The 72,089-nt window shown below is 44.4% G+C and overlaps 2 protein-coding genes across 12 annotated transcripts in view; one reads left to right on the plus strand and one right to left on the minus strand.

Moving 5' to 3' along the window:
• Window positions 1-3,716, minus strand: part of LOC132384430 (oocyte zinc finger protein XlCOF6-like) — an 8,236-nt gene extending 4,520 nt beyond the window's left edge. Inside the window, exon 1 of the mRNA XM_059955586.1 lies at window positions 3,012-3,716. The gene's annotated coding sequence lies outside the window, so the exon portion shown is untranslated. The remainder of the gene's footprint in view (window positions 1-3,011) is intronic.
• Window positions 3,717-10,200: 6,484 nt separating this feature from the next.
• Window positions 10,201-37,544, plus strand: LOC132384431 (gastrula zinc finger protein XlCGF26.1-like). 11 transcript variants are annotated; one of them, XR_009508893.1, is made up of 8 exons: window positions 10,201-10,875; window positions 11,845-12,012; window positions 23,294-23,406; window positions 26,397-26,559; window positions 30,664-30,913; window positions 31,124-31,211; window positions 35,472-35,685; window positions 37,393-37,544. XR_009508893.1 is itself a non-coding variant. In XM_059955587.1 (7 exons), the coding sequence occupies exon 3, from the start codon at window positions 23,720-23,722 to the stop codon at window positions 25,679-25,681; it is 1,962 nt and encodes a 653-aa protein (XP_059811570.1). In that variant the 5' UTR covers window positions 10,223-10,875; window positions 11,845-12,012; window positions 23,294-23,719; the 3' UTR covers window positions 25,682-26,559; window positions 30,664-30,913; window positions 31,124-31,211; window positions 35,472-35,685; window positions 37,393-37,544. The 11 variants fall into 11 exon arrangements, 6 of the variants coding, with proteins under 6 accessions (XP_059811570.1, XP_059811573.1, XP_059811574.1 ...); XR_009508894.1 differs by lacking the exon at window positions 23,294-23,406 and having other exon boundaries at window positions 10,205-10,875; XM_059955587.1 differs by having other exon boundaries at window positions 10,223-10,875; window positions 23,294-26,559.
• The last annotated feature ends 34,545 nt before the right edge of the window (window positions 37,545-72,089 follow it).

Raw genomic sequence — 72,089 nt, forward strand, 5'->3', positions numbered from 1 at the left:
TAAAATAAAGTTGCAGGGGGGCTGAGTAATGGAACAGAGAGTGGAGGGGTTTTGGAGACAGTTGTTGTTCTGTCCTCAGACAAAGTCAGGAATGGTGCAGTGAATATGCTGACCCCTGTATATTTCAATAAAAGGAGCAGTGTAGGACAGGTGGATGTGTTCAGGGATGGATCAACACCTGGAATTATGACACCAGGATCTGGCAACTGTGGACTCTGACAGGCTGCTTTATGGAAAAGGTGTGCTTGGTAAATGGGAGGCCTTCAAATCAAAACATTGATGGTACAAAGCGGGTATGTGCTTGTCAGAATAAAAGGAAAAGGTAGAAACTGTAGGGAACCTTGGTTTTTAAGAGATATTGAGACCCTGGTGAAACACAAAATGGAGTTGCATAACAGGGATAGGGAGGCAGGTTCTTATGGAGTATAAGAAATGCAAGAGAACACATAAGAAATAAATCAGGATGACTAAAAGAAGGCATAAGGTTGCTATCGCAGAAAAGATGAAGGATAATCCTCAGGGATTCTGGAGATAGATTAAGAGCAAAAGGATTGCAAGGCACAAAGTTGATCCTCTGGAAGACCGGAATGGCAATCGACGTGTGGAACCAAAGGAGATGGGGGAGATGTTAAATATTTTTTCATCTCTATTTACTCAGGAGATGGACACAGAGTGTGGAAAAGAGGCATTAAAATCGTGGACCCTGTACAGTTTAAAGAAGAGAAGTTAGTTCGCTGTTCAAAATAGAACATAGAAATCTACAGCATGTTCCATGCCATTCAGCCTAAAATGTTGCGCTAACCATGTAACTTACTCTAGTAACTGCCTAGATTTTTTAAAAATCATGGACAGATTAAAGAAGAGGAGCTCTTTGCTATTCTGTGGCAGATTAGGGTGGATACATCTCCAGGGCATGACAAGGTAGAAACTGCATAGCCCTCTAATTTTCTATGTTCCATGTACCTATCTAAGAGGCTGTTAAAGACCCCATTGTACCTGCCTGGACCACTGCTACTGGCAGTGCATTCCACCCACCCACCACTCTCTGTATAAACAACTTACCCCATGACATCCCCTCGCTAGCTATTTCAAAGCACCTTAAAACTATGCCCCCTCATGTTAACCATTACAACCCTGGTGAAAAATCTTCTGGCCACCCACACACTCAATATCCCTCATCATTTTATGCACCTAAAAAAGGTTCTAAATATAAACAAGGAAATTATACATTGCTCAATCTACTTTCCACAATTCAGTACACTTACACAGACAGGTGTGTAAAAAGGCCCCAGAGGATATTAGGGAACAACAGGCCAAATTCACCACCACCACAAACTGTTCCTGCTGCGACCATTGAGATAACAGTACCACAGCAAAAGGACCAACAGGCTCTGGGACATAATCTTCCACCAGGCCATCAGACTGATTAATTCATGCTGATACAATTGCATTTTCCTCATGTTTATGAAGTATATATGTAATAAAGTCAACTCAATTCACCTTCTCCACTATCTGTTCTGTCATTCTGACTCCCATACCTCCTACAGCTAATTGTACCCACATCACCTCTCCCCCCCACCAGCAAGCCTTACCACGAGGATATTCGTCCCCTTATGTTCTGTTCCACTAACTAACGAATCCCCTATCAGCCAATTGACTTTCCTTTGCCAGGTAGTTCCCCCCAATAAAGTGGTCTACTGTTGTTGTGTGGGATATCAACAAGAGTACTCTGCTATTCAACCTCATTCCCCTTCCTGGCTCTCACCCAGTGTCCTGTGTCCTGCACCTTGGGTGTAACTTACCAATCTTCATGTCATATCTATCACCCCCTCCAACTGCTGGATGATCTGGAATTCACCCATTTCAAATTCCAGCTCCATGAAATGCAGGGATACAAACTGCAGCTGGATGCACATCTTGTAGGTTAGGGCATCATGGACACTGGAGGTCTCCCCACCTTCCCACCAATGTCCCCTCTAATTTGTAATGACCTTTGTGCACATAATTCTTGTACTGTGAATCTTTTTACCCAGTGACAACATGCGCACAGTGAATTTTATATAGAGAAGAATTCATTTTCACAGCTGGCCAATTACTGTCGATAGGAAATTTGATCTCCTCTGGGTTTGATCCAGTTCATCTGCACTCTCACACAACCTATGTAGCGGCCTGGAACGGGTAATGAAGGATTTTCTCACCAAAGCCTTTGCATATTGTCAATATGTGGTTGGCTTGCTAAATGATGCTTTTAAAAATGAGATTTCGAAATATCAAGCCATTTCTTCCCACTTGCAAATTCTCCAGCAACATTTGCATCACCACAATGCACACAGGTATCACCAGTTTCTGTATTGTACATAAATATTTCCCCTGAATCCTCTCCCAGGTGACAGATGGTGGTGAACTCATTGATGGCAATGCCAATGAATATGAAGGGAAGGAAAGTAGTCCGTCTCATTTGAGTCTGGCACATTCGAGACGTGAAAGCTACTTGTTTGATATCATTATGTACCCAGAGAGAATGGGACAAAATATCTTCTCACCGGTAGAAAAGTCCAGAACAAGAGGAGTTTGAACAAGCAACATACACACAAAATGCAGGAGGAATTCTGCAGACCAGGCAGCAATCATCGAAAAGTGTACTAATGATGAATTCCGCCGGCATTTTGTGTCTGTTGTTTGGATTTCCAACATCTGTTGATTTTCTCTTATTAAGGTTGGAGGTAGAACAAAGGTGGTTTTCTCACAGCTGATGTAAAAAAAGGTTCCCTTTCTCCGAGTTCCTAATCCTTGCATTCAGATAGCTGGAGCTCAGCTCTGTCTGAGAGATGCATTGGCTCCCATTCCCTCATCAGCCCTAAGCTCCCCGGCGCCCGTGTACGGATCGTGGGGATGACAGAGAGGGGAAAAAAGACAGGACTGTCCCGGGATTGCGGGGCACAATGGCCGCACCTCACGGGCATTGTCCCGAAGTCGGAGTTTAAATTAGCTAAATGGAGAATAACTTTTACCTGCATTGAAATTTTCCAAGGCCTTTTCTGTACTGCGCGCATACGTGTACACAGTGACGTCAACAGCCCTGACGCCTGCTCATTCGATCGGTGCTTCAGCGCCGGCCAAAAACTATTACGCATGGCCTTATGGGTAATCACGACGCTATTAAACATTTTTGCAAGCACTGGTTCAATGTCCATACCTCTTTTTTTTCGTGTGTATAGAAAAATCAGCAGCTGTTTTAACGCAGAAAGCGGCTCCCATAAACAATATACTCAATATCAACGTGTATCTCATACCAAAGTAAAATGCAGATGTGAAACACGAGAGATTCTGCAGTTACTGGAAATACAGAGACGTACACACACAAAATGCTGAAGGAGCTCTGCAGTTCAGGAAGCAACTAAGCAGAGGAGTACACAGTCTAGGCATACTGAAGGGGCTCGGCCTAAAGGTAGACTGTTTATTCCTCTCCATATTTGCTGCCTCATCTGTTGATTTCCACCAGTATTTTGCAGAAATTAACCACCTTCTTTTTCGGTCAGCCAGTTTCCAAATGTTTCTGATCTTTCTTTTGTAGCCGCATGCTGCTGGTCTGATTCCTCCTCCTCCCCTCGTAAACTCTGGACTGTATCCTTCTCTGGAGCCCCAAAGCCCTGAATCAGGCTGGCAACTCTTTGGTTTCTGACTCTGCTCCATCGGAGATTCATTCACTAGTCTGCTGTCAGACTTTAGAGGTGCATTGTTTTACGAAACCGCAGGGTCGTTTACTTGAGTGTCGCTTTAAGTGCCAGAGCAAGGCGGGACTGTGACGTCAGAGAGAGAGAGAGAGAGAAGCTGTTGGAACTTCAGCTTCTCACTGCTACGAGTTGGAACTCTTCCATCCCCAAAAGACTGGGTTGATCATCAGCACGCAGTGCACAACGGATGTGTGACTGTCACTCCGTATAATTCAGACGTGTGGATTTGTTTGAGTATCCCGTGGTATCACTTCTGTTGGCCATTACCTGGAATCGGGGTGTTCTGTGGTAACCATTTGAAGACGATATTCCTGTCACTGTCACTTGGTGATATTTTGAAGTGAATTTCGGAACGAATCGACGGATAAGATCTTCGGCGACTGTTATTTCGTTTACCGAGCGTGAAATGTGTGTGGAATTCTGCGTAATTGCCTTCTCTCTACATGTTCGTGTGGATTTACAAATCTCTCTTCTCACTCACTTATTCCGTGGATTGCTGAACTTTTCTACTTTACCATCTTAAGACTTTAAACATTGTTTCCCAAGCTTGATAGTTTAGGAGCTACATATACGCATTACACTGTTAACTTCTGTTTATTTCGTTTGATCTTTTATATCTCGAGTAGATACTAATAAAGATAATGGTTTTCACATGGAAACCAGACTCCATTAGTGATCTGTTGCTGCTGGTACGTAACAATTGCAACATCCCAGCTGTCTGAGGCACAGTCCTTTAAAATTGGTGAAAATGACCCAAAACGTTGAAAAGAGCGGGGAAGAAGGAGTTTAACCAACTTCGTCCGGAGCCCTGAAGAACGTCAAATTGAGCTCATCGTCTTGTTCAGCCCGGAGAAAATCATGCAGGAGATTCATGCAGGTGTATAAGATGATGAGAGGCATTGGTCGTGTGGATAGCCAGAGGCTTTTTCCAGGGCTGAAACGGCTAACACGCGGGGCAGAGGTTTAAGATGCTTGGAAGTACGTGCAGAGGAGATGTCAGAGCAAAGTTTTTTTAAAGCAAAGAGTGGTGTGTGTGCGTGTGGAATGGACTGCGAGCGACGGTTGTAGAGGCGGATAGAATAGGGTCTTTTAAGAGACTCTAAATAGGTGGCTATGCGGTAGGGTAATTCCAGGCAGAGTTAGAGTAGGTTACATGGTCGGCACAACATTGTGGGCCAAAGCGTCTGTAATGTGCAGTAGATTTCTATGATTCTATGAAATTCAAGGGAAATCTCCTAGAGTGGCGACTGGCTGCAACCTGTAATCACAGGGAGTGTGAATGGGGAGTGGCAGGGATATATTTTTAAATACTGATATGGAACAGAAACATGGGCCTCTCTAGTGTACATTCCGAGTTTGGCAGAGACAGTAAGTACCTGAGACACGGGATTTGAGACAGAACTAATTTAACTTTCACGGATCCACAATATTAAACATCAGTCTATTTTAAGGTTAACATCAGCAGAACAGGCTCCTCCAATGCTCAGTGACCAGGGTTCAGTCCTGGGTGCGATGAGCAGCCACAAGAACTGCAGAATCTGACAGTAACAGTCGCTCATGAACCTGCAGCTGCCTTCAGTCACCGTGATGGTTAAACATTTAACACGGAGCTGATTTGAACTTCCACCCTGAAGTGAAGTTGCTGGTGCTGCAGCAGCCGGGATGATTGAGTAAAACTCTTTGCTCACTCCGGACAAAATTTGTGGCTTCTATTTATTGTGAACTCACCGGAGCATCACAAGGTGGGTTAACTGCATGTGTCTCTTCGCACTCAGGGAGCAGGTGAACAGCCGCTTCATTGAATCCGTTGAATCCGTTCCAAAATGAGAGCCAGTGAATGACATCAACACGTATAAACAAGCTGCATGAACTCAGCATCCGTTGAAACGAGCTGTCAACTTTTCGGGCCGAGACCTTTCGTCAGTGAATGACATCACACTGCTATCAACGTCGTGGCAATGTGTCCTACAGATCACGGACATGGACACGTGATCGGGCTGTCTTGCAGCGAGTGGGGCGCTGTCTTCTCCCGCAACTCCGCCTCCACTTTCAAGGATCGGCGACATTCAAGCGCTGGTGAACTGACAGACACAGGGGAAACAACGTTTGAGATTCCCGTACACAAATCCCTTGATCTTTCTACACTGTTGAAAGTTTACAAAGCACGTCACTGGGAGAAGGACAACATTTCAACTCAGATAATTTTAGTGTCCATTGTGTCTTCTGATAAAAACACTGTCACAGCTCAAAACAATTTGGAGGAACAACATCTCATCTTCTAACTGGCGACAGTTTCGGAATCAGGCTCACTATCAAACTCTCCGCTTCCCTCTCTGTATCAAAATGGATCATTCCTCCCCTTCATCAGTCTGTGACTTGGCTCAGTTTGTCTGTCTCCTTCGCATTCTTAGAAGGATGAGAGGGGATCTGAATGAAACAGGTAAGATTATTAACGGATTGGACATGCTAGATCACATTTTATTTACACGGCTGCCACCAGAAACTTTCTGATTATTATTATTATTATTATTATTATTATTATTATTATTATTATTATTATTATTATGTCCTTCCTGGTAAACTCAGAGTCAGCAATGTTATTGAACCTCAGGAGGGAGAAGGAGGAGCAGTCAGCAGAGGGGCGTGTCCAGACAGGTAGAGAAAGATGGGAACCGCAGTGATCGGGCAGAGGAAGGGGAAAACAGAAATAAATCAAAGATGGCGTGCAACGGAGATTATAGAGAGAACAGACAGGAGATGAAGCTTAATCAAAACCAGTGGGATGTGTTACAAGTTAATAGCGTCATTGTGCAATTAAAACAGAAAGCAGCACATACTGGACTGAGAGTGTTGTATTTGAATGCATGCAGCATAAGGAATGAAATGGACAATCTTGAAATCCAGCTACAGATTGGCAAACATGACGCTGTGGCTATCTGTGAAACTTGGCCGAAGAATGACGGCCATTGGGATCTGAAAGTCCATCGATGTACGGTGTATCTGAAAGAGAGGTGAGTAGGCACAGGAAGTGGTGTGGCCCTGTGTTCAATATTAAATCATTAGAAGGAGATGACATATGATTGGAAGGTGTAGAGTCTCTATGGGTTGAATTAAGAGCAGGGATGCGATGGTGAGGCTCTGTCAGGCACTCGTGAGATCACACAGACTATTGTGCGCAGTTTTGGCATCCTTATTTCAAAAATGATATACTGTCATTGGAGAGGGTTCAGAGAAGATTCACTAGAATTATTCCAGCAAGGAAAGGTTTACCATATGAGGAAGGTCTGACAGCTCTTGGGCTGTGTCCCCTGGAGTTCAGGAGAATAATAGGGATTTCATAGAAACATTCTGAATGTTAAAAGGCCATTACAGATTAGATATGGCAAAGTAAATTTCCAATGGTAGGGGATGCTAGGAGAAAAGGGCATGTCTTCAGAATTGAAGGACGTCCATTTAGAATAGAGATGCAGATAAATTACTTCAGTCAGTGGGTGGTAAATCTGTGGAATTTGTTGCCATGAGTGGCTGTGGAGCAAAGTCATTGGGTGTATTTAAGGCAGAGATAGATAGCTTCTTGATTAGCCAGCGCATCAAAGGGTATGGGATCAAGTCAGGGGAGTGGAGATGAGTGGAGGAATTGGAACAGCCCATTATTGAATGACGGAGCAGACTCGGTGGGCCGAATGGCCAACTTCTGCTCCAATATTTTATGGTCTTATGGTGTATTCCACTGTTTCTCCCTGCCAAAGTGCAGGCAATATTTCTGGATGCCTGACCCATTCATATGAGAATTTAGCCTTTACTATTTTTCTGAGCTTCTCATCAATGTGGACAGTTCAGTTAAGCTTTGCTCCAGAATTTCCACACAATTAAAAGAGTTTAGTTTCGTTTTTATGTTTATTTTTGCACTACTTATATAATTTAACGACTTAATATGTATATTACTGTAATTCATAGTTGTTAAAATCTATTGTTATGAATTAGGTTCTCCTGTTGCCGCAGAGACAACAGATTTCATGACATATGCCGGTGCTATTAAACCTGATCCTGATATTGATATGGGAGACCCACCACCGGTCACCTGATTCCAGTTACCGCAGATCGTAATGCGAGATTGAAGCCTTTTCCATTTATTTGCATTCCTCAGAAATTACAACAGTCAGTTGTTTCCTTCTGAGTTTCCAAAGCAGAAGCTCTGTCTAATATTTCCACACAATTAAAATGGGGAATTTGTTTATTATCATCACGTACTGAGCTACAGTGAAAATCACAGATCAATACATTACGACAGTACATTGAGTTGATATACGACAAGACAATAACTGTAACAAAGCATTATGGCTGCAGAGAAAGTGCAGTGCAGATAGACATATGGTGCAGGGTCACGTCGAGTTACTTTATGAAGTCGATTACGTTTTATCATTCATTTTGCTTATAACCACAGACAGGAAGCCGACCTTGAGCCGGGTGGTACGCGTTTTAAGGCTTTTGTGTGTCTTCCCCGATGGGGGAGCGGGTTTGCAGCAAGAATGTCCAGGTTGTGAGGATCTTTGAGTACATGGCCTGCTTTTCCGAGGCAGAGGAAGAGTAGGAAGAGTCCATGGAGTGGAGGCTTGTTTCTCTGATGTTCTCGGCTCTCCAAAGTTCTCTGCAGTTCCTTGCAGTCATGGGCAGAGCAGTAGCCATACAAAGGCGAGAAGTATCGACAAGAAGCTCAGAGACCTCGGCCTTCACCCTTGCTTGTGTAGCTTCCTCCTGGATTTCCTGTCAGATCTCTAGAGTGGGCTCCCTCACCTGTGTCTCTCTGACCCTCAGCACACATACCCCACAGGGGTGTCTCCTTTCCCCCTCCTTTACTCTCTGTATATCCATGATTTGTGTCGCCACCCACAGCTCCAATCAGCTTATTAAGTTTGCTGACGACACTGCACTGACCAGCCTAATCTCAAATAATAACGAGACAGCCCACAGAGAAGAAGTCATCACCCCGACACAGTGGTGTCAAGAAAACAATATCTCCCTCATTGTGACAAAAACAAAGGAGCTGGTTGTGGATTACAGGAGGAATGGAAACAGGGACCAAATTCAACATTTCCAAATCCGTTATTGCACATTTTAATATTGATCATGACAGAACGTATTGTATTTAAAATACGGTTAATGACATATTTATAGATAATAGATTGTTACTGACAGAGAATCGTATAATCTGTGTTCCTTGTGTTATCCGAATGTACTTGCCCGTGATGCTGCCACAAGTCAGTGTTTCTTTCCACCTGTACCTTCCCGCACTTGGTCATAAATTCAACAGGACCTGAGAAATCTCAGTGAGGTATGATTAGTGATGATCATCTCGGCAGCTCCGTAGGTCGAATGTATGAGACAGTGAGTACACTGTTAAATGCAAAACCCCTGAACAGTGCTGATGATCAGAGGGATCTCAGACTCCAAGTTCATCGCTCCCTGAAAGAGACTGCACAGATTGATCGGGTGGTTAAGAAGGCAAATGGCATGGTTGTCTTTTTTGGATGCAGCAGTGAGTTCAAAAGTCGGGAAGTTGTGTTGCAGCTGTGACGAGCCTGCAGTCGTACTGTGACTGTTTCTTTAAGAGCGCCGGCGTGAGGAGGCGGGACTATGACGTCACTCACAGCCTGACGGCGCTAACTGTGGATTAACCATGAGAGAGAGAGAGAGAGAGAGAGAGAGAGAGGGAGGGAGAGGGGAGAGGGAGAGGGAGGGAGAGGGAGAGGGAGGGAGAGGGAGAGGGAGAGGGGGAGAGAGAGGGGAGAGAGAGAGAGAGGGGGAGAGAGAGAGAGGGGGGGAGAGGGAGAGTGGGAGAGGGGGGGAGGGAGATGGGGGGAGGGAGGGGGGAGAGGGAGAGGGGGAGAGGGAGAGGGGGAGAGGGAGAGAGAGAGGGAGAGAGAGAGAGAGAGAGAGAGAGAGAGAGAGAGAGAGAGAGAGAGAGAGAGAGAGAGAGAGAGAGAGAGAGAGAGAGAGAGAGAGACTGAGACTGAGACTGAGACTGGAAAAGCTGATAGCTTCAGTTTGTTGCACCTGAGTGTTGGAACTCTCCGATGCCCAGAAGAGTGCGTTGATCATCGGTGCACAGAACAGCAACGAATGTGTGTGGTTGTCACATGTGTTAACCCTTGCCTGGGTATGTTGTCCGGTAACCCCTGGTAGACGGTATTCCTGTGACAGGTCACTTTCGCTGATAACTCGAATATGGACAGATTCAACGGATAAAAATTTCGAAGACGGTTATTTCGAAGTAACGGCCTTTTCTCTACGTTTCACCGTGGAACACAAATATTTCTCTGCCATTATTTAGGGGATGACTGAACTTTCCTACTTTACCATCTCAAGACTCTAAGCTTTGTTCCCTCAGGCTCGATAGTTTAGGAGTTATAGTTACACATATACACACATAACACTGTTAACTTTCCTTTATTTCGTTGTTACTATAAGTAGATACTAATAAACAGAGTGGTTTTAACATCAAAACCAGACTCCAGTGTGAACTCTATTGCTGCTGGTTCGTCTGTAAAACGTAACAGTTCGTAACACAGTTCTATAAAACTAGTTAGACCACATCTGAAGTATTTCATACAGTTCTGGTCGCCCCCATTCTCACAAGGATGTCGGGGCTTTGGAGGAGGCGCAGAAGCGGGTTACCAGGATATTGCCTGGATTAGAGGGCATGAGCTGTAACGAGAGGTTGCACAAACTTGTGTTAACTCCAGAGCGGCGCATACTGGGGTGAGACTGGATGGACATTTATAAGATTACGAGAGGAATAAATAGAGTGGACAGACGATATATTTTTCCTGGGGGTGAAGTGTCTAATACATCTAGAGTGAGAGGAGATGTGAGTGGCAAGTTTGCTTCTTTCCAAAGAGTAATGGATAGCTGGAGTCACTGCCCCGGGGGTGGGGAGAGGCTAGAGAGCGAGAGCGAGAGCGAGGAGGAGACACGTGATCACATTTGCCCCTCCCATTTAACCATAGATGAGCAGCAAATCTGCGTCGCTTCCGAGGCCCCGCCCTCCGGATGATGCGCCAATATCTTTGCGCATGCTCACAGTCTCCAGGCAGGTTGCGTTCTGCCGATTCGGGATCACTGTCTGCGGGGTGAAGAATCGGTGAGTATTGAGACCGATCCCGGGCGGGGAGATCCGATGTTGGCCTTGAGCCCCGAAATGAGGGGCTATTACTCATTTAGTACCCAGTTATCTGGGCTCGTCAGAAATGTATCGGCTTCACTAAATCTGCATTAAGCGATCCAAACCAGGAGCACAGGCCGACTATTTCCGCAGAACTGAAAGGGGAGTCCCGCCAACAGGTCACGTGAGGCTGTGTGCCGCAGATCTGCCCCGCCCCCCGCTTTGTGACGCACGATCACGTGGTGTGTTGCGAACAAGGTTTACAAGAATAATCTCAGGAATGATCGGCTTTATGTATGAGGAGCATTTGATGGTTGTGGACCTGTGCTGAATGGAGTTCAGAGGGACGGTGGGGGTGGTGGAGGGATGTATGGTTAAGTAAACCTACCGAATGCTGGAAAGCCTGGATACAGTGGACATGGAGAGGATGTTTCCATTAGACGGAGAGTCTGTGATCTGACAGCACAGGCTCAGAATAAAGACGCTTCCCTTTAAAATTGAGGTGAGAAAATTTCTTCAGCCAAAGGATGTCTGATCTGTGGAATTTGTTGCCGCAGAGGGTGGTTGAGGCTGCCATTTGGTTATGTTTATGACAGAGATTAATATATTGATGATTGCAAAGTAGCTTCAGGGTTACAGGAGGAAGGCAGGAATATGGTGTTGGAATGAAAATCAGCCATGGTTGAATGGTGGGCAAACCAGGTTGATCAAATCACCTAATTCTGTTCCTGTGTCTTATGTCTTACCATGACTGAATGATGGCTCCTTCTTCTCCCATATCTTTTTGTGACGTGTGAGGGACAATAAAAGATTGTTCACTGAGATCATTATATTCAACATTTAAATTTCAGTGAGTTTTGCTCTTAGTAACATTCAGCAGAAATGTTTGGTTCTCCTTTCTATTGTCAATTATTTTTCATGTTAAAGTCATTATTTTTCATGTTAAAGTCAGACCTGCGGTGAGTGATTTATTGGAATAAAAACCCCAACTGGAAGCAAACCACGACTGAAGATGAGGGAACATCAACAAGTGAACCAGCCCGAGGACTGAGAGCATCAACTGAAGAGAATCCATCTGACTCGGAGATTCCAGTGATTCAGTCAGGAGAAAGTTTGGTGAGTCTCATTACTCAAACACCGGTCCTTTAGACATTACATACCTGTACAAAGGAAGGTGAGAAATAGTTGGAGGGAGACTGAATGTGCCCAGAAGTACCAGTTATGCCTCTGTCAGACCCAGTTGCAATCACTCCAGGTCTGGTAATGTGCTTCCAGCAGCCCAGCCCTTTAAAACCACTCCCATTCTGTGGAAGTCAAATCTGGAAAAAGTCACTCAAAGACCATATAAATGCAAACTCTTTACTCCAAGCACCGGGGACTTACTCAGTTAGTCGCTCAAACAGGAAGAGTCTATGACTGTTCCCGCCCAATCCTCTAACTGACTAACAATTCCCCTTACACCACAGGTATATCTGTCCAGATACCCACCACACAAGGCAGGCTGGAACCAAAGATATTTACTATATTACAGCCCCTTAAGATAAATTACAAAATAGTCATAACGGCTTACACACACAGGACAGACTGAAGCTGTCCTATCTCTACATGTGAGTGCACAATTCAGATAAACATCCAGAAACCCTAGCTAGCTACCCTCAAGAAGAAATATGGCTCAGCATGGCTTGGTACATTGGCTGATTATCAGCAATTTCTTTCAGAAGAACAGGTGGCTATTGTTTAAGGAAGTGTTAACCCTTTTACATAGTTCACCACTCCCTCCTTTTGATCATTACATGATCAAGCAGTAATTTTTTCACAGAGAAAGCAACCGTGTACAACATTGACTTATCAATGGATAAAAACAGTGCACAACAGTAATTATAACAATGATATGTACAACTATTAAGCCATAATGCAATATCATGCCTCACATATTACCAAACAGGCCTTCAAATACTACCATTTCGACCCTTCGGTGAATCCTGCCCTATTTTCTTGATGCTGTCAATCTCCCTGGCAGTGTGCTCAGAGAGGGATGTAATGTTGGACTCATCAGGGATTCTGTGCATTCTGTGTCAACATGTTCCCCCTTTCTCAGCTAGGATAAAATCGAAAGCCATAGAATTCTGTACGACTGTTTGCTGGATTGCAATCATTTCAGTGGATATTTCTGTTACTTGGGCCTGTGTTTCTGTCAGGGCCCCTGCAGTATTGTGGCCAGCTCCTCAAGTGCTGTAGCCAAATTGATTATCTTTGGTGGATTCCTGGCTACTCCATAGGAGAGAAAAGGGATCATCCAAAATCACTCAGTCTCAGTTGTTCCTCTCCACTGCTGGGCACCTGCAAGTATGGTCAGGATGCATGTTTCCCAGTCTAGGAAGTCGTGTTTGGTGGGAGCCTGAGATACCATCCCTCAGAACACTGACAGCCACAGTCATCTCTGACTGGACCCCAGTTCCTCATCTCTCTTCCCCGGGTGTCACTTGTGAAAGCCCAGGCTGAGAGTTCCTCACTCTGGTTGAGCGGGATTACTGACATTGGAGTCATAGTTTTACTATGCTGCGGAATTTTGGCACAAACCCAGCAGGCCCCTAGTTCTACCTGTTTGGCATCGGTGTGACAGAGAGAGAGAGAAAGGTGTTAACATGGGGACCCCGGATGCTGGGGTGATTCCTCGCAAAGAGATAAACACAAACACCACTGTTAACATACCTGTAACAATTTAAATGAACCAGCAGCAATGGACCACACATGGAGTCTGGTTTTGAAGTTAACACCACTATCTTTATTTGTATCTACTTATAATATAACAACTTAAGCAAAACAATCAAAAGGGACCTTGGGGTTCAAATCCATACATCCCTCAAGGTTGCTGCACAGGTTGATAGGGTGGTTAAGAAGGCCTATGGTATGCTAGGCTTCATTAACAGGGGGACTGAGTTCAAGAGAAGAGAGGTCATGTTGCAACTCTACAAATCTCTGGTGAGACTGCATTTAGAGTATTATGTTCAATTCTCATTATAGGAAGGACGTGGAATCTATGGAGCGGGTGCAGCGGAGATTTACCAGGATGTTGCCTGGTTTGGAGAACCAAGGTTAACAGAGCTGGGACTTTTCTCTTTGGAGCGTAGAAGAATGAGAGGGGACTTGATAGAGGTCTACAAGATTATGAGAAGCATCGACAGGGTGGATAGTCAGTATCTGTTTCCCAGGGCAGCAGTAGCAAATACCAAAGGGCATATGTACAAAATTAAGGGAGGGAAGTCTAGTGGAGACATCAGTGGTAAGTACATAGAGGTTTGTGGGTGCCTGGAATGACTTGCCAGGGATGGTGCTGGAGGCTATAACATTAGGGGTATTTAAGAGCCTCTTGGACAGGCACATGGATGAAAGACAAATAGAGGGTTATGTGGTAGTGTGGATTTAGTACATTTTTTTTAAGGATTATATGGGTCGGCACAACATGAAGGGCTGAAGGGCCTGTACTGTGCTGTAGTGTTCTATGGTTAACAGTGTTATGTGTATACATATGTGTAAATATAACTCCCAAACCATTGAGCTCAGGGAATAGCAAGCTTAGAGTCTGAAGATGGTAAAGTATGAAAGTTCAGCTCATCCACGGAATAAATGATGAGCGAGAGATATTTGTAATCCAAGGTGAATGTCGAGAGTAGGCAATTGCTTCCAATCCCACAAGTTCCACGGTGGTAAAACAGGATAACAGTCACCAAAGATCTTATCCGTCTTCGTTCCAAATCCACATATGAATTATCACCAAAACTAACTTACAACAGGGGTACCGTCTTCAAAGGGAACTACCACCCAGGCAAGGGTTAACACACAGGTAGATTCCACAACGTACTCCCAATCCAGATCCAACACACAAAGTATAACCGACAGTGATTTCCACAGAATATCCCCTCTCACAAGTGGTTATCGCATAACGCACCCAAATCCAGCAAAGCGTTAACAAACGTGGTAGCCATGGGATACTCCATCAAAATCCCCATATGGATTATAGGAATTATCACCAACAGTGATTTGTCACGGGGTACCCTGTACAAGTGAGTTACCACCCAGGCAAGGGTTAGCACAAGTGGTCTTCACAGGACACTGCCAAATGTAAAGTTCCACTCCAGTGGATCAAACAAAGTTTCTCTTGATCCCAGTTCTTAATCAGGACAAAATTCGGTGTATGCTGGATCAATAATCAACCCACCCTTGTGAGCACAGGAAACTGCAAACAGTGACCTTTGGCCACTAGGTTCTTTGTTTCAAATGTTCCTTCTTCTTTCTTTCTCTCCATCTGACTGTGTGTCTGTGACTGTTCTTGCTTAAATAAAGCAAACTGCGAGTTTTGTAAACACAAGCTGTGAGCAAGTGTAAACACGCTGCAGAGTCAAATAGTTCCACCGCTCCCTCTCTCTCAGTAAGAATCAAACAGCAGCCGAGAAAACCGGCCGCTGATGACACTCAGGCAATCTCTCTTAAAGTGACAGTCCATGGCAAGAAACCGAGGGGTTCATCAGTCTCCACTATCAACCAATGCATTTTACTTTAGTCCAAGAGAGTCCAACTACTCAGTTCCTACAGTAACACGTTTGTGGTCAGTTCAATGTATCCACCAAGATTGCCCCTTCATTTTCACAGCCGTGGGAGCGGTCAGTGACACCTGATATGGTCCTCTCCACCGATTTCCAAGTTTCTCTCGATCCCAGTTCTTAATCAGGACAAAATTCCTAGCTTCTTTGGTGGGATAGTCACTCCTCTCTGCGGGGTAGTTTTATTCCTTGTAAGCCTGTCGAATCTGTGAATGTAATGCTTGGAAAATTTTGGTTAGTTGGCATATATATTTCCCCATCTCTTCGCCCTAGGGTATGCATATCTGATTTTGCTGGTAGACTTTCTGGGAGCAATGGTGCACAAGGTCTTGGTCCACAGGGTGTCTTCATGGGACATCCATAAATGATTTCAGCTGGTGACAACACTGATTTCCCCTGTGGGGTGACCCTCATGTAGAACAGGTCTAACAGTAGGACCTTCAACCAAGCGAATCCAGTCTCCACTGCTAGTTTGGCCAATTTGCTCCTCAGAATGCCTTTGGTTCTTTCCACTATGCCAGCGGCCCGTGGGTGGTGTACACAGTGGAACTGTTGCTTGATAGCTAGTTTGTTACATACCCCTTGGTTTACTTTCACCACAAAGTGTGGGCCATTGTCAGAGCTCAGCATATCTGGCAGGCCGTACCTGGGAGTTATTTCCTGTAATAATACCTTCACAATAGTCATAACAGTATTATTGGTAGTAGGAATAGCTTCAATCCATCTACTAAACACATCTATAATAACTAAGCAGTATCTATAGCAATGTACTCTAGGCAATTCAATAAAATCAAATTGTAGACAGGAAAAAAGTCCACCTGTCAAGGGAGTCATACCTGGAGTGCAGGGTACAGGTTACCAACCATTCCGTCCTTTCCCAGGTGTGTACAATTATGTATATAATCAACCAATATTGGTAAATACTGTGTAAGAACACAAACCTGTCCTGCTGGGGTTATCTAAAATCCTAGGTCGGGGTCTTTCAGGCACCCCATCTAGGACCACAGTTTGTGTTCCTCCTCAGAGGCGTCCCCTGAAAAGTACCTACATCCTGCATGTCTGGCAAACCCGTTCTGCTTAAGTCACGGAAGGTTGCTTGCCGGGAACCCGAGGGGAACAGACCGACTGAGGATTGTGCCGCACTTTTCACTGTCTAATCTGCTAAAGGCCTTTATTGACCTGGTCGGACATGTGGGTGTGGGCTGCACATTTAATGGTAGCCATTTAATAATACAGCTCGAGGTAGCTGTAGAGCGGTGAGTAAGTTGTTTCCAAAGGTGGCATTACTAATGGGGTGGCCGGAGGAAGTCACAAGTCCCCACGTTCCCAGAGAGCCTGGTAGTCATGTACAACTCCAAATGCATAACGGGAGTTTGTGTAAACGTTTGCACTTTAGTCTGTTGCTAGGATACAGGCAGGAGTTAGAGAAAACAGCTCAGCCTTCTGGACGGAGACAGATGCTTCAAAAGAGTCCTGCTCAATTACTTCACTGTCCGTTACTATCGCATCGCCAGAATATTGTTTTCCTTCTGGATCCACGAAAGGGCTTCCATCCTCATAAAAGATTGACTCCGGCTTAATGGGTATTGTGGAATGTATGGGAGAGTCTGTCCTTCTTTCGCGGTGATCCGGAGAGGGGACAGTTGGTGCGGACAACTTTATGGCTAAAATTGCAGAGAGTACAATGTCTTGTGTTCTGTCGATATTAAAAGAGTTTCTTACCAGATGTCCCATCTTCACCTCAGACTCCTTCCACTATTGGAGTTGGCCCATGGCCAAGTCTTGCTGTTCTCCCTTGGTGCTGGAGGCTTGTTTCATCAAGTTGTAGGCAAGGAACCCAGGCTCTTTGGCTTGACCTCAGGGCAAACCCTAACGGTGGTATGAACCACCAGTAGTGTCTATAGCCAAAGGAGATCTGGAACTTTGGCCAGTAATGCACTGCCCTCTCTTCCTTTAACCTCTCCAATCACCGTGACTGGGAACTTCTGTCCCTCGAGGGGTGCATAATACTGGCTTTCCTCAGTTGAGCACCTCGGAGGGTCACAGCACAGAGTCACATGAGGGTCAGCCTCTGTAAGAAGGGGTTTAATCGCAATGGAGTCCAGATTAAGTGTCTGCCGCTGGGGGGGGGGGGGGGGGGTGGGGGTTCGGTAACTGGGGAAGCTGTCGGTTGTTCACTATTCCCAGGGTGATACCCTGCATAGAATCTTGATTTCCAACAGACAGAGCAAGCCTCTCTCTGCTAGATTACACCCCTGACTGGTGGTGATGATAACTGAAACCTCACAGTGGTTCCCCTGGAATTCCACCTGCAGTGGCTGACTACGTGAATATGTACCCAGACAGCCTTCGAACCCAGACAGAGTGATTGTCGCATCAGATAGCTGGAATCCCTTTTCCGATACTATTTCCTGATCGGGAGTGGTTGTGGTTGCCCCATATCAATCATAAATAGAATTGGAATTCCAGCAACTTGCAATATTACATTGGGCTCTTCCTGAGGCGTGGTACTCACGGTAGGAAGCATCCTTGTCAATTTCTAAATGGGTTGTTGTCCCCACCTGTCCCTTGGTAGGTTTTTGTTCCCATTTCTGATCCCCAGATATAACCCACTCGCGTCCTTCTTCCTGCTGAACATATTCACTTTTAGTATAAGTTCCCTTCAGGATTGATCGGGATTCGAAAGCCCAGTCACAATAATATGTCAAAGCTCGTCACATTTGATTTCGGTCATTGTCAGGCCAATCCATATAATTTGTTTTAATCATGTTGGCTAACCTAGTTGGTAAGCATTGGAGCAGTAAGTCATTAAACCTGGGGGACAGATTTCCATCTTTAAAGGCATGGTCTCCTGCAGAAGGTCCATAGCAGGCCTCAAATCTCTCCCAATAGTCTGGTCTCAATTCCCCAGGCTTTGGTTTGCATTTAAGTACTTTAGTGATGTTTACAGGTTGCTGGAAAGCCCTTTCCAAGGCTTGAATGAAATGGTCTGTCTGTTCATTCTCATTATGGTTTCCTGCCTGTAACGCCTGACAGGTTTGGTACCTCAATTCTGCCTTCCATTTCCACCCCTCATCAGCTGAGAGAATCATGCAGTGGAGACCGAATAAATCTTGCGGGGTGGCATTACACATTTGTATAGTACTGCGGGCACACTGAGCAAACTGTGCTGGTTTTTCTTTTCTATCTGGGACCTGATTCATGATCATTATCATTTCTGGAGGCTTCCAGGGTGCATACACAGGAATCACTGAGGGCTGTCCCTCCTCCTCCTCATGGATTGGGCAGCATTCATGTGGGCAATCGTCTTTGTGGAGCCATTAACTGGGGTTTTATTGGATTCTTCCCTCCCTGTCTCGGAATAATCTTCGGTATTCCCTTTCTGGATCTTAGGGTATAGGGACCTCCCATTCCCTGCCACCGCTGTTTTACCTGATCCATCTCTATGTCTGAGGTGGGTGGGGGTACGGTGGGTGCCCACCCCTCATCACGGTCACTGTCCTCAAGCAGGGTCGGTATGCCAGACATGGGTTCGGGATCCCTTGTTTCCCTATCAGTTCGAACTTCAGACTGACGTTCCTGCCCTTCTCTCCTACCTGGGCCGGCTTTGGTTTGATTACGTTGTTTATCCTGCTACGTTTGTGGCGCCCATCCACCCATTCACGTTCTGCTGTTAGCGTCTCCCAACCTTTGGCATTCCTTCTGCGGTACATACCTCTCTCCCTTTCTCACATGCATTATCCCTCCAAATTGCTAATAATATATTGTTCCACTTTACTTCTGCCTTTATCTTCAAATCCATTTTCAACAATTTCCACTTCTTTCCACATTTCTTTCTCCATATCAAATTTACTGTTTGTTCTCATGAGGTAATATCCCAGGTTCCAAGCCCCCCCCACCCCTAAGTGGCAACATTTTGTTCCCCAATTTCTTATTCAGCGCTGCACCGAACATTCGCAAATCTTTTTCCTTGTCTGGAAAACTCTCACACATATTGTGCAGGGCTGCTCTGGCCCACTTGTATCAATCAACAGCAATTGACCCATGCTCTCCAAGTAATATACCCTGCTGGCACCTCCTGCCCACGTAATCAATTTACCCAGCACATCTGCCAACCTCCTGCCCACTTAGTAAAATTTTGCCTACCTTATACAAGTCTCCCGACAGATTCTTTCCCGATCTCATTCAGGTATGCGAACAGCCTTGGGCGATTGACTGTACCTCCAAAGGGACTACCAGAGAGCAACAAAAGATAAAATATCTATTGGGCACCCGGTCGGTCTCTGCAGTCCCCAGAGTTGTCCAGCCTCTTACTCAGCCCGTCTGCTTGGCACCCCCTATATTGGGATCCTGTTCGTGACGCCAAATGTTAAAGTTGAATCTGAATAAAACTCAGGAGACCAGCTTCTTATCATAACTACAGTTTGTTGCACATTTTCCTGCAGGAGTTTGAGACCCAGTTGTCAAAGGGATTACGTAGATAAGAGAGTTCACTAAATGAAGGTTTTAATTACAGATGGATGTTCTGTCCAGTCCTTATCAGTTATTCCCTTTGAAAGGCCCTGACTTAATTACAGACAGATGTTCATTCCTGTCCTTATCGTCAAGCCCTCCTCCCTTTACTCAAATGAGGGTACAATATCTATAACGTTATCAGCTAATGATGGTGCAATGTGTAATGTTATCAGCTCTCAGTGTGTCTCCCTGCAAGCCGCAGAGAACTGGTAATGAGCCTGTCTCAGCTAACTGTTGAAGACAGTTCAAAAATTCCTTTTCACTCTCAATTATTCTTTGAGCCAGAGGTTACGTAGGTTCAAAATGACCTCCAGTGTCCCCGGTGCCCTCGCCTATAAGATGTGCATCCTGCGGCAGTTTGTAACCCTGCACTTTAAGGAGTTGGAACTGGAAATGGATGAATTCCAGATCATCCAGGAGTTGGAGGTGGTGATAGATGTGACATGAAAAGAGGTGAGTTACACCCAAGGTGCAGGACACAGGAAACTGGCTGAGAGTCAGTAAGGGGAATGAGTTTAAATAAACATTGCAGAATCCTCTTGTTGCTATCTTGCACAAAAGCAGGTGGACCACTTTAGAAACTGTTGGTAGGATTACCTTTCAGAGAAGAGTCAAAGGGATGATCAGAGATTCATTACTTAGGGTAACAGGACAAGAGAGGATTAAATAAATGTGCATTGTGTAATTTATAGGAATTTAAAATAAATAGTTTGTACATAGGACAGTCAATATAACATAAAAATGTATTGTATCAGCATGAATTACTCAGACTGATGGCCTAGTGGAAGATGATGTCCCAGAGTCAGCTGGTCCTTTTGCTGTGGTGCTGTTCCCTGGATGGGAGCAGCAGGGCAGTTTGTGGTTGTGGTGAATTGGCTCCCCAGTATCCTTTGGGCCATTTTTACACACCTGTCTCTGTAAATGTCCTGAAAAGTGGGAAGTTCACATCTATAGATGTGCTGGGGTGTCCGCTCCGCTCTCTGCAGGTTCCTGTGATTAAGGGAAGTACAGTTCCCATACCAGGCAGTGATGCAGCCAGTCAGGATGCTCTCAATTGTGCTTCTGTAGAAAGTTCTGAGGATTGGGGGCTCCATCCCAAACTTCTTCAACTGTCTGATGTGAAAGAAGTGCTGCTGTGCTCTTTTCACAACGCAGTTGGTATGTACAGACCATGTGAGATCCTTGGTGATGTTTACGCCGAGGATCTTAAAGCAGTTCACCCTCTACCCAGATCCATTGATGTCAAAAGGGGTTAGCCCGTATCCATTCCTCGTGTCCTCACAATCAGTTCCCTTGTTTTTGTGACAATGAGGGAAAGGTTGTTTTCCTGACACCAGTCAAATGTCGTTCAGACCTCAGATAGAGTCAGTAATCAAATGGTTGAGCATGGTGCGATGAATGTGTTGAGCTGTGTATATCACAAAGCAAGAAGCATCGTAGGAAAGCCAGATGAGCTCAGGACAGGGAATTATGATATTGTAGCCATGATTGGGAATTAGGATTTAGTCTGAGGGATTTAGAGGAACAAATTTGTAGAGAGATTGCAGACCATGCCAAGAAACAAAGGATGATCCAGTAAATATTAACTTCCATATATTGACTGGGACTGCCATACTGTAAAAGGACTAGATGGGACAGAGTTTGTCAAATGTGCCCTTAATCAATACATAGAATTCCCAAAGTAGAGGTGTGCAATAAGCTATTAGGAAATGATCCAGGGCTGGTGACAGAAATTAGTGATCATAATGCCATGAAATTGAAAATAAAGATGGAAAAAGAGAGGTCTGGACCAAGGGTTGAGATTCTAAATTGGAGAAAGGTCAATTATGATGATATCAGAAATGATCTGACAAGTGTGGTTTGGGACAGGCTGTTTTCTGGCAAAGGAGTAGTTGGTAAGTGGGAGGCCTTCAGAAGTGAAATTTTGAGCGTTTGGAGTTTGTATGTGCCTGCCAAAATAAAAGCTGAAAGGTACCTGGTGCAGGGTACCTTGGTTTTTAAGATATATTGAGGCCTCAGATATTTTGTTCCTCTGAATGCCTCAGACTGTTGGGTGCTACCAAGACTCATTAATGACTACAATATAATGATCCCATGCACTGAGCTCATCTGACTTGTCATTTAGTCATCTTCTGTTGGTTTCTAAAAGCTTCTCAATATTTTTTGCTCTTTTGTTTGCCCTCTCTTTGGCTTTTATGTAGACTTTGGCTTCACATTTTAGCCACAATTGTGCCCTTCTGCCTTTCAAATGCTTCCACTTCTTTGGGATGTATCTATCACTCAGCTCCCGAATTGCTCTCGTCATTGCTGCTCCATTCTCACTCCTACCTTTTCCCTTCCAAACAAGTTTGTCTAGCTTCTCTGTCATAGAAACATGGAGAAGTTCAGTATGGAAACAGGTTATTTGGCTATTTGCTGAAAAAACATTTAAGCTGTCTAATGCAACTGCCTGCCACTGTGACTATTGCCCTCCATACCCCTACCATCCAGGCTCCCATCCAAACTTCTTTGAAACGGTGAAACCGCGCTCATCTTCACCACTTGTGCTGGCATCTCATTCCACACTCTCACGACCATTTCAGTAAAGAGCTTTTTCAAATGTTTCCATTCAATTTTCACCTTCCCTACTTACTCATGACCAACCCACATAATCTCAGTGGAAAAAGCTGCTTGCCATTACCCTATCCATACCCATATAATTTTGTATACTTCCAGCAAATCCTCAAAGCAATGTATAATTTCCTTGTTTATGTTTAGAGCATGTTTTAGAAGTATAAGATGATGAGGGGCATTAAGTGTGTGGATAGCCAGAGGTTTTTCCCAGTGTTGAAACAGCTAAAACGAGAGGGCATAGTTTTAAGCTGCTTGGAAATAGTTACCAAGAGGATGTCAGGGGTTGGTTTTTTACACAGAGAGTGGTGGGTGCGTGGAATGCACTGCCGGCTATTTCTGTGAGAGTTGTTCAGTTACTGTGGGGCCAGGCACCCATGCAGCTCAGTGGGAATTGGGAATAATACCAATTTAGAGAGTCAAACTGAGCCAGGTCACAGATTGGAGATGACAGAAATGCCCCATTCTCATAGAGACAGGAAGGGCATCAGAGAGTTTGATGGTCATTCCAGATACCAGCTCTGTGCCCAGTTAGAAGATGACTTCTCTCTCCAACATGTGTTGAAACTCACTGTAACAGTGTGATGCCAGATCACACCTTGGCAATTCAAGTGATCTCATCTGAAATGTTGACCTTCACCCACTGATGGATTTTGTAAATCTTTTTACAGGTTAAAAATGACAAGAAATTTGCCTATGGGAATCTCAAAACACCAGTTTTGCTGTCAATGCCCAGATACTTAAGAAGTGGAACAAGGGATTCACTCAGTCATCACAACTGAAGGTACATCAGAGAATTCACACTGACGAGAGGCCATTCACCTGGTTCACTCAATCATCTGACTGACTGGCACGCCCATCATTTTACAAAGGGTGAACCCCTTCATCTGCTTTGACAGTGGGACTGGATTCAGTTGGTCATTTCAACTGAAGGTACATCAGCCAGTTCACACTGGACAAGTCCATTCATCTGTTCTGTTTGTGAGAAGGGATTCAGTTGATCTTCCCACTTGTGGACACACCAGTCAATTCACACTGGGCACAGGCTGATCATCTGCTGATTTTGTGCGGGAGGATTCACTCGATCATCTGACCAAATGGCTCACCAGCGAGTTGACACCGGGGAGTGGCCGTTCACCTGCTCGGACTGTGGGAAGGGATTCACTTGCTCATCTAAGCTGAAGTTACATCAGCGAGTTCACACTGGAGAGAGGCCATTTACCTGCTCAGAGTGTGGGAAGCGATTCACTCAGTCATCTCACCTGCAGAGACACCAGTCAGTTCACACTGGGGAGAGGCCGTTCACCTGCTCAGACTGTGGGAAGGGATTCACTTGCTCATCTGAACTGAAGCTACATCAGAAATTTCACTCGGGGGAGAGGCCATTCACCTGCTCAGTCTGTGGGAAGGGATTCACTTTGTCATCTCAGCTACTAAGACACCAGTCAGTTCACACTGGAGAGAGGCCATTTATCTGCTCAGACTGTGGGAAGGGATTCACTGAATTATCCTCCCTCCAGAGACACCAGTCAGTTCACACTGGGAAGTGGCGATTCAGCTGTTCAGACTGTGGGAAGGGATTCAATCGGTCATCTCACCTTCAGACACACCAGTCAGCCCACACAGGGCAATGGCCGTTCACCTGCACAGACTGTGGGAAGGGATTCAATCGGTCATCTCACCTACTGAGACACCAGTCAGCCCACACAGGGAAATGGCCGTTCACCTGCTCAGACTGTGGGAAGGGATTCATTTGGTCATCCACCTTAAAGGCACATCAGCGAGTTCACACCAGGGAGAGGACATTCACCTGCTCAGAGTGTGGGAAGGGATTCATTCGGTCATCGACCCTAAAGGTACATCAGCGAGTTCACACTGGGGAGAGACTGTTTACCTGCTCAGACTGTGGGAAGGGATTCATTCGGTCATCCGACCTACTTGCACACCAGTCAGTTCACACTGGAGAGAGTCCGTTCACTTGCTCAGACTGTGGGAAGGGATTCACTCGCTCATCTGAACTGAAGGCACACCAGTCAGTTCACACTGGAGAGAGGCCGTTCACCTGCTCCGACTGTGGAAAGGGATTCACTCGGTCAACACAACTGAAGGTACATCAGAAAATTCACACTGATGAGAGGCCATTCATCTGCTCAGACTGTGGGAAGGCATTCACTCGGTCATCTGACCTAATTGCACACCAGTCAGTTCATACTGGAGAGTGGCCGTTCACCTGCTCAGACTGTGGGAAAGGATTCGCTCAGTCATCCACACATAAGGCACACCAGCGAGTTCACACTGGGAAGCGGCCGTTCACCTGCTCGGACTGTGGGAAGGGATTCACTTGCTCATCCCAACTGAAGGTACATCAGCGAGTTCACACTGGGGAGAGACCATTCACCTGCTCGGACTGTGGGAAGGGATTCACTTGCTCATCCCAACTGAAGGTACATCAGCGAGTTCACACTGGAGAGAGGCCATTCACCTGCTCGGACTGTGGGAAGCGATTCACTTGCTCATCCCATCTGAAGGTACATCAGAGAGTTCACACTGGGGAAAGGCCGTTCACCTGCTCAGAGTGCGGCAAAGGATTCACTGGATCATCCCAACTACAGAGACACCATCAAGTTCACACTGGGGAGAAGCGGTTTACCTGTTCAGACTGTGGGAAGCGATTCAGTCGGTCATCTCACCTACAGACACACCAGTCAGCCCACACAGGGAAATGGCCGTTCACCTGCTCAGACTGTGGGAAGGGATTCACTCACTCATCTCAACTGAAGGCACATCAGCCAGTTCACACTGGGGAGAGGCCATTCACCTGCTCAGACTGTGGGAAAGGATTCACTCAGTCATCCCACCTACGGAGACACCAGCGACTTCACACTGGGGAGAAGCCGTTCACCTGCTCAGAGTGTGGGAAAGGATTCACTCGGTCATCCGAACTACTTGCACACCAGTCAGTTCATACTGGGCAGAGGCCATTCACTTGCTCTGTGTGTGGAAAGGGATTCACTCGGTCATCCAATCTACTGAAACACCAGCGAGTTCACACTAGGTAGAGACCGATTTCCTGCTCAGACTTCAGGAAGAGATTCTCTCAGCCAATTCAACCAAATGTGCATCATTGAGTTCACACTGTGGAGAGGCTGTTCACCTGCTGTGAATGTGGGAAGGGATTCACTCAGTAATCTAACCTTGTGACATAATACTGTGTTCACACTGGGAAGAAAGTTTCAATAAGCTGAATGCTAGATATTTGTCCATCACCGTTGCTGAATGTAATTTCGCGAGTGACTGTCGGTGCTGAACTCTGCAATTTTTGCTGCTGCTCCTCACAACCAGCCCTGGTCACTGGGCATGGGAGGGGTTTCTTCTGCTGCACATTCACCTTTAACGTGACTGGAGTTTAATATTCTGGATCTGACAAATAAATCAGTTGTATTTTAAACTCTGTCTCTGGTACTTAGTGAATGTATAACACAACTAGTGTACAGTAGACAGTCTACTCAGGCTGGCTGGATCCTGTAAGTGATTCAGTTCCTCAACAGGCCTTTTAAATCCTCCCCTGTTGTTCACTGTTTGCTCTCCTGTGAGATGTTTTTCAAACAGTCACCACACTTTGGGTGAAGAGGTTTCCCTTGAATTTTCTGCAGACTGAAGCAGTCGAGCTGTCTGCAGTTCTGCCTGAGGTGTTCTTTGCCCCTCAAATCTCTGCACTGTGGAGGAATGGCATTGGGATTTAACCTCCTTATTCACGGCTCATTTCCACATTAGGAGTCATTTTGCCTGCTTCTAAAGGGTTGCTGGAAAACACCACTGTCCTCCAAAGACTGAAAGCAGAATGGGAAACCATCAGTTGGATGTTCAACAGAACAGAGTCAGAAACCAGAGGCGGGTCTGCACAAGGCAGAGTTTGGGGCCCTGGATGATGGTCAAGGTAAGAGTAACACAGATATACTTTCAAATCTAACACCTGGATAAACAATCAGCAATTACATTGTCAGTCCCCTTTACATGTTGTATTTTAATATTGAATTCTTGTAACAACAGACTCCAATTTAATAACACCTATTTTTATTCTTCATGTTAGTCAAAAATACCAATGGGTTGTGATCAGTATTAACTATCAATGGCTTCTGTGCCGCACAAATGTAAACCTCAAAATGCTGTAATGCCAAAATAACCGGGTTACCAAACCAGCAGAAATGGAACGATATGTTGGAGTCTGCTGGTACTGTAACTAAAGGTGTTTATTAGTAAACTAAGTAATACAGTATCAAAAATGCAAATATACATATAAAACAGGTTAGCAGTAATAAATACAGAAGTGTAAAAAGAAGAATCAAAACCAAGCTCTATCAAAGTCTAGGGGTAAATGAATAGTCTTAAGATAATGCAGAGTTCAATTCAGTTTAAGTCAAGGTAGCTGCTGTTGTGACGTGAGAGAGAGAGAGAGAGAGAGAGAGAGAGAGAGAGAGAGAGAGAGACTGCTGCAGCAGGCAAACCTTCCGTTGTCTTCTTGTTCCGTTGCACTGACGTGGTCATTCGGTTATGACCCCTCTGTTCTCAGCTAAACCGTTCTTCCGTGGTGGACTCATCACTCTGGCATGAGTGGACATACACACAAGCCCCCACCGGTCCTGCCATCACACTGTGAGCTTTGTGACCGATCCCCTGATTCAGTCCTCCAAGCCCTCATCTTCCTGTGGGTGCACAACGCTCTTACAGTTTCTCGTGGCGTGTCTCCCGGTGTCTCAGCTGACCCGTTTTTTATCTCCCCTGACAGACCCTGGCTGTACCTACATCTCTCAGTATTTTACATTAATCTTAAATTTCATGCCTGAATGTTCAATGTTAATGGGAAAGTTCTAGCCATTGATCCCTGCATCACCCTTGCGACTATCTCCAATGTAATCATACCCATAATGAAGTGTACCATCAGAAGTGTGCCCACAATGCTAGCTAGGGTCTATCTAATGTTCCTAAAAGTTACTCCAAGTTTGTGTTCTGTGCCACAGTTAAGAAGGGCAACTTTTGCATAGGCTTTCCTCACTGTCTATTATCGTTTCAACTTTTCATAATTCATCACCTAACCCAGAATTAAATGCTACCTGGTGTTTACTTACCTAATTTACCAGGTGATCCATATCACTATACCTTCTAATTTTTCACCTTCCAAACATTTGCAGAATAAGCATTCCCCTTCGCAACTGGATTTACATCTAAACTGTTTACCTGGATGTCAATCATGCATGGAGTTTGGTAACCAGGGACACCTTCTCTTTGTGATTTTTATAAATGACTTGAATAAAGAACTGATGGGATAGCTTAGTAAATTGCTGATGAAGCAATGGTTGGGAATGTTGTGGATAGTGCGGAGGGCTGTTAAAATGAATATTGATGGGATGCAAACTGGGCTGGGAAGTGGCAGATGGATTTTAACCCAGATAAATGTAAGGTGGTTCAATTTAGTAGGTCTAATCTGACAGCAGAATATAGTATTGATAAGAATCTAGACAGTGTGGAGTATCAGATGGATCTTGTGGTTCCAATCTTAGTCCATTTAAAGGTTGACTCTGTTGAAGAAGGTATAGGTTGCATTACCATTCATGAGCCATCTGATTTAGTTCAATTGCAGAGAGGTAGTGTTATGTAGGGCACTGGTAAGACCCCACGGAGTATTATGCTCAGGTCTGGTCACCTCACTGCAGAAAGGATGTGGAAACTATTGAAAATGTGGAGAAGATATTTACAAGGATGATGCCTGGATTGGGGAGCATGCCTTCTGGGAACAGGTTGAGTGAATTCAGCCTTGAAGCGGCAGAGGATGAGAGGCGACCAGTATAAGATGATGATAGGCATTGATCGTGTAGATAGTCAGAGGCTTTTTCTTAGGGCTGATATGGCTAACTTGAGAGGGCGCAGTTTTAAGGTGCATGGAAGTAGGTACAGAGGAGATGTAAGGGTTTTTTTTTTACGCAGAGAGTGCTGAGTGCACGGAATGGGCTGCCAGCGACAGTTGCAATAAAGACTCCTGAATAGGTACCTGGAGCTTCAAAAAATAGGGGGCTATATATAACCCCAGGTAATTTCTAAATAGGTAGTGTTCGGCAAAGCATTATGGTCTGAAGGGCCTGCATTGTGCTGTAGGTTTTCATTGTTTCTATGTTTCTACTACACTCCTTATAAGCAACCCTGGTCTATAATAGCACAATGTATAGATGCAGGACATCACACTGTAGATGTATTCCTGGCCTACTGTACTATTTGATACATGCTAAAACTAGGAAGAATGAGAGGGTGTGTTATAGAAGCATACAAAATTGTGAAATGGGTAGATGAGATAGAGACAGAAATGTTGTTGTACAGGTATGTAGGATTACTACTTGGGGACATAGAATCAAGATTCAGAGGAATTGATTTTGGGTGGCGAAGAGGAGGATCTACCTCTCCCAGAGAAATGTGAAGTTGTGGAATTTTCTGTTCATGGAAGTAGAGGGGCCACCTGATTATAAATTTCTTCAATGACTTTACTAGGAAGCATGATGAAGGAAAGGCAGTTGATAGTGTCTATGTGCACTTTAGTAAGTTCTTTGACAGCGTTCCGTATGGTAGGTTGATCAAAAATGTTGAATCACTGAGCATTCAGGATGAGGTAGTAAATTGGATTAGAGATTGGCTTTGCTGGAGAAGCCAGACACTGTGGTAGATTTTGCTCCTCTCACTGGAGCCTTGTGGCTTTTAATGTAGTGTGGTATTTGGAGCTGGGTCTGCTGTTGTTTCTGATCTGTACAAATAATCTGGATAATAATGTGTTAAGATCGTCAAAACAAATTTGTGGATCACACCAAGATTCGGTGCATAGTGGACAGTGGGAAATGTTATCAAAGCTCGCAAAGGGAGCTTCCTTAGTGGTAATCGTGGCAGATGGAATTTAATGCAGACGATTGTGAGCTGCTTGGGAAGAGAAACTTTAGTAGAACTCGTGCAGAGCGCGGTAAGGCACAAAAATTGTGGGAAAACAGACGATCTGGGAATACAGATCCATAATACCATCAGAGATACAAAAGGATTTTCAGAGATCTTTTGACACATAAGCATTCATGAATTAAAGTATTGAATGCAGGAGCCTGGAAGTTGCACAATATATTTTTGAGGCTTAATTTTAGGTATTGTATTCAGGTCGCAATACCTTTCTACAGGAGAGATATCAATGAGTTTGCAGGAGTGCTGACAGAATTATTAGTAGAATGCCAGAATCTGAGGACCTGATCTATAGGGAAATTTGAATGAATTAGTAAGGTATTCCCCAGAGCATAGGGGGAAAATGGCAGATTGATTAAGGTACACAATATTGTGAAGCGCAGACTTCGAGTACATGCAAGCAGACTTTTCCACTGAGGTTGGGTGTGATAGAACTGGAAATTAATAGTGAAAGTTGCAATGTGTAAAGGGAGCATGAGGGAGTTCTTCTTCAATCAGAGGGTGGTGAAATTGTGAAGAAAACTGTCAGTGGAATAGGTCAATTCAGGCATGATTTCAACATTTAACGGCAATTTGGATACATTCATGAGTGAGAGGGTTATGGAGGGCGCTAATGCAGCACCAGTTGATAGGGCTGGGCAGAATAGGAAAGTCTAGGTGGGATGCAATGCCTGTTTATATGTTTATATATTTTATGACTATCGCATTTCAGGTACTTTCTGATATTTCAATGCGAAAGATATTTGTAACTAATGCAGGAAAGCAGGATCACTGTACACGGGCATTACAGCGCTCATAGATGTGAGGGGACGAAAGGCCTGTTTCTATGCTTTGTCACAACCTCAAAATATTCAATCAGTCTCGTAGGGCAAGACAGGTCTTTGCCAAAGCCATACTGACTATTCCTAATCATATTATGCTTCTTCAAATGTTCATAAATCCTGCCCCTTAGGATTTTCTACATCAACTTACCAACCACTGAAGTATGATTCACTGGCCTATAATTTCCTGAGCTATCCTTTTAATGTTTTTTACCCTTCAATTTTGTTTGCTTCAGGTGGAAGAAATGTTCCAGCCCATGAAGTCTGTCTTTGTAGTTCAGGCCTTTCAACAACATCCTTGTGAATCTTCTTACCAGTTGGCACTAGTAATATTTTATTAAGTCCTTCAAAGAATTATTTTCCGTGCCCGGCTAAACAAAGGCAGATATCCTATTGAGAGTCCTCATTGCATGTACCTGTTTCTGCACCTTCAGGGATATCTGTGCCCCTACATCAATGCTTGAACTTCTGGAAGCGATTCAGCAGGTACATGATGGATACATCTCAAAGTAGAAGTAATTAACAGAGGAATGAGGCAAAACATAGGAGGGGCATATAATTTTGCAAAAAATACTGGGTGGTGAGAGGATTGGGAAGCTGTTAAAAACCGACAGAATAAAATTTCAAAGGTTCAAATTACATTTATTATAAAACCATTTTTTCCTATAAATAACCTTGTGATTTGTCTCCTCACAGGCAGCAACAATGCAAAGAAACTCAATATAACCCATTAACAAAGCAAATCGTCAAACGCGAAAACAAGGATATTGTGCTGACAAAGAAAGTAAGCAAATAAAATTCAGAATTGAAGTTCCCAAAGTGAGTCGACAGCCACTAAGTCCCTTATCACTGCAGCAGATTCACCAGTCCACTAGCTTCAGACCAGCGCAAAGATGGTCAACCTCATGGAGCCCTGAGCAGAAACATTCTGTCCCTCGCCTTCAGCTCCGATGACATGGGCATTTAACCCTGGAACGGCACGTAAATTGTCCAACTCCCCGGTCGTTTCTCACCTACGGTCCACTTTGATCTCAGCCATCTGAATCCACAATGCAACAAAGGAAAACTCAGTAAGGATAGAAAATAGGAAATATCAGGGAAAGCTAGCCAGAAACAAAAAAACACGAAACTAAACTTATAAAATATCCAGTATAGGAGAGGCAAGAACGGATAGCAGACCACCTTACAATGGTGCTTCTGGAGGAATAATGCCGGTCAAAGGAATGGCAGACCAACTCAGTGACAATTTGCGTCTATGTTCCCTTTGAAAGACAGCAGCAGTATGTTTAAGAGTTGAGAGTCAAGAGGTATAATTGTGTGTAATTGTAATTACTAATGAGAAGGTGCTTGGGATACGGAATGTTTTCAGGGTAGTTAAGTCACCCACTCAAGATGGATTACTCACCAGAACTCTGAAGGAGGTAGCTGGGGTAATTCTGGAGGCATTAGTAATGATCGCTCAACAATCATAAAATTAAATTCCATAGAATGGAAATTTCATAGAAAACATACAGCACAATATAGGCCTTTCAGCCCACAAAGCTGTGCCAAACATGTCCCTACCTTACAACTATCTGGAATTTGCTCATAACCCTCTATTTTTCCAAGCTCCATGCAGCCGTCCAGTCTCTTTAAAGATCCAGTCGTGGCCGCCTCCATCGCCGCCGCCGGCAGCCCATTCCACGCACTCACCACTCTCTGCGTTTATATATAAAAAATACTTACCCCTGAACCTACTTCCAAACACCTTAAAACTACGCCTTCTCATGCTAGCCATTTCAGCCCTGGAGAAAAGACTCTGACTATCCTCTCACTATCTTGTACACCTCTATCAGTCTCCTCTCATCCTCCATTGTTCCAAGAAGAAAAGCCGAATTCACTCAACCTATTCTCATACAGGGTGCTCCCCATTTCAGACAACATTCTTGTAAATCTCCTCTGCACTCGGTCTATGACTTCCATTAGAATGTGAATGGTGTCAGAGGACTGGCGAACTGTTTATGTTCTTCCATTGTTTAAAAAGGGTTCGAAGAGTAAACCTTGCAATTATCGTCAGTGGTGGGTAAATTAATGGAAAGTATTTTTTAGAGATTGTATATATAATTATCTGGATAGACAGGGTCTGATTAGTAACAGCCAACATGGATTTGTGTGTGGAAGTTCATGTTTTACAAATCTTATTGAATTTTTTGAAGAGGTTACAAGGAAAGTTGACAAGGGTAAAGCAGTGGATGTTGTCTATATGTACTTCAGTAAGGCCTTTGACAAGGTTCCACACGGAAACATAGTTAGTAATGTTTAATCTTAATGTATTAATATTGAAGTAATAGAATGAATTGAACAGTGGCTGGATGCGAGATGCCAGAGAGTAGTGGTGGATAACTGTCAGGTTGGAGGCCGGTGACTAGTGTTGTGCCTCAGGGATCTGTACAGGGTCTTGTTTGTCATATACATTAATGCTGTTTGTCATATACATTAATGATCTGGATGATGGGGTGGTAAATTGGAATTAGTAAGTATGCAGATGATACCAAGATGTGGATAATGAAGTAGGTATTCAAAGCTTACAGAGAGATTTAGGCCAGTTAGTAGAGTGGGCTGAAAGATGGCAGATGGAGTTTAATGCTGATCAGTGTGAGGTGCTACATTTTGGAGGACTAATATAGGGCATGCATGGTAAATGGTATGGCATTGAAGAATGCAGTGGAACAGAGTGATCAAGGAATAATGGTGCATAGTTCCCTGAAGGCGGAATCTCATGTGGATAGGGTGGTGAAGAAAGCTTTTGGTATGCTTGCCTTTATAAATCAGAACATTGAGTATAGGAGTTGGGATGTAATGTTAAAACTGTACAAGGCATTGGTAAGGCCAAATTTGGAGTATTGTGTACAGTTCTGGTCACGGAATTATAGGAACAATGTCAACAAATCAAAGATTTACTAGAATGTTCCCTGTGTTTCAGCACCTAAGTTACAGAGAAATGTTGAACAAGTTAGGTCGTTATTCTTTGGAGAGTAGAAGGTTGACAGGGGACTTGATAGAGGTATTTAAAATTTTAAGGGGGATAGATAGGGTTGACGTAGATGGGCTTTTTTCCATTGAGGGTAAGGGAGATTTAAACAGGAGATGAGTTGAGAGTTAAGGAGCAGAAGTTTAGGGGTAACACGAGGGGGAACCTCTTTACTCAGAGAGTGGTAGCTGTGTGGAACGAGCTTCCAGTAGAAGTGGTATAGGCAGGTTCGATTTTGTCATTTAAAGTAAATTTGGTTAGTAAAATGGACAGGAAAGGTATGAGGGTTATGGGCTGAGTGTAGGTTGGTGGGAATAGGTGCGCATAAGCGTTCTGCACGGACTAGAAGGGCCGAGATGGCCTGTTTCCGTGCTTTCATTGCTATATGGTTGTAACATATGCCTCACTTCTTCCGTACTTTTCCCTGAGAAAATCTATTTCCAGTTTATGGTTCCATGTTGCTGCCTGATGTCCTCATAGTTCTCCTCACTCCAACTAAACGTTTTCCTAACTTGTATGTTCTTATCCCTCACCAATGCCATGGTAAAGGAGTTAGAATTGTGATAACTATTTCCAAAATGCTCTCCCACTCAAAGACATGACACTTGACCAGGTTCATTTCCCAATACCAGATCAAGTACAGTCTCTCGACTTGTCTACATACTGTGTCAAGAAACGTTCCTGAACACACCTAACGAACTCCACCCCATCTAAACCCCTCACTCTAGGGAGATGCTAATCAATATTTGGGAGATTTAAATCTCCCACTAGATCAACCCTGTTATTATTACTCCTTTCCAGAATCTGTCTCCCTATCTGCTCCTCTATGTCCCTGTTACTATTGGGTTGTCTATAAAAACACCCAGTAGAGTTATTGACCCCTTTCTGTTCGTAACATTCACCCACAGAGACTCTGCAAACAACCTATCCATGTCTTCCTCCTTTTCTGCAGCCATGCCTCTATCTGTGATCAACAGTGCCACGCCCCAACCTCGTTTGCCTCCCTCCCTATCCTTTCTGAAACATCTAAAGCTATTCACTTTAATGTGCCATTCCTGCCCCTCCACCATCCAATTGTCTGTAATGGACACATCACACTCTAACTGCTGATCCACACTCTAAGCTCACCCGCTTTATTCATGATACTGCTCGCATTAAAATAGACACATCTCAAACCATCAGACTTTGTGCATCACTTCTATATCACCTTCCTATCTCCAATTTCGCGATATCTCCAAACTTGCTCCATTTGTGAGCGAACTTCCCTTTCCTCCGTCAGTTCAGTTCAGGTTCCCCCCCCCCCCCCCCCCCAGCAATTCTAGTTTAAAGTCTCCTCAATAGCTTTAACAAACCTTCCTGCCAGGATATTGGTCCCCTTTTGATCGCCGTGCAACCCGTCCGTTTTATACATGTCACACCTGCACTAGAAGAGGTTCCAATGATCAAGAAATCTGAAACCCTACCCCCTGCTCGAAACCTGCCACGCATTTATCCTCCACCTAATTCTATGCCACGCGACAGGCAGTAATCCGGAGATTACTACCTTTAAGGTCCTGCTTCTCAATTTCTGTTCTAACTCCCTGTAGTCTTCTTCCAGGACATCTTTTCCCCTTTTTCTGCCTATGTCGTTGGTACCAATATGTACCACGACATCTGGCTGTTCTACTTCCCACTTCAAGGTTTCGAGGACGCGATCAGAAACATCCCGGACCTTGGCACCTGGGAGGCAAATTACCATCCGCGTTTCATTCCTGCGTCCACAGAATAGCCTATCTGACCGGCTAACTATAGAGTCTGCTATCACTGCTGCCATCCTCTTCCTTTCCCTGCCCATCTGAGCCACAGGGCCTGACTCTGTGCCAGAGGTACGGCCGCTGTTGCTTCCCCTAGGTAGGCTGTCCCCACTCCCACCAACAGTACTCCAGCAGCAATAAATATTGTCAAGGGGACAGCCACAGTGTTACTCTCTGGAACCTGGTTCTTTCTTTTCCCTCTCCTGACTGTTACCCAACTTTTTCTCCCCTGTGTTCCCAGGGTGACTACCTGTCGATAGCTCCTCTCCATCATCACCTGACCAGACGAAGGTCATCGAGCTGCGGGTCCAGTTCCCTAACGCGGTGTCTAAGGAGCTGCAGCTCGACGCACCTGGGGCCGTCCGGGAGGCAGGGAGGCTCTGGGACCTCCCACATCTAACACCGAGCACAGAAAACCGGCCTACACACATACTCTCTGAGTTTATTTTAAGCAGGTAACCGGTTTGACCTCGACCCTTTGTCACCGAAGCCCCATTGAGCCAAAGCCTTCTACTCTGTCGCCTGTTCCTCCGACGCCTGCTTTGTAAATCTGTCTCGCTTCTAAACTCTTCCCGCTGTTCTCACTGGCCGACCTCCACACGCTTGCGCAGTTGTACCCCATGCAAACTGCTGAACAGATAACAATAACCAAAAAAAAAAAAAATCTGGAATTGTTTCAGTAGACTGAGAATGATAAATGCCCCTCCATTCTTTCCGATGGGAGGGAGGCATAAGAAAGGACATGATAGGTGTTAGCCTGTCCTTCAGTGCCTCAGCCAGAGTGCCGACCTTACCCCAATCCTAAATCTCTGGCAAGAACTGAGGATTGCTGTCCACTTGAGCTGCACAGCTAACCTGGCGCATCCTCGGCAATCTTGCAAGGAGTTGTGTAAAGCTAAAACAGACTTTTTCAAAAAGTACACCAGCTGTGAGAGATGATTTAAATAGGTATGAGTAAGGGGCCGTGAATACTTTTGAACTGCTAATATTTCCGGTTTTGAATTTCCAGTTTATCATGTTTTACAATTTTCCCTGTTTTTTTCCGGGGTTCCAATATGTAAAAAACAAAAATTCACGAATAAAATCTCTGTTAAATTGATCAGATTCCCTGGTTGTAATACTGAATAATGTGAACAAGGGATTAGTGACTGAATATATTTTGGCGGATGCTCCAGTCTTCGAATTCGTCCCAGTGCTCCCACCTGGGATGCAGCAATATTTGCACGGAAGAAAAGTCTGATAATTTACTTCCTGTCTTGCTACGGAAACCTCATGGACATTTGCACTATCCATCGGTTTGTCATGTCGACCTCGACTGGATAGCAGTCAACAACATCAAAAGGTCCTTATGCATTCTTTTTCATTTTAGTCTACAGGTGCACATCTCTCATTACCCAATGTTCCCAGATCTTGCAACCTTGTTTTTACTCCTCCCAGAGACAGTTTGAATTCAAAACCACTTGGCTTCAAATAACTCTCAGAGATATGTTGTGTGCTTACCCCATCACAGTTTGCACCAGATTTATACTCTCCCCAGATCCTGCCCAAAGTAAGGCTCATTAGCCTGCAACGCAGACACCAGTCTGAAGGAACTCAGCAAGCATCGTTTGAAAAGAGTCAGCAGTCCTAGTTTGGGGCTGAGAAGATGCTATCAGCACTGGAACAAATATGGTGCAGGGACGTGAGCAAATAGGACAAGTCGCAAGGTGTTCATTAGATTATCCTGAGTTTAGCAAAATCCAACAAGATTACGTCCTGTAATCAAAAAATATTCTCCCACTGAAATTCATCAATTATAAGGCTTATGCCCCAGTGCAAGGTCTCTTAAGTGTCCCGAATTCATCTGCTTCTACCTCTACCCCAAGAGCAAATTCCACACGTTTCGCGACATATGACTTGCGTTCAATACTTTCTTCCAACCACTTTGAAATTATCCCCCTTGCTTCAGCCGCCTCCCTCCCTGGGGAAATATCTCTGGCTGTTCACTCGATTTATCTGCTATAATGTTGTATACCTCCTTCAGGCACTTCTCATCCTGCTTCCGTCCAAAGAGAAGATCCCTATGTTATTTAAATCAGCCTCACTGGACATGTTTAAAGTAAATTTGTCGTCGAAGTTCATATGTGCCATCATTTACCAACCTCGAATTTATTTTCTTGCAGGCATACAGTAAATACAAAGAAACGCAATGGAATCGATGAAAAACAGCTCACAACAAAGGCGGACAAAACGCCAAAGCACAAAACACAACAATAGCAATGAATTGTACAAATAAAAAAACATACATAACAATAAATACGAAATAAATGTCCATAACTGCAGTGGTAGAATACTTGATGTAGGTTCTTTATAAACCAGCTGGGCTTATCCCGTTTGCCTCGAGAGCCTGATCATTTAGGACTAGTAGCTATTCCATAACCCGTTGCTGTGAGACAGAGAGCTCCTGTATTTTGTTCCTGCTGGCGCAGTCGAGATGCGAGCATCAACCGGAAAATGGGGGTCTTTGATGTTAAATGCTGTGTCCCTGCGACCTCTCTCCTTGTAGAGGTTCTCAGTGGTGGGAAGATTTGCGGCTGTGATGCCATGAATTGCAGTCCAGTGTCAGGGTTGAACAGACCTCTGTTCTTGAAGTTCTTGGGTTGCACTAGTGTTTCCCGGTGGGGTACCGTGCTGGGTGTGCAAAGGTCAGTGCGAATACTGCACAGGTTTCAGAGTTCTACACGACTGTGCCCGAGAAGTGAAGGTCTAGGTGTTGTAAAGTTCACTGTCTTGGTAAATTAACTGCTGACTATTCTTGTACAGGCTCGTAATCAGGTAATGTTTGTACCATAGTTACACCCTCCTCTTCCTCAACATGTTGAATTGCATCAGGGTTTGACCCTGCAGGACTGTGTTTGGTTTCTACTTGTCCGCTTCCCTGATGTGCAGCACCGGGCAGTTGTGTAGCTGTACCTGGCAGTGTCCATGCAGTCCGGAGCTGGTTTGTAGGTCTTTGTTCTGCCAGTGTTGGTGGCTCATGTACTCAGAGGGATGAGTACGGTCTCTGTTGGGTTGTGTATAATGAGTATTCCTCATGCCGTTTTCTGTACAGAATATAAATGGTGCTGCCAATCTGTGGTCCCAAAGAGCAGAGATGGGTTGCCGGACCTGTGATACACCATTTTGTTTCTATTTTTTGAGAGCCTTCCAGGTTGTCCTAGACTACAAACAGAGTGATGGTTGTATTATTGTGAAATTTGTGGTCATTACAGGGATGCTTCCAGTCTTCCCTGACACCGGACAAATTCAGTTAAATGTTGTATTTAACATAACTCCAGTACAGTTTCATGGTTGTGCAGCCGTTTGCTCATACAACTATCCCCATTAAGAATGCTAACAACATTTGTAAAGGTCTGTACCTTTACGGTACAGTGCTAGATGTTGTCAATATATGCAACCTTCCAGTATGACAGCCGTTATAGGAAAGATCCGTATCCTTAGAGTATGGTGCAAACTGCTGTAAGAGTCAGTTACAGTACGATGCTGGTTGTTATAAAGGTCAGAACTACAGCACAAAAAAAAAAGGATTCTCTTGGTTTGTGTCAACAGGGTAATGTTTACTTAGTTGTGTCTCCTTGTATTGGAGTCTTTCTGGTCAGTGTCCTCACTGGCCAGTATTGTGCTCTGGCAGCTCAGTGTGCGTGGAATATAATGCCAGCATTTTGACAGAAGAGTGAACTTATTATACAAACTTGTCTTCTACACCCCAGTAGATGTGTTGTCTCCAGGAGATCACCAAGATTTTGATATAATTAGTGAACACGGTATAATTGTCGGATGGTACACCATTCAACCCAGCAAGTCTATACTATCTCCTGGTACAACATTCCCATTGCCCTGTTCTCCACGCTCTTCAAACAGCTCAGCAGTTTATTTCTCCCGAATGAACTGTCGAGTTCCACTTTGAACACCCGGACTGTTTGTTCCCACAACACATACAGGCAGAGTCCCAGGTCAGAAACGCATTCAGCATAGAACTAAGAATTTCATCACATGCCCCTTCGATTCCTTGCCCACTAGGCCTCAAATTATTGACCAATAAACAGTGAAAACACAGCACAGAGACAGTCCCCTCAGCTCAGTATATGTATGCTGACCATAATGAAAATTTTAACAATGTTTCCCTGCATACGTCGGTGACCCTCATGGTTTCAATCACCTTAATGCTCTGAGCTAAAATCACCTCGTCCTTGGTGTCAGCACGTCTCAGAATATCACCATATCCCCTTCCATATGTAGTAATCTTTAACTGTCTCTCTCGCTTTCTCGCGATTCCTCTCTCGCTCATGCTCCCTCCCTCGCCATCAATCCCCGACGTGACATTTTCTCTCTGTCGCTCGCTCAAAATAATTATGTTTTGGTTAATTTGAAACACAGTTAAAATTCTAGTATTGCTTTTCAATCTGTTGTAAAAGTCTGCCTCCTTCTAGCAGACTGACAATAGTTATAAAGATCTGTACCCTTACGGTATCATGAGAAATGTTCTCAAGCCCTGCGCCTTCCAGTATGACAGCGGCTGTAGCAAAGATGGACATTCTTACAGTACAGTGACAGCTGTGCTAAAGATCAGTTAAATGCTCCTGCAAGAAGATAGTTGACGGTGATAGAGATAAGGAGAACCCACAGCTAGACAAGGATGCGAATAAGTGCGGGAACGAAAAGACCGGTTTTGATGGGAGTTGGAGTGTTTGATACAAACGAATATATACTCCCGGGTCACGTAGCGTATACAATGCCGGGAAGCTGGTGTAACAAGTTCGCCTGAAACCTCCGTTTTAGGTGAAGTGAGGTGCAAAGCTCATTTCTGTGGAAAAGAGTAAACTTGCGAAGTTTGGTTCCGGCACCGTTCATTGGACTCTGAATTACTGTGAGTTGTTTTGTAGCGTTTTCAGATTTTAACGTGTTTTCTTTATAAGATTGCTTTTGAAAGAAAAGAATGATTGATAAAAAGCACTTTAGCTTGTAGCGGAGTGAAAAGATTGTGTAAAATGTATAATGAATTATAAGCATTTTGAATGTAATGCCGAAATTATTATCCGAAAAGAAACGTAACACTGGAGATCGAATGTTAGAAAAACCGCTTGCATTCAGAGAGAAATAGCAAACAGGGACTGGATTTGAATTAGGACATTAGTGCTGAACGTAGTGACGCAGTTCCGTATGATTATGACGATGAAAGTCAGCTGATTTCCAAACATCTGCAGCGAGCATACAAAGAGAGAACCCCGTACTGTTGTCACAGCTCTCACCCGCTTTCCCATTTGCGACTAGCGAGAAAGTAACATAGAGTACAGTACAGTCAAATCAGCGTGAGTTCATCAGTATGATGGCCTGGTGGATGAAGCTGTCCCGGAGCATGTTCGTGCTGGATTTAATGCTGCGGCACCTTTTCCCGGATAAGTGACAAGATTCTGTAATAGTTTGGAATTTATTCATTTCATTGTGATTGTAGATTCTCCGTGATAGGTATGTAACAATCATGCCAGCTCAGTAAACGTTTGTCCAGTTTCCTACTTTAATTGCAGGAAATAGGCATTTTGCAATCTCTGGATGATTGTTTCAATTTATGAGCAATCTACTCACCTTTAAAACTGTTTTATTCGAAAACTCCTCTGAATTGCAATTGGACGTTTTCGTTATCTACACAGATGGCCATTTATCTACAAATATTTCAGACCATTCTTCAGCTGTTTTCAATATTTTTTTGCAAGTGAAAAGCAGAAATTCAATTTGTGTGGACACTAGTGCACAGAATTAGCAGTGGGTTGGCGACTTTCCGACGGTTTAGAGACGGGCATCTGATTTCCATGACTGACGTGCCGGTGAAGGTCGATCGCTCCATGAAAACTATTTCCATAATTTGAGATGAAATAGCTGAAGGGTTTATTTGTAGTGAAATCATGACATTTAATGAAGAAGTTATAATTTAGTGGCTTATGGAAAAACAGACGAGCGTTGATATTCGACTGGCCAGTCGGTTTAAAAAAAAACAGCTTCTCATCTGTAAAATCGACCACAGTCGGTTCAGAAAGCAGAGCAAGGTGAAACTATGAAACTATGACAATATCGGCACCAACATAATTGACAAAAAAAAACACACACACACATCACGTAGAAATAATATGGAAGCTGAGTAACAAAACGATCAAATGCTTGAAGCCTCAGATGCAGAAACACCTTTCTGACGAATGTAGCATCTGTGCTCAGGAGAAGTCTAAACAGTACAGCAGAATAAAAACAAGATGACGACAAAGGTCATTGCCAGAGGCTCAGCAATCTCCTACCTACCCCGCAGTGTAGTCTCGGTTACATCTTGTCAAGTCCCGGTGACTTATCCAACATGCATGACCAATCTTCTGGAATTTTTTGAGGATTTATCTATGAAAATGGACAAGGGTGAGAGAGTGCATGTATACCTGGACTTGCAGAAAGCCTTTCATAGGGTCCCACATAGGAAATGAGTGGGTAAAATTAGAGTATAATGTATTGGGGGTAAGGTACTGACATGGATAGAAAATTGGTTGGCAGACAGGAAACAAAGACTAGGGATTAACGAGTCCCCTTCAGATTGGCAGGCAGTGTCTAGTCGGGTAACACAAGTCTTGGTGTTGAGACCGCATCTATTTACAATAGACATAAATGAATTAGATGAAGGGATTAAAAGTAACATTAGCAAATTTGCAGATGACACAAAGCTGGGTGGCACTGTGAAATGGGAGGAGGATGCTATCAGAATGCAGGGTGACCTGGACCGGTTGGGTGAGTGGGCATATACAGTTTAATATACATATTGCTATCTGAATGGTGTCAAGTTAGGAAAAGGGGAAGTACAACGAGATCTAGGTGTCCTTGTTCATCAGTCACTGAAAGTAAGCATGCAGGTACAGCAGGCAGTGACGAACGCTGATGGCATGTTGGCCTTCATATCAAGGGAAGTTGAGTATAGCAGCAAAGAGGTCCTTCAGCAGTTGTACAGGGCCCTGGTGAGACCACACCTGGACCACACCTCTCTCTCTATTCCTCGTCCCTTGCTCATCCCCACTGTTCCTCTCCCTCTCCCTCCCTCCATCGTTTTTCAAGTGAATTCAGGGCAAGTCAAGTAGCTTTTAATTGTCATTTCCACCATGATCTACTGGTAGAGTACGGAGCAAAAACGAAAGAACGATCTTCCAGGATCCCTGGCTCTACATGAAACAACACGAAACTATACTAGACAATGTGAGACAACTCAAGCCTACAGTAGACTAGGTAAAACAACACAAAAACTACCCTAGATTACACACCTACACAGGAATACATGAAATGCACAAAACAGTGCAAAGCAGTTCAATAACTAGTCAATAAACACATAAATAATAAACAGGCTATAGGTACTGTGAAGGACAAATTTCAATCTAATACTAAATGATGTAGATGGCAGTCTGGACTCCGGGCATTGAGGTTCTGATAACTTGGGCGAAGAAACTGTTGCACAGTCTGGTCGTTTGCGCCAGAATGTTTCGTTACCTTTTGCTAGATGGCAAGAGGGAGAAGAGTTTGTATGAGGGGTGCGTGGGGTCCTTCACAAATCTGTTCTCTTTGCGGGTGCAGCGTGTGGTGTAAATATCTGTAATGGCCAGACGAGAGACACCGATTACCTTTTTCAGCTGACCTCACTATTCGCTGCAGAGTCTTGCGATCCAAGATGGTGCAATTCCCGAAACAGACAGTGATACAGCTGCTCCGGATGCTCCCGATACAGCCTCTGTAGAATGCAGTGAGGACGGGAGGTGAGGGGTGGGTGAAGGACATTTCTGAGCCTTTGCACGCTTTCTTGGCTATGCAGCTGGTGTTGAGGGACCAGGTGAGATTCTCCGCCAGGTGAACACCAAGAGATTTGGTGCTCTGAACTATCTCTACCGAGGAGCAGTCGATTTTCAGCGGGGAGTGGTCGCTCCGTGCTCTGCTGAAGTCAACAGCCATCTCCTTTGTTTTGTTCACATTTAGAGACTGGTTGTTGGCTCTGCACCTATAATAAGAGGGGGGTGGGGTGGCGTTGAGACTGGACCCAAATGCAGGACGCAGACACGGAAGTACTAGGAACAGGGCGGGACAAAGCTTAAGAACGGGACAGGTTGCAGATCGTGGTGTTCGTGGCGATTCGGGGGTTCTTGCGACTTGGCCGGACGCTCGGGGTTCTTGCGACTTGGCCGGACGCTTGGGGTCCTCGCGGTATGGCCGGACGCCCGGGGCCCTCGCGGCTTGGCCGGACGCTCGGAGTCCTCGCGGCTTGGCCGGGCACTCGGGGTCCTCGCGGTTTGGCCGGGCACTCGGGGTCCTCGCGGTTTGGCCGGGCGCTCGGGGTCCTCGCGGCTTGGCTTGAGTCAGGGGTCTTGAGGCTTGGCTTGAGTCTGGGGGTCTTGCTTGGCTTGAGGCTGGGGTCTTGAGGCTTGGCTTGAGTCAGGGGTCTTGAGGCTTGGCTTGAGTCTGGGGTCTTGAGGCTTGGCTGGGGGTCGAGGCTTGGCTTGAGGCTGGGGGTCTTGAGGCTTGGCTTGAGACTGGGGTCTTGAGGCTTGGCTTGAGGCTGGGGCTCGAGGCTTGGCTTGAGTCTGGGGTCTTGAGGCTTGGCTTGAGGCTGGGGGTCGAGGCTTGGCTTGAGGCTGGGGGTCTTGAGGCTTGGCGAGACAGGGGTCTTGAGGCTTGGCTTGAGGCTGGGGGTCGAGGCTTGGCTTGAGGCTGGGGGTCTTGAGGCTTGGCTTGAGTCTGGGGTCTTGAGGCTTGGCTTGAGTTCTTGGAGCTGGCCACTGGGTGGGCCGCGGAACTCCTGTGCAGGACACGGGACTCAACCCGACAGAGGCAAAGATCCAGAAGGAACTGCACGAACCGTAGGCCTGCTTAACCAACGGAGGCGAGCGAAAGGAAGTAACATAATCTGCTAGAGGCATGGGTTATTTGAGCTGCCTCCTGAGCGGTCCGCGGAACACCTGGGCAGGACGCGGGGTTCAACCCGACAGAGGCAAGGAACAGGAAGAGACAGAACCAAACTCAGGGCAACGGCAACCTGCCTGGTTTACCCAACGGAGGCAAGGGACAGGAAGGGAGCTCGGTCTGGGTGTCTTCAAAACTCGAGGTGGCCGGTAACAATCGGCGGGCTCCGGAACAGCCAAATCCATTACTCACTGAAAGACCTCGCCTTCCGCTGGTGGGTTACTCTAAGCAGAGACAGACGGGATGACCCCCCCCCCCCCGAGCTACTTATTATCTCAGCCAACCAGATGATCTTCAGGTGCAAGTGCTTGAGTCCAGGCTGAGACAAGGGAAGGTCGGAGGACCTGGAGACCAGAGTTCACGGAACTGTGAACTTCGGAATGGACCATGGTCGCTGTGTCCATGAATGGGTGGGGAGCGTGGCTGGCTAGAGGATTGGGGGTCTTGAGGCTCGGCTGGAGGCTGGGGTCCTGGGGCTTGGCTTGAGCCTAGGTTGGCTTGTATTTGGGGTCTGGGGGCTTGACTTGGGTTCTTGGAGCTGGCCACTAGGCGGGCCGCGGAACTCCTCGGCAGGACGCCCGACTCAAACCGGCAGAGGCAAGGAACCAGAAGGATATGCACCAACCGCAGTGCAACGGCAAACGGCCTGCATACCCAACGGAGACAAGGGACAGGAGGGGATAGACACGGCTGGATTCTTGGGTTCGTGGAACAATACTCCTGGGCAGGTCGCAGGACAAAATCCAACAAAAGCAAGGAACCGGAAGGGACAGAAACAACCTCAGGGCAATGGCAACCTGCCTGGTTTACCCGACTGAGGCAAGGCACAGGAAGAGAGCTCGGTCTGGGTGTCCTCAAGACTCGAGGGGCTGGTAACCATCAGAGGACTACGGAGCACACAAATCCAATACTCACTGAAAACCGCCTTCCACTGGTGGATTACTCCAAATGGAGACAGACGGGATGACCCCAAAACTACACAATCACCGAGCCACTAATATTCCCAGCCAACCAGATTAGCATCAGCTGCAAATGCTTGAGTGCAAGCCGAAACAAGGGTTGTCTGGAGGAACCCGATTCCGGAGTCCGCGGACTGGACTGTGAACAGGAATGCGGAGTTCCGACCAAACCGTGACAGCACCAGGTCTTCCCTGGTCTTTGGCCCCCGTCTCTCACCAGCTTACCTGATATTCAATCTATCTCACTCTGCCCCCGCTTCTCTTTTTCGCTCCCCGTATGTCTCATGTCTCTTACCAGCTCAGCGTGTGACTCTCTGCCCCACCCGTTCTTTGTTCCCAATCTCTCTCTCTCTCTCTCTCTCCTCCCTCTCTCTCTCTCTCTTTCTCTCTCTCTCTCTCTCTCTCTCTCTCTCTCTCTCTCTCTCTCTCTCTCTCTCTCTCACTCTCTCTCTCTCTCTCTCTCTCTCTCTCTCTCTCTCTCTCTCCATCGTCTATCCCTCTTCTCCCCAACCTATCCAGGAATGAATGGACAGAAATTCACAGAAATTCAGTGTAGGTCAGTGAGGGGTTGGGAGAAAGTGAGAGCATGACAGAAAGCGGGGGAGGATAGTGAGGAAGACTAATCGTGAGCATTAGGGTGAGAGACAATGAAGAAGGAGAGTAGGGACGGCAGGGGAAAAGAAGGGGATGTGAGACTGAGAGGAGGGACTGTTGAGATTTGAGGGTTCCAGAGGAAGATGTAGACGAAGAAGTGACCACCGTGGTGAAACGCGGGAAACTGATGTTGTGGAAGCTGCATCCACAGACGGTCTGATGGGGGAGTTCCGTTCCCTCCGTCCTACTCACATAAACCTTCTGAGGAAATATCATCATCAACGGAAACAGGATTCAGCACGATGCCAGCATCATGTATTCTTGTAAGTAGTACACAACACTGAAGTGATATGAAAACTCACTACAGAAGAGGAGGGTGAACCAAAGCTTGAACATGACCTTTTATGAAGGACATCCCAACGATCTCATACTAATGGAGGGTGCAATGGTTCGACCGAAACCAGTTTATCATGCTTAGGATTTGGCTAGTGTAGTCCGGGAACTAGCCAGGCTATGGTGGGACGGTTCAGGAATAGTGGAAGGCTGTCAAAGAAATTTTAACGTTTCCCCGCAAAAGCATTTTCCAGTTAAACGCAAGGATAGTAACAGTGGGGAGAGCCAGCCTTACATAACGAAGGAAATACGAGAAGCAATCGAACAGCTTTACGCTCGTGTGTGTAAAGTCACCGAGCAGTGGAAACAGGAACAAAGGGAAAACGTCAAAACGCAACAATGAATCACAACGTGAGCAATTAAAAAAAAATGGAAGATAGTTTATGAACATATACTAGCACAAAATATAAATACGGATAGTAAATATTTATACTCAGCTAGAGCAGACGGAGGCGGCTAAAGTGAACGTAGGTCCCTTGTAGGAAAATAAGGGACAATTGATATTGGGTAATGAGGAAACTGGGCCAGCTGGATGTTTAGAGGCATCAGTTCTGGACGTGGACTCAAATGTTTCTGATTTCGAACCCAGCTGGGTCCCAGCCTGTGAAGCAGCAGTAAGAATCTGCGCGGAAGAAAGGCCTGGCAATCTATTTCCGCATCTGGTCACGAAAATTCCATTCACCCTATGGTCCCTGAGGTCACGAAGCGTCGGACGGGAATTACCGAACGAAAAGTAAACAAAATGAGGGAATGCCCGCGTCTTTGAAGGAATGCATTTTGTGTCGGCCTTCATTGTGGAAGACACGTCTAACATGCCAACGAGAGACGTTATGGATGCGATGGCAGGTGAGGACATCGATATACTAGTGGTCACTGAAGAGGTAGTGCTGAGAAAATTCGTGGGCCTGAAGATAGTTTTGGATGATGGTCTGGCCCTGATGGAATGCATCACAGCGTACTGAATGAAAAGGCAGAAGTTGTACTTGGGGCTTTCGTGATAATTTACCAAAATTCTCTGCACTGTGGGCAGACCCCGGCGCATTGCAAGATGGCGAATGTCACGCCACACTGCTCAAAAAGAATGTAGGCAAAAGACAAGTAACTCTTGACCAGTTAGTTTAACACCTGTAGTCGGAAAAATGCTTGAATCTATCATTAAGGAAGAAATAACGAGGCATCTGGAGTGAAATGGATTAATCAGACAGACGTAACATCTGCATAGCAAAAGCATGTCATGTGTGAAAAACTTTCTGGAGTTATCTGAGGGTATAACGAGCGTAGTGGATGGAGTTAAACACATCAGTGGTTTAATTGAATTTCCAGAAAGCATTAGATAAGGTGCCAAATAAAAGACTTAAATATAATATAAGGCTGCATAGAGTTGGGAAGAAGTACAGCACGGGTATTAGATTGGTTACCTAAGAAAAAGCAGAGACATGGGATATATGGGTGTTACTCGATCTGGCAATCAGTGGTGAGCTGGGTGCCGCAGGGTTCCGGAGCTGGGCCCTCAACTGTTTGCGATACACGTTAGCGATATGTCAGAGAGAACCGTGTGCAGTATATTTAAGCTTGCTGAAGATACTAAATTGATGCGAAAAGAGAAAATCGTGCAAACGATGCGGAGAGCCTTCAGAGGGATATAGATAGTTTAAACCAATTGCTGAGGCTCTGGCAATTGGAATACAATATTGGCAATTGCGAGGTTATTAACTTTGGGAAGAAACACCGAATAGTATATAATTGTTTAAGAGTGAAACATGCAGCCTGTTGATTTGCAGAGGGGCTTGGGAGTGCTTGCTCGTGAATCAGAGATGTTTGGTGTGCAGGTGCAGCAGGCTATCAGGAAGGCAAATGGAATGTTGGCCTTCTTTGCGAAGGATTGAATTGTACAGCAGCGATGCTATGCTGCAAATGGACGGGGTATTGCTGAGGCCTCATCTGGAGTACTGCATGCAGTTCTGGGCTTGTTACTTGAGGAATGATACACTGGATTTGGAAGCGGTTCACCAAGTCGATTCCGGAGACGAGAGGGTCAGACTATGAGGAGATAAGGATAATGGGGAAAAGACAGATAGGTGGAGATTAGTCCATAGCCTCATCAGCCATGATCTTATTTAATGGTGGAAACGGCTCGGCGGACCAAATGGCCTACTCCTGTTCCTATTTCTCATGTTTTTACGTTCATATCCGAGTAGACTATGTGTCGAGAAGGAAGTGCTCGGTTCTCAGTTAGAGACATGTACAGACCAGGTGCTTAGCAAACTAATATCAAAAATGCACAGCAGAAGAGAAAATATTCAAGACGATAAAATCGCACAATGCCAGAAATTTAAAAAAGCAGATATTATCCAATACAATACATAGTCATGCAACAGTTTAATTCAATCTGATGACTTGAATAGGCACAATCAGGCGGCAAGTATCATTCACAAATATCTTGATTTTAATGGAAACTGATGGAAGACGCTACACTTCAGTATAAGTACAACTCTGGTCCACCTTTAGAGTCCGAGTCCTGTGACTATATGACGGCCGATCCGTTATTAGAGACCGGACAGTACATTATACCCGTCCGGATATAATACTGCAGGACGAACAAGCAAGAACAGCCTAATTGATGCAGCCATTACCAACACAGACAAAACACCAGAAATAGGCGGACCTGAAAGACGAAATTGAAAGCTATGCTGCATGACCAGGGTACACATTGTCCAAAAAGTAATATCTGCAGCTTGTTTCATCCCAAAGTCACTACATGTAGCATTAAACAGTTAGGCCAACCCGGCAATATTTTCGCAAATCTCCAGCACAGCGCAATAATAAACGCCACCGGAACAGTGAGAACGTTCCATGCAATTGACAAATGAGAAATTCAGGGCCGTAAACAGTCCTTGCAGGTGAGAGGACACATTACCAGTGAGTCTGTAGGGGTGATCTACTTTGTCCGGTGCTTCTTGTGTGGCCTCCTGTATATCAGTGAGACACGACGTTGATTGGGAGAGAGCTTCGCAAAGCACCTACACACCGTCAGCCAGAACAAGCGGGATCTTCCTGTGGCCACCCACTTTAATTCCACTTCCCATTCCCATTCCGATGTTTCCAGCCATGGCCTCCTCCACTGACAGGTTAAAGAGACTCTTAGGTGGGTGAAAGAACACCTAATAAGGAGGACATGAACATCGATTTCTCAAACAACCAGTAATATCCCCCCGCCTCTCCATCATTTTCAAACCCCTTTTCCCTCTCTTACATTTTGCCCGATCATCGCCTCCCTCTGGTGCCCCTCTCTGTTTTCTTTCTTCCAAAGTCTCTTATTGCCTTAACCAATCAACTTCCCAGCTCTTCACCCCTTGCCCTCGTATTGCCTAACGTTTCTCTCTCCAATTCCCCTACCCCCACTTTTAAATCTACGCCTCATCATTTAAAAAAAATGTTCTCTGTCCCATCCTGCCGAAGTGCTTCGGCCTGAAAGGTCGACATTACTCTTTTCCAGAGATGATGCCTGGCCGACTGACTTCCTGCAGCATTCTGTGTGCGTTGCTCGGATTTCCAGCATCTGCAGATTTTCTCTTCTTTGGGAAATGAATGTGCTTCTCTAAGTCCACAACTCAAATCTTACCATTTTTAGCTGAGGAAAAAATATTAACGGGCATGCGATTGTACTGGAGTGAATGCAAGGACGGTTCAACATTCATTTGCTCTGAAACCGGAAAGTGTGAGGACATTCATTCCTTGGAGCAAAGTGGACATCTGGATTTTCAACAGAAACTTTGCACAGTTATGGTCAGAATATGCGTGTTCTGTAGCCCTAAGCTTTTCGCCTGAACAGATTTTTCCCTTGCAAAGGACAATTGCAAGTTCACGATCATGTACTATTCATTCATAAGCAAAAGACTAAAGAAAGGAATCAGTTGCCTTTTTGCCGATTTGGACTTAAACATCCTCAGATCTTGGCCCGCTCTATCATTCTGAAAAGAGATGTCGCGTTGTTGGCAGCGGTAGTATGGGGAAACGAAAATAACAAAAAATAGGATGAGTTTAATGATTGTTAGGAGGTGGAGGTCTGCTCCCCTGCTATGTCTCTCTCGGGATCTAAACCATGCTTATTCTCCTCGCTGCCATGCTCTTCGATGACAGTCAGATCGGTAAATTCATGATGTCAAGCACAGCGACGGCCAATAGGAAGAACTTAGGTATTTTGTTTATTCATTAGTCGAATAATTAACATGAACGGGTATTTCGCTGCACTGATGAACTGTTCTCTGAACCTGGACTGAGTTACCCCATAAATAAACGTGTTCGTGCAGCAACTTAATATCATCAACATGTATCCAGAATGTTGAAGAGCGATTTCAGAAACATTGTCATTATTTTGATCCAGACCGGCCATGAAGTAATAAAGGAATTCGGCAACATACACCGACCACAGGATGATGAAGCTTCCGGAGATGGTGAGAAGTAGGATTACAGACCTCCTCCTGCTCTCCAACTCCGGGTCCTTACCGCTATCCTGCTTTTTCTGACCCGTCAGACCCTTCCGGACGCGACTAGTCACTAAGATGTTTCTGACTGTCAGAGCATTGAACAGTAGTATCAAGACGAACGGGAGTAAAGGCCTCAAAACTGTAGAAAGCCTATCATACCCCATCCACCCGGGATCCGTATAGTACTCCGGCTTTCGAATACAATCCCATGGTATATTGTTAGTCATTTTCTAAGGATGAAATGTAAAGAATTCGGGTATATTTTTAAAAAAGAACAAAAGGTCCGTTGTTGTCAGAACCGCAGCCGCAGTTTTCCCCGTGCAATACTTTGCTTTCCGCGTCTGGCAACAGATGGAGACAAACCGATCAAACGTAAACGTGACAGTGAACCAGACAGCAGAGTCCGTGGCTGCAAATCCCAGGACAGCAATCGTACTACATACGGGGGTGACGTCCAGGAAATTACCGGGGAACTAGTAATAACTGATCCGCCACATTGTGACGTCAAAGGTGATGGTAAGAAGATCAGCCGTTGCCATGGCCATCAGATAGAGCGTAGTGCATGTGGAGAGGCCGCACTTTCTCCGGGACAGGATCACAATCGTCAGTAAATTCACTGGGGGAACAGCAAAAGAAACGAGTGAATTACTGTCTTGAGACTCCGTTGTTTCTCAGGACAGAGATAAGCTCAGAATTTTCAAAATACGGACTTTGCATGCTGGGTGAAAGGGTACTGTACTCGCCACTCGCAGAGGGGCACGTTCGGAAAGAAGGCTTGTCAAATGATTGCGGGTGGCTCTTTAGAAAAGTCAATATGAACCAATAAGTGTTCCGCCGATGTGTAAAGCCGGGATACCCTTGCACGTTTCTCCGTGACGGTTATTGCCGGGACACCATCACCTCTGCTTTGGCAATCTCCTCATACAGTGAAGCACCGCTCCTCCGCCAAGGCCCACTTCAAAGGCAAATTTATTTCCCCAGTCCGCATGTCTTGGCTTAATCCTCGACTCCCGTTTGTCATCCGCCCATAGGGTCTGCGATGTTCGCTTCTTTAAAATTCTACAATTATTCCTGCCGGGACTCTTTCACGCTCTGTCAACGTATCCGATCAAGAAGGCCAAATTTTCGCCTCCCGGGTTCCCTTCAAACTTACAGTAATTTCTTAAAACACGGCACAATACCTTTAAATTTGAACTTAAATAATTTCGTGTTATAGATACAGAATAACACCAGGTAAACCTTCAAGGTACCGAGCGCGCTGAATTATCGTAGTTACGTCGACGGCAAGTTTCCATTGATAAATCAGAAATGGCCGCCAAGTGCCAACAAAAACTGAATTCACCTCCCAGATCTCCACTCTACATGTATTTCAACTGCCGGTTCATTTTGAGACCAGACAACGGAACAATCTACAGGATAACTTCTGAACGAATACAGAGTTTTGTCACAAAGTCTGCACAGCTCTCACTGATATAACTACATCACAACACTGTCGGTAACTGAATGAGTCCAAAGACCGCGCACATAGAACAGCTCCTGTTAGTTCGCCTGTGTTCTTACCAGGTACACCGATAACGGCAATGATCATGTACCATATCTTTCTCACACGGTAAAATGTTTCAAGCATGCTATCTGAGATTCAGCTTGTCTTCCAGCTGCCAGCGATTTCGCTGAAGAAATTCTGAGCTGATGAATCTCCACGGTCATTCATTTATACTCCCTCCAGGATGCTGAATATTCAGTACTACATAAGGCTGACGTGTCTTCCAACAGCTGGGGTAAAAATAAACATGATGTCATTCAAGTAAAATCCCAATTGTATTGAGGGATGAATAGTGTTATGATCCCAGCCCCCTCCTTTGTGAGAATCGCAAGAGCACCCGTTGAGGGGCGGAGGGGGAGGCGGGGGGGTCAGTAGACCCAGGAAGTGAGAGAGAGAGAAACGTGAAAAATTGCACGTATCACCAGGGATACAGAATAAAGACAACAGCGACTATTGTCTCATGGAGACCCCGTGAAAAGCCCTCGGGCAAGGTGGGCTGCTTGAGAGAGAGAGATTGCATCATCCCAACCTGATTGACACCTGCGACCCCGTGAGGAAGTATAAAGGAGAGTCTCAGGGGGACAGCCCCTCAGACGCACCAAGAAGACATGAGAGCGTCCCGCAGAGGCGGGAAGCCATTCTGAAGGAAGCCACGTGCGTTAGAATCCGGGATTGGAATCTGTGGCTGGAATCACAGAAAACCGCTTTAACTAACATCGGGGAGAGGGAATCAACGCTCCCCCCACCCCCCCCCCCCGATTTCACGGAAGATTCATCGAGACTCGGCAAGTTCTTTCTCTTCTCCCCCCAATCTCTCTCTCTCGGTCCCCCCACGTGAAACCCAGCGATTTTCAAAAGGGCTGAGGCCTGCAGACTTTCAGAGTGTCTTTTTATATTTCCAACGGACAATCTATAACCCCTAGACATCAGCAGAGCTCACTTCTGAATGATGATTATCACTATACCCGCGCTTTAGATTGAATGTTGACGATGTGCACTATCTGAATGTATGGATTAACCCTACTTTTGTGTCCCTTTATAAATAAAAACGTTTGAAAATAGTGACACCAGACTTCAACAGACCTCTCTATCTTTGCTGGTAAGTTGTCCAGTTACGGGATTCGTAACAATAGTGTGACACGAAATTGCAAAATCTTAATGACAAAGTAATGACGATTGGAGAAGTCAGTGAATGTTGTTGCGAAACACTCTCAGGCTCATCTCACGGTTTCATGTTTGTTATTGTTGAACTTCTTTGATCCTAGCTCCCATAGACTTTGTCATCAAAGCCAAAGCTATACTGTCATTGGGCTGCTTGTTCTACTCTGGAAATTGTCTTGGTTGCAGAAATTCATGTTGTTTGTACGTTCTTGTAATGTAGTACAGAGCTTTAAAGTAATGTCGCAAGCAGGCATACGAAGATATGAAAAATACGCAAACCAAATTGACGCTTTGTTCAGCCACGCAGCCCCAACTGCTAAAAGCGTAATTTCCCTGTGGACAAGCCATTTCAACATTTATTCCCGTTCTCGTCGGACTTGTCAATCAGCGGCCGCCTTTTATATTCCGCCAGGTAACCTCCAATCTTGTGGCATGAGCATAGATATCTCTATCTTCAAGTACTTTTCCATTCACCTGCCCCTCTTCGGTAACTCCCCACTCTGAACTCTCAATCGTCTGCCCATGACCTCAGGCTGGAGCACCTCCTCTTTCCCTTTCCCACAGATCTACTCAAATTTCCTATCAGATTCCTTCCTCTCCAGAACTTTGCATTTTCTCTTATTTCGTCCCACCTGCCGTCACCTACCATCTTTCAGCTTTTCCTTCTTCCCCTCCGCCAACCTTCTTATTCGGTCATCTTCCCTCTCCCTTTGGAGCCCCCTTGAAGGGTCGTGGCTGAAACGACGACTGTTTATAACTTTCCATATATATTGCCTACCTCATATTGGCATACACACAGTTCGTCTTAGAGTCTGAATAAAGCTCCATGGTCTCATTTACCTTTCCATGTTGAAAGTTGACACACCAACACCCTTGACCCTGTTCTGAGGGCGAGTTTTTGTTGATTCAATTACGGTATGTGAGCTTCACCGTCTAAATCGGTATTTATTACCCATCCCTAGTTGCCCTTGTGAAGGTGGCGATTAGCTGCCTTCCTGAACAGCTGCAATCTCTAGGGTGTAGGGACACCCGCACTGTGTTATTAAGGAGAGAGTTCCATGATTTTGACCTAGTGACAATGAATGAACGGCGATATGTTTCTGTGTAACAATGGTGAGTGACTTGGTCGGGGATTTCCAAATGGTGGTGTCCCCAGATTTCTACTGTTCTCAACCTTCTAGATGTTAGGGTTTGGGGATCTGGAAGGTGCTGCTTAGGAACTTCCATATGTTCTTGCAGTGAACTGGGTCTGTCACGGGGTGGGGGGGGGAGGGGTTTGGGGCGGTTGGCAACGGACCCAAATGCAAGCTGCAGACACTGAAGTAGTCTTAGAAGAGTATGCTTATTAAGAATACTAAGGAAGCCACGGAGCGAGGACAAAATATCAACCTGGACGTGAACGTAAAACAAACCGGAAACCCCGGACTAGGACTTCAGACTTGGACTTGACTGGGAACTCAGGTCGAGGTGCCTTGGTCTTGACTTGGCTGTCGACTTAGAACTCGGAATTGACCTGACCCGGAACTTGGGCTTGTCTTGACCGGGATCTCGGACTGGACTTAACCGTGAACTCGTACTTGGCTTGACCTGCAACTCGGAATTGACTTAAGCAGGATCTCGGGCCTGACTTGACCAGAAACTCGGATTTAAGCTCACACTTAGACTTGACTCGACTTTGACACTTCTTGGAGACGGACCCGGGTCTCCTCTTGGACACAGGACATAGAGCCGGGATTCCTCTTGGACACAGGACATAGAGCAATATATGTGGCAGCCACCAAAAGGGGAAGACGAAACAACAGAGTAAAACCTACTTTGACTCAGAGGTCAGACTGGCTTCTGAATTGTTCAGGACAAAGAGTGATGATTATAATACAGAAACCTTCATTATTGAATCGAAGCTTTTGCAGGGCTGTTTGAAATTATAGGCTAACTGAGTCCATCAGTGTACAAACTACGGACGTCCACAGATACAATGTGGGTGGTACTGCATTAACCATCTGAAATTTGTGTAGGAGAAACAGAAAGGTTATCACCAGCGGTACCGTATGTACATGACGGCCCTGACTTGGATGACTTCAGAATGGAACAACTACTCCAAGAAGATTAGGGACAGGTTCTAACAATGGGGTGATTGTCAGTTCCCTCATCCTGAAAAAAGAACAGTTTTGTTAAAAAATAGAAAAGAAAGGAAAATAGCCGAGTTATTGTTCTCCACTTTTCCGAAACAAAATTGGGTGAAGAAAAATGGATGCCTTGAGTTCAAAGACAACTGAGAGTCCGGATTAGACGGTCTGGAAAAAAATAGAAAATATGGACTTAAAATAGCTTAAGATTTTCATTGGAAATAAAAGCAGATATTCCCCCTTGTGTTTCAGATTTCATTCAACATGAAGAAAATATTGTATTTCTTTGCGATAACAATGACTGAGAAAGGGAAAGTTTGATATAGGCCAGTACGGCGGACCAATGTGTCAACAGAGATATCAGTGCTTGGAAAACACTGAGTGAACAACAAAATAATAACGTCTTCTCAATGGACACGGAGACGTTGAGGACTGAAATTTATATTATGCACAGTAATGAAGAAGAACTTCCAGATCCAATGCACTGATACGGATGAATATCTGTGTCAATATGTTGTTTCTCAGTCCCTCAATCCCAGGCATGTGCTGTGTAGGAGGAAGGGGAGATAATCCATCACTGGACGGAACACACTCAACCTGTTTACGCACACGCTGGTAAGGCAAATTAAATATTCAGCTACCCAGGCTTTTGGAGTAAGTTTTGGAATTGGGGGGGCAAACTTACAAATATATCTGTGGATAAGGATAATAACACATGCTGCTATAATACCAGTTTAATGCACCCTCATAATTGATTGATCAGTGTATATCAACCGCCAAGATGAAAGACAGAACAAATGGAAAAAAAAAAGTCGAGGATAATTCTTTCATGAAATAGCAGAGAATGCAGTCAGTATAAATTCGGCAATCTTAGTTAGTGAACGTTAGTATTTTATATAGAATGTTCAATGTTCAATGGGGTTCCATAGGGGTCCTCTGGGCAGCCAAATGAATGTGGTGGTATAATGATTCCAAGATGAATATATTTCTATGAAGAGGAGGCAGATGTTGGCCCGACGAAACTACAGTCTCATTAAGGAGAGGGGATGCCAACAGATTGTCTTTGTTTTTCACCGATTTGGTGGTCTCTGTACTGGCTCTTGCTCTGGGACAATGGAAATAGAAGGTTCTCGTATGAACAGCTACTTACGAAGTAAACTGCCAGACCTACAAAAGAAGCAACCTGTAATCTCCTTGGACTCTGACTGGTGTCGTCTTTTAACTGGCCTGGACCAGTCAGAGTTAAAACAAACACAAGTAAGCAAGGCAGGGGTAGGCAGAGCCATGATATTATGTTGGTGGTATTCCTGTACAATGACTAGTGAGAAGGTGGCACAGATAGCTCAGGTGACGGAGAGCCAATGGGATGGGGATCCAATAGTTCAAATGGTGAGTGACACTGTAAGTGTCTGGAGCTCGCAATACGCCGGGACGATAGCGCTTCGGCAAGGAGAGACCAACCATCGCAGATAAGGAGGAGCCCACGGACACGTGGAGATCGGGAGCGCGAGGAATGTAAGGCCAGCGTAGAGTGCTGTGCCCTGTAGGGAAAACTGCTGGGGATTCTGTCCAATCCCTCTGTAACTCCATTGGTCACGATTTCCAACATCGAAAACGGCCCATTTATCCCGTCTCTCTGCCTTTAACCTGCTGATTATTTTTGAGTCCACAAAAGCACATTAATCGTAATCCCAAGTGCTTATCAGAAAAAAAAATAATTCTTCCATTCCACCCACACCACGTTCTTCAGTTCCAAATTTTCCATCTGATTATCCTTTTCTGAAGCCATGATGACTCTGCCAACGCTAGTGCTACTGTACATCCAGCCCCGTGGTGGTGGGGGGGGGGGTAAGGGGTCTGGGTCTGTGTGTCCCTGGCGGTAGGACACTGATTACAGAATACAATGGGAAGATTGACTGTCTGTAGTTCTCTTTAACAGTTGTATTGGAAACGTGTATCTGAATCTTCGGCTTATTGTGGGTCTGAATATCTCTGCTGTCTGAGACTGTGTAACTGATGAGCTGCCGGTCTCTCGGTGCTCTGTAACACACCATATGTGTGAGAGAGGTGCGGCTGCTCCGTACCTCGTTGCTGGACTGGAGGTAATATAGGATTTGAATGGGAGAATGAAACTGACTCAGTGAAGGAGAGCTAAAAGTCAGTTAGCTTTGCGAAGCGGCCGGTGAAGAGTGTGCCAGTATCTCTCTCTCTCTCTCTCTCTCTCTCTCTCTCTCTCTCTCTCTCTCTCTCTCTCTCTCTCTCTCTCTCTTTCCCTTTCTTCCTCCGTCCAATAAGTCGTCGATCTATCATCGGATCATCGGTACGAGTAACACAACAGTTACAGAATATGTTCTGCACATACTCAGATTGGGGACGAAAATGAGAAGACACTGAATGGGGATATTGGAAAGAGACTGTAATGGGCTGATTGATTATTATGACAGAGAAATTGTTTCTTCCGGCCATCCAGATCATCCCGCTGTGATCTTGAGCCACGTCCCATTTAACTGCACCCTCTGTCCGTCTCTCATTCCCGTATCTACACAACCTTCACTGAAATAATACCTTTGAATGTGCAACTGCCACTTACGCTCACAACTCTTTCCACACACGCTCGGCACCCTCAGTGAATAGCATTTACCACATATCCCTCTTGCATATTTCACCTTTCACCCCAGACCTATGGATTCCAGTTGTAAATTCATTCAGAGGATGGGGAAAATCTCCGGGCATTCACCCTGCCTCTAACGCTCACAATTTTATATACTTCTGTAAGAACTCCATTCATTTTCCTTCTCTAAGTGGAATAAACTCTTAACCTATTCAACCGATCCCTCTAACTCTTATCCTCAGTCTCCGAACTCTTCCTTTCAAGTTATCGCTGCAAACTTTGAAGATTATTCACGTTTCAAATCTGTAGGTAATGGATCGGAACAAACCTGAATATTCTAGCTACAAACTCGCCAACGTGTTGTACAGCTGCAACATAACGTCTCAACGCCTGTGCTCAGTGATCTGATTGTGAAGGCCACTGTGGTTAGAGATCAATTACAGCCTAGTGAGCTGCCCGTGACGCCGCTTTCCTGGAATTATCGCTCTGTAGCCCCGAGTCTCTTTTGAAATACCGCACACTAAATTCCACCTATTCAATATGTGTTTCTTAACCTGTTGTATCTTTCCTCAGAGACCTCCCCATACTTGTCTGTATTAAATTCCATCTGCCATTTTTCAACCCATTTTTCAGCCAGTCAACATCAAGCTACAAGCTCAGATAAAGTTCCTGCGTGTAAAAACGCTCCCAATCTGTTCATCTTTAATGCTACTAATTGTGTTTTCTATATCCTTATCAAAATCATTAAAATACATGATAACTAACAAAGGACCCATCATGGATCCTGTAGTACCCCAGTCACAGTCAATCAAACATCCACTCTCTGCTAATCCAGAAACGAACGTTCATCAATTTGTCCACAAACCGCAGTTAAAGTCGTGTGGGCGCGTAACCTTTTATCATCAAATGTCCATGGAATATTGTTGTCGATGCTTAGAAGAACGTATATGTGGCGTGTTTTATTTTGATACATGTCATCAGTTGTTATTTGTGCCTTTCGAAATGACCAGAACAAGCGAAGGAAATAAATGATGCTATCTCCCCGTTCAATAAGGTGTACTCCATTTCACTTGCCGAGCTAAAGTCCAACCCCAATGTCACAGGTGGATGTGCGCGACTGAATGTGACAAAATGAAGCTGCTTGTTGATTGTCGATATTAAATGTTCAAGATGGTAGCCAATGTTAGAAACAAAACTGATCTGAAAATGTTTCACTTCAGAAGCTGAAGCTACGTGTCTTGAAAATCAAATTGGCAATGTTGATATTATATTTAGTTTCACCTTGAAGCATCATTAAGGAGACAAATACATGACATAGTTACAGCTGGAGAGAAAAAAAAAACTTTAATATTAGTGCCTGTGTGGCTGGTTGTTCCTGATGTGACTGACGTGATAACCACACTAATTGCCTCAGTGGAATTGCTCTCACTTGCATATAAATGTATAAAACCGATCACCGACCCATAAGAACACTTAGCGTACAACTGAACCTGTTTATACCGGAATATGGGATATCCAGCGATTTACTACATCTCGGCCATTTTCCATCCCGTAATTGTCGCGATTGGTGTCCCTGGTAAGATATTGGATCTGGTCTCTAAATGTGTAGTCATCGTCTTGCTTTTGTTCCGCTGCACAGCTCGGATATTCCTCCAACAGAAATTCTGCCCTCCTCTGTTTTTCTTTTTTTTCTGGAATGCAGGGTTCAAGCATCTGATCTCTTTGTTTTCATCTACCATATTTTTCCATGTGATTTTTTTTTCCTGTCAATTACGTTGATGCCGATATTGGCACAGAATCATTATTTCACCTTGATCGGACTTCTAAATCGATAGTGGTCTCTGGTTTTATAGGTCTAAGTCTTTGTCAATACATGTACTTTGACTTTAAAAAAAAATCATGACAGCATTTTCTAATGACCGGCATTTTCGAGACGCGGGTCTGTTCTTTCATATATCAGGTAAAGAGAACGTGTGCTTTCTATCTCATTGATTCCACTGTCGGAAGGTCGCCAGCCCACTGTCACTCCAGTCCATTATAGTCAACTCGCGGTGGTGCACCGACGGAGCCCAGACAGACTGGATTCCTGCTCCCCACTTCCTACAAAATGTAAACCCTGCATAGCATCGAAAAAAAATATTGGGAATTCAAACAGTTGCAGCTAACCATGTTTCTGTTTTTTCACCTCTCTCTCCAAATTTCTTGTAGTTAATTTAGCCGCGATTGTGATTCTATCTCGGGGAAAATGCGGACTCTCCAAATGCATCACCCGTTACCTGGTTGGAATGGCAACAGCTGATCTGATGGTGGTTATCGCTGTCGCTTTAGTGGAACAGACCAACAATATCTATATTTATTCCAGATCCCTGCTCATCACTCCTGTATGCGCTCTGACATTTATCTTTGTTATTGCAACAATAGAATGTTCTGTTTGGTTTACGGTCAGTTTTACCTTTGATCGTTTCATTGCAATATGTTGTCGAAAACTGCGGGAACGATACTGCACTGAGAGAACAGCCACAGTGATTATGGTGACGGTGGTTATAGTGAGCTGTGGGAGAGGTGTTCCATTTTACTTTGCCATTGAACCTTACATCATTATTGACAACATACCGTGGCGTTGCGCCTTCACACGCGAATACGCTGCTTCACCCCTGTGGAAAATGTACGAAATACTGGATAACATTTTAACACCGTTGCTACCGATCGGTTTAATTCTAGTGTTCAATGGGTTAACAGTAAGACATATCATTGCCGCAAATAGAGTTCGAAGAGGGCTTCGGAACTGCAGTAATAATCTGAACGATGCCGAAGTGGAAAAGCGCAGGAAATCGATGATTTTTTTGTTTGCTATATCAACTAATTTCATATTATTGTGGATACCCTTAGTAGTTCGTTCCCTGAAATGGCAACGGCAAAACTATTTTTATCAGGACAAATATTTGAGTTCTCCTGTATATATACTACAACAATGTGGGTACATGTTACAATTACTCAGTGTGTGCACCAATACTTGTATCTATACGCTGACACAGAAGAAATTCAGAAAAGAGCTGAAGAATGGAATGAAGTATGTGTTTACATTAAATGGCTATCTGTGTAGATAACTCCCATGTCCAATTGCAATTCATCACAGTTTCGAATTAAACTGGTTTGCCAAATATGTTATACAGTCATATAAACGTATATTTGGCCATTCTTCAATAGCAAAATCCAGTGAGGATTTCACACTTAAGGTAGTTAAGGTAGGCAACTGGGCAACGATTGTTACATTGGTTGATGTACTCCGCACTGTCGCAGAGATGGGATAATCGCAAGGACAGGAAAGGCTTCTGTACTTTACAGGATGCAGATGTTTCAAAATGGAGTGAGTCGAGTAAAAGAGAGTAAATGCAGTGCCATTGAAACAGAGGGAGAGTATGATAGTAACACAGCAGCAGAAAGCGAAGAACCCGTGTAGAGATTGTCTGTAGTTAGATTGCGTGCAGAGCTCAGAAGCAGAAAGGGAGCAATCGTAAGCTTGGGAGTATTCTGTACAGGCTGCACACAAAAAACAAATACCTTTGACAGCGAGGAATTGTTCTGGAGATAGATTTTGGACAGGCGTCGCTTGAACACGGTGGTGTAGGTGGGAACCAACTTCACTAAAACTCATTGACATTTTATTGCATTAAAAGTTTTAGATAGGACGGAATTTCTCAGTTGCAGCCAGAAAGGAAAGCTGGTTCGATGAGCGGACAGGCGGACTAGAGAACAGTCCATCCAGGATCTAGTACCAGAAAATGAAACGGATCAGGTGCAGATTTCTTTGTAGGTCAATTATTCGAGATTACCGATAACCTTACACCGGGATAGAAGCAGACACTATGGAATGTACTTAATTTCTGCTGTTGGGTAGAAACCTGGCAGCCGAATTTGAGAGGTGGCGTGCTCTGTGAAATGCGCAGCAGTTAATTCTTCATGTATCATTTGCATTGGTGTTCAGTATGGGCTTGACTCATTGAGGTGCGCAACGGAATGTCATGGAAAGTTATTCTTGCTGACGAGAGATATGGAACACCTCGTCAAGAAGAAGAAAGAAAAATAGTTAAGTGTCAGGAAGAAAGTAATCAGGGCTATGGAAAAACCCAAGTTAGCCAAGACGGAAATTAAAAATCAACTTAGAATGAGACCAGAGAATTCCTTGAAGATTCGCATTAAGGTAGGCGAAGAACAGGACGGTGGCGAGACAGATGGTGGTTCAGATCAGAGATAAAGTAGCAAGAATGGGTCAAGAGTGGGAGAAGGCAGTGAAGGTCCTCCATGAGACTTTGCGTCACCAGTGAGCGGGACCTTGATGAATGTGGATATAGCATAAAAATGAAGATATGCAGGGACATGTGGACGATAACAGTTATGCATTGTAAACTTGCAAAACATTAAGATAAACCATTCTAGTTGCTAGAAGGGATATACTTTGGAGAAAGTGAGCGAAGATATTGCTGCGATTTAGGGCATGATATTTCCGTCTTCACTGGCCATAGAAGTAGTACCAGTGATTGGAGGAGAGCAAATGTTTTTTTTTCTTCTTTTTTTTTCCATAAAATGCAATACAGATATTAGGTAGAGATAGAGATAATAGATAATAGGAAGGGAGTAGGTACTCTACTGGGGGTTTTCTCTAGGTCCCTTGGTAGCAGCAGAGATACTGAGGAGCAATTTGGGAGGAAGATTATGGAGAGGTGCAAAAATAACAGGGTTGTTATCATGGGTGACTTTAACTTCCCTAATATTGATTGGCATCTGATTAGTTCCCAGGGCTGGATGGGGCAGAGTTTTTTAAGAGTGTCCAGGATGGATCCCTGTCACAGTATGTTGCCAGACCTACTAGGGGGAATGCCATACTATATCTAGTATTCGGTTACGAACCGGGTCAAGTCACAGATCTGTCAGTGGGCGAGCATCTGTGGGAAAGTATTCACAGCTCCCCGACCTTTAGCATTACCATGGAAAAGGATAGAATTAGAGAGGACAGGAAAATATTTAATCGGTGAAGGGCATATTATGAGGCTATAAGAATTTGCCGTTGTGAATTAGGATGATGTTTTTGCAGTGAAATGTACTATGGACATGTGGTAGATATTTAAGGATCTCTTACAGGATGTTATCGATAAATTTGTACCGGTGAGGAAGATAAAGAATGGTAGGGTGAAGGATCAATCGCTGACAAGTGAAGTGGAAAATCTAGTCAGGTGGAAGAAGGCAACATACATGGGGTTTAGGAAGCAAGGATCAGGTAGGTCCTTGCTATATACCCTATCGAGGAATATAGGGTAGCGAGAAAGCTTAATAAGGGGCGGAGAAGAGCAAGAAGGGGGCATGAGAAGCCCTTGGCGAGTAGGGTAAAGGAAAACCCCAAGGCATTCTTCAATTATGTGAAGAACAAAAGGATGACACTAGTGATGGTAGAAACGATTAGAGATAAAAGTGGGAAGATGAGTCTGGATGCTATGGAAGTGAACGAAGTCCTTAATGAATACCTCTTCGGTATTCACCACTGAGAGGGAACTTGATGACAATATCAGTGAGGTTGATGTTCTGCAGCAAGTTGATTTTAAATGAGAGGAGGTGTTGGAGTTGTTAAAATTCATTAGGATTGATAAGACCCCGGGGCCTGACGGAATATTCTCCAGGCTGCTCCACGAGTGATGCACCATCAATAACTCACACTGAGACGTAAGGCGAGATATCGGCTTTTATTGACTGGAAGAAGGAACCAGGAGTGAGTGTCCATCATACTATGTCCTGGAGACTGAGGCCGAGAGTCAGGCCTCAGATCGCCTTTATACCGGGGCCTGTGGGAGGAGCCACAGGAGCAGTCAGCAGGGGGCGTGTCCAGACAGGCACATAGTTCACCACAACGAGACAAGGGAAGAGATTGCTGAACCTCTGGCTAGGATCCTTATGACCCCGCTGTCCATGGGAATGGTACTGGAGGATTGGAGGGAAGCGAATGTTGTCCCCTTGTTCAAAATGTAGTAGTGATAGTCCAGGTAATTATAGACCAGTGAGCCTTACGTCTGTGGTGGGAAAACTGTTGGAGAAGATTCTTAGACATAGGATCTATGGGAATTTAGAGAATCAGGGACAGTCAGCATGTCTTTGTAAAGGGCAGATCGTGCCTAACAAGCCTGATAGAGTTCTTTGAGGAGGCGACCAGGCATGTAGATGAGGGTAGTGCAGTGGATGTGATCTACATGAATTTTAGTAAGGCATTTGACAAGGTTCCACACGGTAGGCTTATTCAGAAAGTCAGAAGGCATGGGATCCAGTGAAGTTTGGCCAGGTCGATTCAGAATTGGCTTGCCTGCAGAAATGCTGAATTTCAGAATGGAACTGCACGTTATGTTATCTGAAATCCCCATCTACATATTACAAGGCAGATGCTACAATAACATCGAAACAATCTTTTCCAATGCAAATCTCAAAGTCAACTTTGGTGCTCTCCAAATGAACCAATCTCAGAAAATGCGAATGTCGAATTCTCAATTCGAGTACACATGGATTTGTCCTAATGTCAAATTACCGCTGAACAGTGGGTTTAACACGGATACATTCAAATCCTGTACCTTTTAACCTGGATTCAACATGGCCTGTGTGAAATCTGCACCTCCCTCTGCAATCAATACCAAAGCAGACAAATAAAATAGCACAATCTAAATGTGGATGTAATGCAGAACAAACATCCAAGCTTGCACTTTTCTATCTTCAAAACCGCTGTAGGTAACCGGCGTATACAGAAGAAACATTTAATTGCCAGTATGACATTTCAATCAAATGTTCTAAAGAGCAGAAGAAAGGAAGATGAGGGTTTGTTCCAGCCACAGATACACTACCAATTCATGTAATTTCCGAAAGATACCCACATTCTGAAACTCACATCAGCTGCTGGAAGTTGATTACATTCAATGAAACAGACATTTTCAGGGATTGATAACATTTTGTGAAACATCCTGGCAATACAATCCTAGCAAACACACGGCTGTCTTCCGTTCATTCAAACACTAATTATCTCTCTTCATCTTTCAACTGATCTCATAAATGTCCAATGTTCGTGCACTATTTTACATTCTCAACGCATTTTCACTTCAAACGGTAGTGGAACGTGGCATATTTTAAAGTTTTGAAGACATAACAAATAATCCATTGCTATAATCATACAACGTTTAAAAAAACCTTTCGAGTTTAAAGCAAAGGGACGATGAAGGCTATGTATCGCCCTCACATTAACACACAATGTATTTAAATCATGAAGTAATCACGTCAGAAAACCTCCAATGCCAATCACTTGTCTCACCTCCAATCTCTGTGGATAGGACTGAGATTAAATGAACGTTGGACGTTACTGATACCTTTTGCAAACACACCTACAGGCCGGAACTATCGTGTTTTACCGCTTTACTTATGGAGTGAAGGTATATTCCTTCAGTGTTATATCTCCTGATTAATCTCACGACTGCAACTTTCTTATCCACGTGATATAACCATTCATTTTACGAAGTCCCCAAGCTTCACTACGTGCAAGGACAGAGGGATCAGCAGTACCGAATATTTTGTACATTCCTCGGTGCTGCGAGCCACTCTATCTTAATCAAATAGAATTCAAAATGCAGAGATGTAAAGTGACTTGGGAGTCCTTGTACAAGATATGCTAAAGGTTTACCTGCAGGTTGAGTACGTTGTGAAGAAGACGAATGCAATGTTGGCATTCATTTCTAAACGTACAGAATACAAGAGCCGGGATGTGGTGTTGAGGCTGTTTAAGGCAGTAAACAGTTTTGGACTCCTTATTTTAGACAGTATATACTGACATTGAGAGGGTTCACAGAAGACTCACGAGAATGATCCCAGGAATGAGAGGGTTACCGTGATTCTAATGCTCTTTAAGACACTCGTGAGACGATACTTGGAGTATTGTGCGCAGATTTGGGCTCCTTATTTTAGAAAAGTTATACTGTCTTTGGAGAAAGTTCAGAAAAGATTCACGAGAATTATTCTAGGAGTTCAAAGGTTACCGTTTGAGGAACGTCTGGCAGCTCTTGTGCTGTGTTCCCTGGAGTTCAGAAGAATGGGGGAGGATCTCATCAACATTTCGAAATTTAAAAGGTCTGAACAGATTAGATATGGCAAAGTTATTTTCCGTGGCAGGGGATACTTGGGAATGACTTCAGGTTTGAAAGACGTCCTTTTACAACTGAGATACTGAGAAGTTACCACTTTTAGAGGATGTTAAATCTGTGGAATTTGTTGAGGCAAAGCCATTGGTTGTATTTAAGGCAGAGATAGATATGTTCTTGATTAGCCAGGGCATCAAAGAATATAGAGTGAAAACAGGCATGACTGAATGAAGTGGATCAGCCCGTGATTTGAATGGCGAGGCAGACTCGATGGGACGAATGGCCTACTTCTGCTTCTATATCTTATGTTCTCTTGGTCTAATATAAGTGAGTTCCTGCTCGAATTTGTCGCGATATAATGTGGATTCATTGACGGAAATGACGTAAATGCAGTTGGGCTCTCGCCACTCATTTGGTCTCATTTGGTTACACATGTGGCAGAATCTTCTTATAATGACCAAAAGTAACATACCGGATAACTTAATTTACTTCCTTGCGTATCCCTGTATTTTAGGCAAGGTCAAGTGTTAGGAATGTAATTCCGTGGGTTTATGATGCTATGTGTTACGGCCGTAAGGTACGCGCTGATGGCTAAACCATTTACTCAAATTTAATTTCCTCTGTGGTACTCAGACGGTGTACTGATTTCTGGTGATCAGTTAACTGTCACAGCTCCCTGTAATCATCCGCGGGCACTGATGTCTCATCATCCTAAGCAACATTCCTTATATTCCGAAGCCAAAATGAGGTAGTACACGTTATATCGTTATTAAAGTTTCCTGCCTCTGTTTCTTTACATTGCGTCATTTCTCTGTTCTGAAATGCGGAAGGAAGTGGAAGTAGTGCTGCTGACAGTAGAAATGTCTCTGTTTTGAGGGGGCTGGAGATGTTTGGAAGTAGACTGCCTATCATGGTCATAACTATACGGAGATGCATTACCACTTCCATCATGAACGTCCCTTCATATTTCAGATCTCAAAGCATCTATTATTCCCCTCTGAATGGGCAAGTTGACCATGCCTCCAGCGTTACATTTATTTTTTTCTGATAATGATGAGTTGACTCTCTCTCCAGTGTTACATTTTGTTTTTTCTGATAATGACTTCGGCATTACAGGCATAATGTGTTTAAATCAGTGCACATGTACTTCCATCCGTGCACTGCGATTTAAGCTCATGTGCTTCTCATCATTCAATCTTTTCTTTAACACGTTTTCTATAATTGATTCAAATGCATCATTTCTACGCTCCTCGCTTCTAGCCTTCTCGTAAATAAGTTGCCTTCTCCTTAAGGTAGACATCTTCAATTCAGGACGGATCACCACATCATGGAAAGTTGAATTGCTTTTTCTAATTAGTCCCTTTCTGCTTTATCTTCCTGCCGGCATTCTAAGCAATCCTCGATTAAGCATCCTTTTACCCTGGACCCTTTAAATTCCTCACGGCACACCATCCCATGAGTAAACATCCAAATCTTTATCTTTATTTTCCCTCACGCCTTCCTGACCTGCGTACCTTCCAGACTGCGGACGATTCGTCATTAACTACATCTCCATCAGATTTTTTTTTAAAATCAAGTTTTGACTGTGATGTGATAGTTATGGGTGACTTTAATTTGCCAAATATTGGGTGGACGAACTAATGACTGGGATCAGCGGAAAGTGAATTCATTGAGTGATTAAATGATTGTTCTTTGAACAGGTATTTAATGCACCTACAAGAGGAGAGTCCTGACTACATTTGATATGATGTATGAATTACGATATAAATTTGAGTACGGAAGTTGTTGAGCCTTTACAGATAAGTGATTATAACATAGTTAGTCTCGGTTTTTGGGGGAGTGCAATAATAAAAACCAAAGGCACTGAGTTGAATTTCGGAGAGACAGAGTTTGTGCAGATGCGGCAAAGAGGTTAGAAGGCAAACTGGACGTTGAACATCAATGGGGCAGATTTAAAGAGGGAATAACGCAGTGCCGGACGCTATCATACCCGAGTTCGGGAGAAGCACTATAAGCAATAGATGAAAGTTCATATTTCAAAGTAAAGATTATCATCAGAGTATATGGATGCCACCATCTACAACATGAGATATTTTTATTTCTGTGAGAATACTTAGCAAATGTATAGAAGAGTACATAGAAGAATAAAGACATACATAAAATATTCCTCTATAAGGAATACAGAAATAATTGTAATCGTCGGACGTATGAAAGATATGACAGCTATAGGCAAGAGGGACATTTTGATTGCCAAAGGATATTCCCGATATTGTAAGATCGAATCCAAGAGATACAGTATTTACAAAGATTCATTAGTAATTGCAAAGACAAGGAGGAAAGTCAGTGTTTCAGAATAATCGTGAGTTGTTAAATCATGAGGAGAAGGACAGAGCGGTAACGATAACTCATATTTTGCTGAGGTATTCATCTGAGAAGCTCTTAGCAATAAGCCAGCAAGCCTCGAGAAAACATAATGTTGTTTTATGTGACCTAAATATCTTACAAAGTGAGATCCTGTGTCAGCTGTAAAGGCTGAAGGTTAGTAAATCTATGTCAGATGGCATATTCCATTGTCATTTATCTGTGATTATATATATATAAACCCCTATCATTTATTTTCCGAAAGAGTTTGACGAGTGGTGAAATCCTCAAGTACCGGAAATGGGTTAACGCTGTCCTGGTATATGAGAAGTGTGGTTGCATATACCCTGCTGACGATCGACCGGAAGAGTAACATGTATGGGAGGTAAGATAATTGAAACAATAATGGAAAATGAGTAGATAATGCAAATGATCAGAACAAGCTTGGTAGCTGAAATCCAGCATTCGTTCAGAGAGGAGACATTGCGCGTCGGGCTGGTAACATTTAGACAATCCATTCATTTCAGTTGCATCTCAACAAAATCCAGATGTTAGACAACTGTCAGGAAATCTAATCAAAGTAATTGTGAAGTATTGCAGAGAACAAGTCAGAATATTAGATATAAGTATACAATCGGGGTCTTGCGTTAGAAAGAATACTGTATGAAAATGATTCGGGCGAGCTGATAGAGACATCCTTTTCAAAATCTAAACAATGCTCAGAAATGATTAGGACATGGAACATTGGGCTATAAATTGTGCTCGGCAACGTTCAGTCCAGGAACGTCCTCTTTAAGCTGTATTATGCGCTTGTGCAGGCATACCTTGAATACTGTACAATCATGATCTCCATATTGTGTGAGTGATGTGAAGGCACTGGAGACAGTTCAGACAAGGGCGACTAGACTTACCTCATGTCTGGAGTGTATCGGCTATGAAGAAAGATAGAAAGAATTAAATCGCCTTAGCTTAGGCACACGTAGAAGGAGAGGAGACAAGATAGAAAAGATGAGAATCATTTATTACATAAGAAAGGTGTTTGAAAGCTGTTGCTTCAAAGTTAATCAATCAATAAGGACATGGGTCAGAGGTGGAGAGTGGTGAAAGGACGGTTTCAGAACAACATCAGGACGAATTTCAGGTCGGGTTTATACAAAACAAAATCGAGGGCAAAATTCCCGTCCGAGAAATATGAGGAAGCATGCGAAATCTATTTAATACACGGATGCGAAGTTAGTCTCATGGGCATATGGAATGGTAATCGCTTTTGACCAATTTACAAGCCACTGAAATAGGGTGAAAGAGACACGCAAGCTGTGAACTGCATGTCAGAGCTTTTGTAGAATATCAGTACTATAAGGAATGTCGGAAATTTCCGCAGTGACAAAACAGCCCATTGTACTCGTTGCTCACAATGTGGAGTGCTCCTGCTAGAAAGCATAAAGGAATACTGCATCATCGCCCTCACTCTAAATGTCCAAATTTCCACTTGGCTATGTTGTTCAACTCCCATTCATCGCAGTCTGATCTCTGATCGGTCGTCAGGTTCCCGAGGAATTAATTGTGAGACTGAGTAATAGCACTTTATTTTCTGGGTGTGTGATACAGAATATTATTGTGAAGTGTATTTCGGAAAATCATGCTAAAACTGTCTGTCCTATAACTGCTTGTTTGCATGTTTCTCTGGAATGCGTCTCACTGTCGCTCGCTCTCTCTCTCTCTCTCTCTCTCTCTCTCTCTCTCTCTCTCTCTCTCTCTCTCACACACACACACTCTCTCTCTCTATCTCTCTCTCTCTTTCACACGCACACACTCTCTGTCCATGCTCAGTCTATTTGCATCATCTCCACGAATCTCGTTAGTACAGGGTTATACACTGTGCACCATCAAAATCGAAAGCGAAAAGATGTTCCTTCCCACCTACCTTGACGAAGCCGAAGCTGAGAATAGAAGTCAGTGTGCAACTCCAGATTAGAGACTTTAAAAGAACCTTGAAAAGGGAAGATGTCAAAGACAGAGATAGAACTGCTTCCGAAAATGCAAGCAAAGGATTCGTCGTTAGACTCCAAGACGCTAAGCTTCACCCACGGATGTAAGCTGAAACCGCGCGTGGTCGGGCAAGGATTAATGCGTTAATGTTGTGAAGAATTTCACACGTGGTCCGTGTCAAGCTTAAAGAGAAATGGTTAGGGCATTTGAACCGTTATCAGTCGAGCTATATGTCAATGTTCTGAATGTCTGTTACGGGCTTTCTGAACCCTGGACAGTTCTGAGCCGTGGTTAACGCTGCTATTCCTTTTATTGTTATGATGACAAACTATTATTCAACGCCTGAAGTATGCCCTGGGCACTCGGTTGCGTCCGGAATCAACTGGCATCTTGAAACCTGAATTTTCAATCAGGGTCCACTGAACGTCAGTTGACTGATCCCATAGGTCGACTGTGACTAAAATAAAATGGCATACACCGACAGGTTACATAAACTTACTCGTGATTTTTCTTCAGAAATTACAGTAAAATAATTGATTATATTCTTCATTCTTTCTCGTGTTTAAGGGAGAGGGTGTTTTGACGATTCTAGAATCGGAGAAATCGGAAAAAGAAACGCCGCAGCAAATGTTAATGTCGTGCATCAGTGCGTGTGTTTTTGTTATTGTATTAGGTTCCCCGAGACACATCTCTGCTCCTTTATTACGAAGGGAGGGAGAGAGACAAAACTGAGAGATACAGGCGCGAGAGAGAGAGAGAGAGAGAGAGAGAGAGAGAGAGAGAGAGAGAGAGAGAGAGAGAGAGAGAGAGAGAGAGAGAGAGAGAGAGAGAGAGAGAGAGAGAGAGAGAGAGAGAGAGAGAGAGAGAGAGAGAGGGAGGGAGGGAGAGAAGGAGGGGGAGAGAGAGGTGGAGGAGAGAGCGCCGGTGTCATGTTATATTATCCTTTTGAATGATTAGTTTTCCCTGCGCTTCAGATCATGGATTTCCAAGGTGCTTTGCGATTGTTTGGTTGGTGCTGGAGGGTACCGGTGCGTTTTGCTGCTGCTCGTCCGTGTGAGGGGCGAGCACCGGGACACTTTCGGGTACATTGTTTTTGCTGTCTCTCCTCCTTTGGAGTACGCTTCTGTTTCCCTGGAAGTCTGTGAAATAAAAAAAAGAATGAAGAATCTGGTGTTGTATATTGTAGATTCTCTGATATTAAAAGGAATAATTGAACTGCTGACGGTTATTTTTGTTTTAGTTTCCCAGGAAACTAAAAACACACATCTTCAAAATTATATTTTAACTCAAACTTCAGTTTCTGACAATGATCCGCGATGGCACCGATGAGATTTTTGTCCTGGATCCATTTCCTATAGATTCTGCTCATTGGAACGTCTTCTTTGCTTATATTAATCTAAGTATAATCACTCGATACAATGCAAAGTTTATGCAATTAGCCAGGAGGACAGTAAACAACTTGTCTAGATGTCA

Source organism: Hypanus sabinus, chromosome 32 (genome assembly GCF_030144855.1).
Source record: "Hypanus sabinus isolate sHypSab1 chromosome 32, sHypSab1.hap1, whole genome shotgun sequence".
NCBI lineage: Eukaryota > Metazoa > Chordata > Chondrichthyes > Myliobatiformes > Dasyatidae > Hypanus > Hypanus sabinus.

What these genes read in the sequence shown, in the direction of transcription:
- LOC132384431 (XM_059955587.1), top strand. Translation starts at nt 23,720, where the DNA reads ATGGCTCACCAGCGAGTTGACACCGGGGAGTGGCCGTTCACCTGCTCG.